The sequence below is a fragment of the Primulina tabacum genome, chromosome 12 (genome assembly GCF_025594145.1).
Source record: "Primulina tabacum isolate GXHZ01 chromosome 12, ASM2559414v2, whole genome shotgun sequence".
Lineage (NCBI taxonomy): Eukaryota > Viridiplantae > Streptophyta > Magnoliopsida > Lamiales > Gesneriaceae > Primulina > Primulina tabacum.
In genome coordinates this window covers 32,029,204-32,101,292 of record NC_134561.1, presented here as the reverse complement: position 1 = coordinate 32,101,292, position 72,089 = coordinate 32,029,204, and the positions used below count along the sequence as shown (strand labels likewise).

The 72,089-nt window shown below is 35.9% G+C and overlaps 1 protein-coding gene and 1 long non-coding RNA gene across 4 annotated transcripts; both read right to left on the bottom strand.

Moving 5' to 3' along the window:
• Positions 1–23,331: 23,331 nt before the first annotated feature.
• LOC142520350 (uncharacterized) lies at positions 23,332–29,365 on the bottom strand. The gene is made up of 2 exons (XM_075623348.1): positions 28,753–29,365; positions 23,332–23,838 (listed from the first exon to the last, which is right to left on the bottom strand). The coding sequence occupies exons 1-2, from the start codon at positions 29,363–29,365 to the stop codon at positions 23,738–23,740; spliced, it is 714 nt and encodes a 237-aa protein (XP_075479463.1). The 3' UTR covers positions 23,332–23,737.
• A 29-nt stretch (positions 29,366–29,394) lies between these two features.
• LOC142521452 (uncharacterized) lies at positions 29,395–39,740 on the bottom strand. Of its 3 annotated transcripts, none has more exons than XR_012814197.1 (4): positions 39,507–39,740; positions 39,152–39,413; positions 38,936–38,984; positions 29,395–29,867 (listed from the first exon to the last, which is right to left on the bottom strand). It is a non-coding gene; the product is annotated as an uncharacterized LOC142521452 (long non-coding RNA). The 3 variants fall into 3 exon arrangements; XR_012814196.1 differs by lacking the exon at positions 29,395–29,867 and adding an exon at positions 37,889–38,211; XR_012814195.1 differs by having other exon boundaries at positions 38,936–39,413.
• Positions 39,741–72,089: the final 32,349 nt, after the last annotated feature.

The window sequence follows — 72,089 nt, the reverse complement described above, 5'->3', positions numbered from 1 at the left end:
GGGTGGGAGGCAGTGAGGCTTGTTGAGTGGGTGCTGCTGATTCTCCAGATTCCGTTTTGTCAGAATCAGAAAAAACCACAGCTCTTTTTCTTTTGATTTTCTTCTGCCCCTCAGTCTGAGATTCCCCAATCTCCTTCTTTATGGCCACAAATTCACCAACTGTTGGCTTTGGCCTTAAGGCAAGCACATTATCAGCATAAGTCATGGTGACCGAAGAGCCATCCTCTTCTGTTGTGCCAGGAAAGCCAGCATCTTTCAACATCTTACTGATTTGCACGGCAAATCCAGTACCTTTCCTTAGAATCATATCCTTCATAATTCGAAACAGAAAGCGACCCCAATCCACTTTCTTTTCTGAAGTGATGGCCACCATCACTTGAACCTTTTCTTTGGTCAGTTTGTCGAATGTTCCAGCCTTAACCAACAAGGCTTTTGCCACGATATCAGCGAGTACCTGGTACTCAATTTTCAGTAGCTTCTTGAAGCAGGAAGGTGAGAGCTCTTCACCAGTAGCTGAAAAGATGGTTAAAGCAGTAGAAATTTCTTCCTTTGTGATATCCGAAAGCTCGGAAGGTCCAGAAATCGGTAGAAAGAAGGTGGAACCGAGAAATGCAGCATCAATGGAGATTGATGCATCTCCCTGTGTATAGTTAATCTTTCCTTCGACAACTTCTGCTTTGGCATAGAAATCTAGAAGAGCAGACTTGTAGATAATAGCAGGCGATTCCAAGAATTGGCGAAGTCCAGATTTTTCCAATGATTTGAACATCTTAACAAGGTTCTCATCCTTAATGGTGAGAACAGATGCAAAATTCACCTGATAAGCATTCAAAGTATAAGCTGCGGCCATTTCTAAGTTTGAAAGAGATTAGAGGTATATTTGCAGTAGATGAGAGAAAGCAGTAGATGCAAGGAAATAATCTGAGTTCGTAAAGGGCAATGAAAGAAAATGAACGGTTAAAAACAAAATGTACATCCGTCAGTAAATATAGGGACACGTGTCAATATGTTTAAGGTTGATATAGAGAGAGAAACAGGTGTGTCAGTTACTCTACTCATTTCAAAAAAAATGGCGGGCTTTCCGAGGCGGTTTCTAAAAGAAAAACAGAAGAGAGTTTGTCGTTTTATGGTAACGTCTACTGCTAAAACCAGTAGACTTGTTGTTTTATCAAAAAGACAGACATTCTATCTGTTTTCTAAAAACGATAAGAAAATCTTAGTCTGACTCAGATACTGTTCTCCCTCGATAAATGCAACTAATAAATGCAGGGATATGATATCTGAATCGCCGTCTCTTTAGTTTCCTCGAAACTCTATATAAATGCCTGCACATTCACAAACTAAGTCATTCATTTACTAAATTAATTCAAATGATAGGTGTGGATGATCTCTCGGAGTCTTCTCCAGAGTCAGAATCAGCAGAGGAATTCCAAAGACAACTTGAAGTCTTTTGTAAGCAAATGCTTGAAGACATCTTTTTCCAATACATTGGTGCTGGCAAGACCCAAGCTTGCTGGATTCTTTTCGAAGAAGACCATCCTTTTCCAAGTTATAAGGATTAGGAAGAAAATCCTCAGTTTAGAAATCCTTAGTCTTTAAATAGGTTTCTGCTGAAGTACTTTGCAACAAGAAAAGTACTTCAAGCTGCTGATATCCACAAAAGTAGTAGATAAACTCAATGTAATGCTTCTGGTTTTATGAAAGAATGTTCTTGTTTTTGACATATTTTGTTTATCTACTGCTTTTAATGAATGTTAGACAATAATAATGAAAATAATAAAGGATAAGAAAAACTTAGTCTGTTTAAATCAGAAGACGGTTCTGTAGACTTGAGATTTTTCACTTCTGCATCGTTCAATGTACTGGAATGGTTTCTAATAAAATTTCAGTTGAAGTACTTGGTGTTCCTTTATTCCTTTCTGCAAATAACTCAATGTTAACTAAATAAAATAAATAACTGATAGATAATGAGATAAATTCAGAAGGAAGTTGGTCGTCCTATGATAGCTTCTACTGGAAGATAAAGAATGCCTTGTTTTGTTAAAAAGACAAATCACCTTCTGCATCTGACAAAAATCACATATAATCGGAGTAAATTTCCCCATAAATTAATGTAATTATTAAATGTCACATCTTGGTAAGTGAACTGTCGATGGCTTGATTCAGAACGCTTCGCATTTCATGCTAAAGTTATGATTACCTCGATCTCTGGAACCTGGTTTATCATCTATAAATACAGGCATAGAGGTTAGCCATACAGTAACTTTTAAACAAAATGGCAAGAGAGAATAGTCCTGATTTGGCCGAGGAGTTCATGAAAGAGGTGACCGCTGCAAGGAAGCAAGCGATTGAAGACAAGGTGCTGGAAAATGTACTTGCCACCTGGACTAAGGTTCAGGAGCTTCAGTCCGCCTTTGAAGATGGGTTGTTGGCTACTACCAAACAGCTGGTAGCAATGGAGAAGTATTATCGACGTCTCCATAGTGCTGACAGCGAAGACGTCTTCTTTGATGATGGCATCTACCTCCTCATGCTCTTAAAGGAGCAGAGGACTCTGAAAAAGATTGCTTTTTCAGAGGAGTTTCTACGTACCTCCACCGGAGAGCTGACCACTTGGTTGGCATTCTGGAGGGAGTACGTTAAAAAAGAAGTAAAGAATGTACGCCCCCGTTTTTATTATTTATGAAATTTTATATTTTGTCTACTGATTGTCTCTTTCGCTCAGCTTTTATTTTCTGCAAACTAAGACTGAACAAACAAACAAAATTAAGCCACAATATATATAACTGAGATGAAGATAACAAATAATTAAGTTAAGTCTATCAATCCAAGTGTATTTCGAAAATAAGAAAACTTATTCTCAGGCAGATGTTTCGTAAATATGTCTGCTGCTTGCTGATCAGTAGGAACGTATTCCAGACGAATGTTCTTCTTTTGTACATGATCTCTAATGAAATGATGTCTGATATCAATGTGCTTAGTTCTGGAATGGAGTACTGGATTATGCGATATAGCAATTGCACTGGTATTGTCACAAAATATAGGTGATTCAAAGGCTTGAACTCCATAGTCTTTAAGTTGTTGTTGTATCCAAAGTATTTGAGAACAACAGCTTCCAGCAGCAAGAAATTCTGCTTCTGCAGTAGACGTGGCTATGGAAGTCTACTTTTTGCTAAACCAGGAGATCAACCTATCACCAAGAAATTGACAAAAACCACTTGTGCTTTTCCTATCCAGTTTACATCCTGCATAATCAGCATCTGAGTATCCAATAAGATTAAACGACGAGTCATTGGGATACCAGAGGCCTACATTTTGAGTTCCTTTCAAGTACTTCAAAATACGTTTAGCAGCAATATAATGAGATTGTTTGGGGTTACATTGAAATCTCGCACTAATACAAACAACAAACATAATATCGGGTCTACTGGCAGTAAGATATAATAATGAGCCAATAAGACCTCGATACTGAGTTACCTCTACTGGAGTTTCCCCTTCATCTTTATCAAGTTTGGTAGACGAACTCATAGGAGTGGAAGCAGCAGAACATGCTTCCATCCCAAACTTTTTCAGTAGTTCCTTTGTATACTTAGCTTGATTTATGAAGATTCCAATATCAAGTTGCTTGATTTGAAGTCCTAAGAAAAATGTTAATTCTCCCATCATGCTCATCTCGAACTGTTCATGCATTAACTTAGCAAACTTTGCACATAATTTGGGGTTAGTTGACCCAAATATGATATCATCAACATAAATCTGAACTAATAATATGTGCTTGTTTTTTACTAGGGTAAACAAAGTCTTATTTACGGTACCAACGGTGAAATCATGATTAATAAGAAATTGTGAAAGTGTGTCGTACCAAGCCCTAGGTGCTTGTTTCAGACCATACAATGCTTTGTGTAATTTAAAAACATGATTCGGTAACAGATGATCAGAAAAACTTGGAGGCTGTTCAACATAGACTTCCTCTTGTAGTAAACCATTGAGGAACGCACTCTTCACATCCATCTGATATACTTTGAAATTTTTGAAAGCAGCAAAGGCTAAAAATATTCTGATGGCTTCGAGCCTAGCTACTGGTGCAAAGGTTTCATCATAATCTATTCCTTCTTCTTATCTAAATCCTTGTGCAACAAGTCTTGCTTTGTTTCTTACAACTGTTCCTTCCTCATTTAGTTTGTTTCTGAATACCCACCAGGTTCCAATGACAGCTTGGTGAGATGGTCTAGGTACTAGAAACCAAACTTTATTCCTCTCAAATTGATTCAGCTCTTCTTGCATAGCTTCTATTCAACTGGGATCCAGAAGAGCTTCTTCAATCTTATTTGGTTCATCTTGAGAAATAAAAGCAGTATGCATGTATTCATTCATCATCTGTCTTCTGGTCCTTAGCGGAGCTGCTGGATTTCCAATCACCAAAGATGGAGGATGAGATTTTCTCCAAATAAAAGGATTTAGATTATCTTCATACAAAGCATTAGATTGTTTTGGAATATCAGCTGCTGGTTCTCGAAGTTCAGTTGCTGGTTCTGGAATGTCAGCTGCTGGTTCTGAAGTGCCAGCTGCTGGTTCTGCTATATGAATGTCTGGTTCTGGATTTTGAATATCCTTAACACTTGCTTCTGCATCATCTTCACTGTCTAGTTCCAGATGAACCCTGTCTAACCTGTTACTTAGATTAGATATATTAGTAATCTCGGGAGCACTGCTGTCTTCATCAAAGACAACATGAATAGATTCTTCAACATTGAGTGTTTTATTATTGAAAATTCTAAATGCCTTACTAACTGCTGAATATCCAAGAAATAAACCATTGTCAGATTTTGAATCAAATGCAGCTAAATGATTTTTACCATTATTTTGCACAAAACATCTACAACCGAAAACATGAAAGTAAGATACATTCGGTTTACTTCCTTTCCATATTTTGTAAGGAGTCTGATTGTTTCTCTTGTTGATCATTGTTCTGTTTTGTGTGTAGCAAGCAGTATTAATAGCTTCTGGCCAGAAGCGCTGAGAGATGTCTGCATCTGCTAGCATTGTTCTAGCAGCTTCTTTAAGTGTTCTGTTTCTCCTCTCAGCTACTACATTTTGTTGAGGCGTCCTGGCAGCTGAATATTCATGATGGATGCCCTGTTCGTCTAGATATATCTCAAGAGCCTTGTTAGTAAATTCAGTACCTCGATCACTTCTGATTCTAATGACAGAGACTGATTTCTCATTTTGAATCTTTTTCAGAAGTTTGATCAGGAGGCTACTGGTTTGATCTTTTCCAGCAAGAAAGATTACCCAAGTAAATCTAGAGAAATCATCAACAACAACAAGGGTGTATCTCATTCCCCTTAAGCTCATGATATCTCTAAGTGGTTTCATCAACAACAACAAGAGAAATTTTATAGGTATAAATGATATGATCTATGTTCCATGAAATTTTATAGGTGTTGCCTTTTCTAACTCCGGTTAGAACAGTAAAGTCATCAGCATTTTTGACTGTGCAAGTGTGCTTCTGGAATGCTACTGAAAAACCACTATCACATAATTGACTAATACTGATCAAGTTATAACAAAGATTTTCAACTAAGAGCACATCCTTAATAGTGATGTTACCATGAATAATCTTACCCTTACCCACGGTTCTACCTTTTGAGTTGTTCCCAAAGGTTATTTCTGGACCAGCACAACTCACTATTTCTGATAGTAGACTTTTCTGTCCAATCATATGTCTGGAACATCCACAGTCCAAATACCATGTTGAGCTACTTATCTTGGTTTTCTTTACCTGTACCTGCAAACACAAATTTTATTATCTGGTACCCAATCTATTTGGGTCCAAGCCTTATTAGTCCCTTTGGAACCCACATTTGTACAATTCTTGTACTTCGAATATCGATGGAGGTGTGTGCAATGAAGGGTATGTTATTTCTCACATTATGCATCTTAAAAAGTTGTTCTTCCCTTCTGTTTCTATTGTCTGTCCTGTATCTCTTTTGAACAGGTCTAAAATTGTAGTACTGGTAGCTGTTAACATTCATAGAAAATTGTCTTCCTGAGTTGAATCCTCTACTGGATCCAGAACTCTGGTCAACTCTTTCCTTATGTTTAATATAACCCAGACCATAATGCATCATGTTGTTCATCTGATTTACATTCCTCTCAATTGAAGCAGTAGGTACTTCTGGTTTCTGTACCACACTGGATTTCACAAAGTGAATGTGCTTCCCTTTGCACATATCCAGTTTTGGCTTAGTATTCGTTTCAGAAGTGCCTTCATTATTACAAAATCCGAGACCACTCCTGTCTCCAGATTGTTTTTGTAACTCTTGCATCTTTTCGAGTGAAATAGAGGACTTGTTCCAAGCATTCACCAGTAGCGATAGCTTCTGATTTTCCGAAAGCATCGTCTGGTAATCTGCTATTACTCTTTCATTCTCAGTTTTTAATTTACTCATCTCAACTTGTAGATCATTACAGCTGTTTACTTGCAAGCAAGTTAACTTACTGTTCTGATCTCTTAAGTTCTGATTTTCAATTTTAACTTCCTCGAATGATTGAGAAAGTCTAGAATACTCTTCTACCATGTCGTGTAATGCATTGACTAAATCAGTGCGTGTAAATTCATCAGAGTCAAAGTCAAATACCTCTCCGGATGTCGAGGTTGACTCAGTATTTGCCATCAGACATTTGATCTCATCTTCATCACTTTCACTTGAATGGCTTTCAGAATCAGAAGATTTAGAACTTGAGTCTGCCCATTTGGACTTACTTTCTTCCACAATCATTGCCTTTCTGTCTCTTCTGGTCTTTTTATCATTGCGTTTGACACCCTTCTTCTTCTGGTCATCCTTCTTTAGTTTTGGACAATCAGCAATAAAATATCCAACTTTTCCACAGTTAAAGCATGCCATATCACCAGAGGGTGATTCCTTTTTGAAATTGCGGTTGGGACTTTGAAATGTTCTGTGATTCTTTTTCATGAATCTGGAAAACTTCTTAACAAATAATGACATTGCGTCATTCCTTATCTGTTCAGCACTTCTCTCAGAAGTATTCTCTATAGCAGTAGCAGATGATGAACTTGGGACAACTGTAGCAGTAGTAGTTGCGAGAGCTTTGGTTGGTGGAATTGCTACGGGCTCTTCTCCACTTCGAACTTCAAGTTCAAACTCATATGCCTTCAGATCTGAGAACAAGTCATGCAGTTCCAACTTGTTTAGATCCCTGGAAGCTCTCATTGCCATCGTTTTGACGTCCCATTCTCTGGGTAGGGCTCTCATTACCTTTAATGCAACTTTCCTGTTGCCAAAATCTTTCCCAAGAGCTGTGAGTTCATTGACAAGGCTGCTGAAGCGTTCATCAAACTCATTCATAGTTTCTCCAGCCTTCATCTTCATATTCTCAAACTTTTGCATGGCTACAGAAAGTTTGTTTTCCTTAGTTTCTTCGTTTCCTTCACAGATCTGAATCAATTTTTCCCAGATTTCCTTTGCAGTAGGACACATCTTGATTTTGCTGAAGGTATTTTTGTCGAGTGTCTTGTACAGAATGTCCTTCGCAACGTTGTCAAGATTGGCTTTCTTCTTGTCCTCACTTGTCCATTCATATCTTGGTTTTTCCAGCATCTGAGGTGCGCCTTCGGTGATAGCAATAGCTGGATTTGGCTTTAAGATCTTTAATGGACCATCTGTGATGACATACCACATGTCATCATCTTGAGCTGCAAGATGGGCTTGCATTCTGATTTTCCAATCATCAAAGTCTTCTTTTGAGAACATTGGAATTTTGCTGAAGTGAGCCATGTCTGTTAAATGTTTTTCAGAACAAGAATAACCTGCTCTGATACCACTTGTTGAGGATCGGGTTGAGTTTAGAAAGGGGGGGGGGGGGGGGGGGGGTTGAATAAACTCAACGGCAAACTTGACCAATTTTTCGGAATGATGTGCTAGAGTCCTGTTAAAGATACTAGCAGATTCTTGTTCAAGTTTAAAGACCAGCAGATCACAAGATAATGTGCGGAAACGATCTGTTGGTTAGTAGGTGAAAAATAGTGAAACAGAAGAACAGTAGATGGCACAAGGTTTGTTTCTGGAAGTTCGAAGATGAATCTTCTACGTCTCCCCTTCTTCTGTTTCCAGAAGGTATCACTAAAAGACTTTGGTGAATACAATACAACAGTTGTACACACCCACTTCAACAGGATTTATCCTTCGCCTATCGAAACTCTTAGTTTTACAACTCAACTTCTTGAATGATCTTAAGTTCTGGAAAAGACGCTTTTCTAGTTACAAATTCTTCTATCAATGAAATAGTGAAGTGAATAGCTTGAGAAGATATAACGAAAATAGCTAGCACAATATGATCTCAATGATCAAGAGTATGCAATGAAGCGTGTGATGCTTTTTCAGTGTTGAGCTTTTGGGAGGACTGAAAGTTCTAGCGATGCTCAAATGATATTCTTTGATTTAGATTCGTTCCACTTCTTTTTTTTTTAAAAAGTGCTTCATCTCCATATATATAGACTTTATCCAACGTTAAAATCTGAACGGCTCTTTTGACTTTTCAGTGGTTCAGCTTTATTGCCGAAAATGGACCCTGCCGAATACATTAAAGCAATCAGTCTCAGTTCATACTAAAAATGGTAAACCGTCTTAAATGTTTTCGTACAACATTTAATGGCATTTAATGAAGCAATAAATGCTAGTATCACGTTAATAGATCAACGGTAATATTTAAAGATTTTGAGATACGTAAAATTCTGTTAGTGTATATTTCGAGTTTTGTATCCCTTCTAGTTATGATTTTAGCTAAGAAGCAGTACTTGACAAGTGCTGCTACTGGTTTTTAGCTCGATACAAGTGCTTCTGGTTTTCTGCTATTTTACATCTACTGGTTTTGTACTAAGCCAGCATCTACTGGTTTTTACTAGCATCTCCACTTTTACTAGCATCTCTACAACAAATTTAAGTCTAACAACTTTCCAGAATATATAATCTTTTATATTATTTTTCTTATGTAATAAATTTGTAATTTACCCCAAAAAAACTCGATTACAATACTTTTCAATATAAATATAAAATATAACCAAAAAAAATCTCACTTCTAGTTTCTAATTTTAATGAGAATATTACGATTTTAGTCCTGTAAGTTGATATATTTTGGATTTCAATAAAATAACTTGTCAAATTTTGGTTTTCATTCAATAATTTAGATTTATTTTTATTTTATTTTTTCGTTTGAAATAACTAAATCCAATTAATATTGCTTATTTGACATTGATGCTCTCCTTAGTTGCATATATGACGATAATAAAACTTATATTACACATATTAAAATCTATCTAAGCAAAAATTAAATAGAAACAACAAGCTTTTTTTTACCTCTCGTTGTGAAATATTGATTTTCGTTTTCTTTATTTTCTTGGATAGAAGGATTTTAATATGTGTAATATATTTTTATTCGAGTCATATGAGCCACATATGAGATAATGATGTCAAATAATCAATATTCGATGAGTTTAATGACTTCTAATGAAAAAAGATTAGATAAAAATCAAAATTTGACAAGTTACAGGACTAAAATAACATTTCCCAATTTTGCGGCGTATAAAATTTCAAAATTTTTTACAAGGATCGATATGACAAATTTAATTACTATCCCGTCTCAAGTACACATATTTCATTTTTTTTTTTTGGTTATCCCAAATATATAGCTCTGTTTCCACAATCAATATTAATTTTTCTTATTTTTTTTTTACCATATTAACTATATTTTGTGAAATGCAACCATTTTTCGAATTAAGTAAACAAAAATGAAATAAAAAGTTTGTTTATAAATTTTGTTTTTCTGATTATTTTACGTGGAAATACGAATTGATTAAATATCGAAAGTAAAGTTTTAGATATCTTTTTTTGGAAATCGAGAACTAGTAATAAATTTATTCAAAAGGAGAACAATCATTAAAGATAGTGTGTTATCCAGATTTATTGAAATGGGAAACTGAATTTGAAATTGAATTCCATTAAATATTGTAGTTATTGGTAATAAATGAGTGAGTATTTCATTTGTACACTTCACTGTGGAAATTGTACAGCCATTTTATTTATTTATTTATTTTTCGAATTGATAAGCCTTAGTATTGGAAAAATAAATGAATTTTTCATATATAAAAATTAATAATAACAATCAATTTTTCCGTGAATTCATTAAATGGCTGAACTATTCAGAAGGTGAATCTTTGAGGTTTTGATTTGAAGATATTTAATTTTATAATATTAGTAAAAATTAATGCATAATGAAAAACAAAAATGTATGAAAACGAACTTTTTTCGGAAGTAAAACATATTAAATTTTTGTGATCTAAAACATAATTTCTTCCTCCTTATTTTATTATCTGGTGTCAATGTATTTCAAATTAAAAGATGAAAAACCTTGGCAGGGTGCCATAGAATTCTAACATTACAACATCCATATATATATACACATTAGAGTAGGTACCCATATAGCTAATTTGTAGCTTGGAATTTACTTAATTTTATGTAAAAACAATCTTTAGTTTAATAATAATTTACGGTTTTATCTATTTATGACATTTACATTATATGTATATTCGTACAAGTTCCATAGATAAAGTTTTTTAATATACTATAGGTATCATGATGTCTGTCTCTCAAGCTAAGATCATGAAACTCATTAGGATATGTACCGTATATTTTAATCAGGTTCTGTTGCGTATTTTCGCTCACAAGCGCACATTTGTCAAGTTTTAATATAAGAAAGTAAAGTATCTTTTCCAAAAGGAGTTAAGTAAAAGTATATCAGTGCTTGTAATTAAAATATTCACGATTTTATCTAGAAGAATCAATAAGCGATTTAGTTAATTGAAAACAAATTAATTGAAAATAAATATTAATAGAATCACCGAATTGAAAAAGTATCAATGAGAGAAAATATCTAGAGGAGTGATTTCACTTAATTTCCCCGATAACTATTCTCGGTTGAATTTATAATCATGAATTTCATTCATTTAATAGCCAAGAACACTTAATTATTTTATTTTCTCTTTCCCAAGTGACGAATAAAGTGCATCATTCAAACTTCGATTCAAAAATTCTTAATAAAAATTTATGTTCAAATGATATATACAAACGATAATCTTACATAAGCCCCGCTAAAGTTATACGTCTTCCGAACTATATAAATATTTAATGATGTGTCTCTAATGATTCAAAATTCTAGTCTCTCTCTCAAATTGTAGAATTAATATGATAACAATCAATTTATGGCAGTAAACTGAAATCGATAAGAACTAGATAACACAATTAAACCAACATGAATTCAATCATATAAATAACTGAGTCAAAATTATCGTGTTAACGAAGTTACACCATCCTCAAGAATTGAAAAGTTAGTGCATAAAGAAATCTAAACAAAAACAAAGCATGTTTGAAGATTTAGACATCTCAACATAAGAATTTAAAAAGAACGAAAGGCTAGATAACAAATCCGAAGTGCGTCTCTCTCCTCAGATTCGTCGTTCTTCGTCGTGAGTTCAATCTCTGCGTTCCAGATCTTTTTCCAGTGTTTCCTCTTCGTCTCTCAAGGCATTTTTTCTCCAAAAAACGGCTGCCCCCTTTCTGAAACCATATTCTTCTTTTTATCCTTCGTTCGAGCCCGTAAAATAAAGCCCAATTATCGATTCTCGCATGCGGTAGCGCCGTGGTGCTTGTCAAGCAGCGCCTAGGCGCCGGTAAAGTTTAGATGTAGTGCTGGCGGCGCTTGTGCTCTAGTGCTTAGGCGCTTGAACTTCGGTAATCTTGGCGTTGCGGCGCTAATTTATAGAGCCTAGGCGCTTCTTTTCTTCCTATGATGCCTTAGAGCTGCGGCGCTTGTTCCTTGGAGCTGCGGCGTAGTCCATCAACATTTCACAATTAAAAACACCTCTAATCGTCATCAATCATCTCATAGTTGTTCATCTACTGCACGACATGAAAACAACAAATATCAAGCATAATTTTGTCTGAAACTAACATAATTCAAATGGATCTCATATAAATTAAGTGAAATTTTTGCACTTATCAAACTCCCAAACTCGAACTTTTGCTAGTCCCGAGCAAAATAAAAATAATAACTCAATAAAAAATTAATGCTAACAATCATAAGTCATGGATATTCGAACATTGAACTTGGCCTCCGACTTATCTAATTTCATGTAATTCACAATTACTCAAGAGTCACATGCGTGTGTGATATGTCAATGTTCATTTACCCAATTGAAAGCTCAAAGAGAATCACAACACCCACTCACCTTATAAACTCAAGAAATTTTCAGCTCAGTTCAACTCACATTTTATTAAGAAGCAAATTCACTTACACAAATCACACAAGACTTTAATGGTGAATATTTGGCTCATAAGATATTCAATACAAGTACACCAAAATTTGATGTCAAACAATGAGATGCTTACATGCAAATGATTGAAGTCTATACTTGCTAGACATGTTTATCAGGTAAGCTTGATTTGAACAAATATTCTCCACTAGTATATTAGATAAATGTGAAAAGGTTATTAGGTTTTGCAGGTTTATAATGTCAGGCTTTGGCTCACGGCTACAATGAAGGGTATAAAAATCAAAATTTGAGAGAAATCCTTGAATTTCATCCTTTTCACTCATTTTCACTCTCATTTCATTCATCATCCACTATTGTTTTTCGGGTCCGATTAGAATCATCATCCGTGGAACCACCGGAAATCATTTTTATTACACCTAAGGCGGGAGATAAGGCATTCTTCCATTATGGCTCCTAGTTTATTCTTCCACTTGAGGCGCGTCGCGAACCAACGTGTGAGCTAGGCCTTGGACGTTGAGTTGACCAGGGTGGAAACCTCGTTCTTCTATTTGATGGGTGTACTCTGGTTCAGAGGGGCGACTGTAGTCCTTTTTCAACATTCGGCACTCACTTATGTCATGAAAACATTCTTTGTGGAGGATACAGAATCTCTTCTTCTCGGACCTAGCAAATTGTGAATTGGGGTTCGGATCCCGCGATTTATCCGAGCTACACTCCTGGACATCCCTGTCCCGTGCAATCTTCAAAGGCACATGATAGGAAAAATGCCCCGCCTTTATCCTCTTATGAGCTCTCTCCTCGGGTTTGACCACCCGGTCACCTCTTTCTCTTTTCAAAGCATCTCGCTTCTGCTTCTGAGCTTCTTCCATGTTAATATACTTTTCTGCCTGGGCCAGAAGATCCTCAAAGTCCCCGGGCGGTTTCTTTATTAATGAGCAAAAAAACTCCCCCTCCCGTAGTCTCTGTGTGAATACGGTGGTTTTTGTTTCAGGGGCGCAGGAGGGGACATCCAGAGCGAATTGATTGAATCTTTTAATGTATACCCTTAGAGTTTCTTTAGGGCTCTGCTTTCCCTCGAACAAGCTGAAAGTGGTTCTCTTGTACTTCTTGCTGCTACTAAAATGGTGTAAGAATAATCTCTGGGCCGAGTCAACCAGAGTAGTCAAGAACACCTTGCATTTGATCATGTCCTCATAACAATGCAACATATCCATATTCTCGAACCGCGCGAGGTGTTCTTTCGGGTGAGAACTCTCGTCATGGTCCTTTATCTTTGCACATTTCAAATGCCCTGGCAGAGGCTCCGGAATGATGATATCAGAAAAGGGCATCCCTTAGCCATCACCCGAGTTCTGCCCCGAGCCCCAACTTGTCCCTCCAAGACCTTCACTTTCCTCCTTAACTCTTCCAGTTCTTTCACTACAGTGGGGGATTTAGAACCAGCACTCGACTCCTTTTCCTCCGCTCCTCCATCTTCTTCTCTGCCCCCTTGCTCCCGCTCCTGCTCACGTTTGGGCTTGGTAGAATGATGGGAAGGGACCGTTTTTGCCATGACCTTTTCAACGGCGTAGGATATAATCCGAGCCAATTCATCGGGTGACAAGGTAACAGTAGGCTGAGGACCCGTGAGTGAAGGGCCACCTTGATCAGAGAGAGGTGGGTCGCCTCCAAGAATCCGAGAGTAAAAATGGGTGCAAGTTGCGTGGGGAATTTCATCAGGTCGAGTTATGAAAATGATGAGGGATGAGAGCACAGCGAGATGTTTCCAAACCAGAGATTTTTCTCCCGAGAAAAGCTGGTGCCGACCTGCAAATACGAAGATAACCACGTGAATGGGCACTGGATGGATGTCCGGTATTGCCACTCCGATGCTAAAGTAATCAGGTGAACGAAAAGAACTAATGTAGCAACGAGGATGGTGTATAAGTGATGTCTATTCTAGAGGATAAATGATATGGGCCAGATATATGTCAATGAATGCCTTAATATTTAAACAAACCTGGTATTTATAGAAAGAAAGTCAATGATGACCTTGTTTCTAGTGTCCACTTACTAATTATGGCAAGATAATTGCTCATACCCTACTTTTCTGACACGCCAAACTGACTCTTTCGTCTTGTCAAATCCATAAGATTTTGTCAGCAATGATTACCAAGATAAAGTATCACATACTTGTGCACTCGAGTGAGGCGCTATTATCGAGGTAACTCGGGTAGAAATCCTTCACCCGAGAACTCGTCTGGAAGCCCGGGGTTCTGGTAATCCGAGGGACGATGTCTCGGGCATTCATTTGCCCGGCTATTTGTCGGATTGACCCAAAACTTATCATAACCCGATCCATGATCTGGGATCACCTGATACCCATGATCCGAGCTCACGTGGTATCAAAGCACATCCGGTAATTGAAAAGAGTAAGAATATTTAATCCATCCAACTTGATTTAAAATAATTGGTATACCATAATCATTTGCACAAATTCAGTATCTTGCGTGGAAAATGATGTAATTAAGGGGACTCCAAAATTCTCGTTTTTTAAAAATATATGTGTTTTTTCCCATATGTATTATAAAAATCATTCGAAAACAAAGTTTTAAAAAAAATTCTTATTATGTACTTATTTAATTAATTAAAAATTGATTCCACGTTCTTCGAGTGTTAAATTTATAGAGTTATATAATATATTATTAATAAAAAAAAATATTAAATATATAAAATAGACTATATATTTCCAACGACATAAAAAAGAAGAAAAAATCTATATAATTGAGACAAATAGATTATACGGGATGATGGTTGTTTGGATCTGACTGAAAAAAAATCTATGTAGAAAAAATCTATATAATTGTGACAAGAATAGGTCTCTTGTGAGACGATCTTACGGATCTTTATCTGTGAGACGGGTCAACCCTACCGATATTCACGATAAAAAGTAACACTCTTAGTATAAAAGTAATATTTTTTTATGGATGACCCAAATAAGAGATCTGTCTCACAACTACGACCCGTGAGACCGTCTCACACAAGTTTTTGTCTTGAGACAAATAGAGTATACGGGATGATTAGCATATAAAATTTTATCTTTATTAAAAATCGTTTTCATGCTAAATAAAATTTTATCTTCTAAAATTACTAATTTACATAGACTAAAATTTTAAACTATAGAATTCATTAATATTTTTAGATTGAACCACTAGGACTAATATTATATTAACAAAAAAAATTATCAAAAACCAAATGTATAAAGGTTTTAAAAATGGGAAATTGGCCTTCAGTCTTCGGCCGTCGATTTTTTTTGTGTTCAGTCCCTGAGTATTTTTTTAGTACCACATTTCCACATGAAGTATTACATTTTGTATGACATAGTACCACAATTTTGTAGGTAGAAAGTGAATCCAAAAAAATGTTTTGATTGGGGATTTTTCATCAACTTCTCCTTTTAAAAAATAGTGGGCCAACCATCATATGAATCAAAGTTATAAATATATATCTAAGAATAATTTAATCAACGATGATTCATGTTTTTGTCACTTTGTTTCAGGTTCATAATAAAAAAAAAACACACATACACACACACATATATATATATATAGCAAATTTATTAAAAATAAAACAAAAAATAAAAGAACATAATTATTACACATCACATGTCTTGCCACTGGACTGGAACCTCAAGCAAGTCCTCTTAGAGAAGAGACAATTATGAGTTTGAATATAATTTTATCACTTGTACAGTTTGAAAATGATATTTTTACAGTAATATATATTAATATATATATATATATATATTAATTTAGAAATATTTATTAAGGTAATTGTAGTATGAGATTGAATTGTGTGAATTTTGAGATAAATATTAATTACAGTTGATTGATAAATAAAGATATGAAAATATGAACAAATATTTACAAAACTTACCCTTATCCCCAACATAAAATCCAATAACAATAAAAAAAAAATCCGGGTTGTCGGGATATTTGTCTCATCAAAATTTTCGAAACTCACTGAAGACTTTGTCGCTCTATACAATGAAGACATTGATCCATTAGACTGTCTTATAAGAGTTTTTGTATATATAATAAGGAGACAGATGATCCTAACATCTTATTCATCTGTTTCTTGGACAGTACACATAATCGTAATATCAAATCTTCGAAAAGACGAGAGAGGATCGCAACTGAATTTCAACACCCAATCGCTCGTCGCGGTATCGATCACGGGCGATAGGTCATAATACTCTTTTTATATATTTAAAAAATTTGTATCTAATAAAATAAAAAATTTGTATCTAATAAAATAAAAAATTTGTAAATTATGTAGAGCAACATGTTACCAAAATATAATGATCCCAAAAGAAGCAGAGAGTATTTAATGGAAGGTCACGGGGAATATGTACTAAAAAAACAGAGGCACACTACGCAATAAATGAGACGAAAAGCTTCGAAGCATAAAAACAAAGGCGGCATTCGTGTAGGTCCATGAAGTTTAGGAAGATGAAATTAAAAATAAAGTTTCTAAATTTTGATAAATTGGGTTTTTAGTATTAGAAATAATGAATTTTTTTTAAGAAAAAAAATAATTTATAGAAGTTTTTAAATAAAAAATATTTATTATTTGATTTTTTCAATATAGATATATATTTATATATATAACAAATAGTGTGAATTGATAATATAGATTTTGGATAAATGTTATTTTGTTTAAAAAAATTAAAAAGACTTAAAATTTATAATTAAATTATATAAATTTAATTGTGAAATAATTTGATTGTTTTTAAAAACTCAAATCTCATGAAATCTCGTGAATTTCTACAAATTTTTAAGGAATCCCATCAAATATCACTCTCATTTTACTAAAAACTAAATGCAAAAACTTGTATGAGACGATCTCACGGGTCATATTTTGTGAGACATATCTCTTATTTGGGTCATCAATGAAAAAGTATTCATTTTTATGCTAAGAGTATTACTTTTTATTGTTAATATCGGTAGGGTTGCCTATATCACAGATAAAGATTCGTGAGACCGTCTCTACTCAAAACTAAAATGGCATTTGTAATTTGAAATCTCACCAAATTTTATTCAATTCCACGCTGTCAAACTCAAACACATTATTAATACTAGTAACTCTGCACACGCGGTGCGTGTATGTATAATTTTTTTTATCATTATCGATGGACTAAAGTATAATTTGAAAATTTATGTAGTGACTAAATTGATATTTGAATTGTTGAAATAAAAAAATAAAAATAAAAGTGTGTGTTGAAATTAAAAAAAAAAACAAAATAACCAAAAAAAAAGTGTAATATTAGTATCATATATAAGGGTAAAATTGAAAGAAAAAGTTGGTGTCCTCCTAGGGTAGTTACTATCATGTGCTCAAACTTAATAAAATAAAATAGATTAGATGACCAAAAACAGAATCGGGACAACCTTCTTATTTAATTAAGTATGTTTACTTATTTTGAGTAAATTATTTAATCTTTCTTAAAAATGAGCATCTCTTCTTGTTTAATTAAGTGATGTTTACTTATTTTGAGTAAATTATTTATTTTTTCTTAAAAATGGAGCATGTCATTGAGTTGCATCTTAAAAATGGAGGTTTGAAATTTCTTTGGATTTTGTCTTTCCAAACAAATTAACAGGTTTGAATCAATGAATTTGAAATCTATCGTCTCAAATCTATCAATATAAGCATAATCTTCATATTTATTTTATATATTCAATTGTGGATTGCTATATTATAAGTGTTTAGGTATAGAAATTTTTAATTGAGATTTTTTGTTACAAATATCTTTTTTTTTAAAAAAATCAATATTTGGATAATAAATTATTAAAAATATATTTCTAAAGTTTTTTTTTTTCAAAAGCCAAAAATATAGGATCTATGGCTTTTCTTAAATCCTTCAAACTAGAAACAAATTGTTTCTTTTTAATTACGATATCTAGCATAAAAATATATTTAAAATCGATTATTTAAATAATTTTTCATTATGATTTATGTATCAAAATCTCATAAATATTGGTCTCCTTATGGACCCATACACGCCTCTCAATAAAAAATTGTGACATATATTTATCCAAACAAATTCATGTGTAACTAGAAGTCCATTAGGGACCACTTTGTATCGTCAAATGTTATGACAAATGAGTTATAATATTGAAATAATAGATTTTTTTTACACCAGACGATCTCACGTATTTATATATGTTAGACTAATCAATCCAATAAATATATATATATATATATATATATATAAATGTTATGACAAATGAGTTATAATATTGAAATAATAGATTTTTTTTACACCAGACGATCTCACGTATTTATATATGTTAGACTAATCAATCCAATAAATATATATATATATATATATATATATATATATAAAATACTTTTCATTGATATGGTCAGGTCAAAAATTCGTCTTACAAAATTTAACCGTGAGATAATTTTGTATGAATTTTTGTGTATACTTATTTTTAATGTAATTTAGCGTAAAATTTAAACCAAAAATTATATGAAAACAAGATATTAAGTTTTATCTTTCATAGTGTCATATATGTACATGCATTTTCCTTGTTTCCAACAATTTCCTAACATTCATTATCTAAGAGAAACTCATTCTTTATTAATAACTAGTATTTAACCCTTGTGATGCAAGAGATGCTATTATTAAAAATTAATTATTATAAAAAAATAGATATTTAAATTGTAAAAAAAAATAATTATAAAAATAAAAATAAGAAACTATTTTTTCCCTAATTTTGAAAAAAATTCTTAAATATAAATGTATGTCGATTAATTGTGTTACCCTAAGGCAATGACATGGTTCTTATCGTGTTTAAAATATTAATGTCGACCACTAACCTAAATACATATTTAATTCTTTAATATTTGAGAAACTATATATATTATTATTTTTTAACATATGATAAATAAATATTTTTAAATCAAATTTAATAAAACTAATGAGAAATATTTTTTTCAAATCATATCACAAATTAAATTGATTGATATAATCAATGCAAAAGTTTCAATGTAGTTTATGTTTTTAATAGAGTTTAGTTTCATTTTAAATAAAAAATAATAAAAGACATATAATACATAAATTATATTTGAATTAATATAAAAATGAATTGAATTCAAATTTGAACTAAATGAATTGATATAATCAATGCAAACAATAAATGAAATTATAATTTATTGCAGTACATATTTCAATATTCATGATATGTCTTTCCTTTTTTAGAAATGACATTTTGGCGGGAAATTACTATTTTTGGCAAAAACTCTGCTTTTATATATATATAGATGTGTTATACCATAGTCTGCGTACTTTCATGAACAAATAACTTTATTTTGAGAAATGATATTTGTATTTCATTTTATGTTAATTATATTTTATTTAATGTATAAAATGTACTTACAAGTGGATTACAAATAAAAAAATAAGTAAAAAAAAACAAGTGGATTACAAATAAAAAAATAAGTAAAAAAAACAACTCCCTTTTATTTTTGAAAATCTACATTAATCTATTATCTTATTTTATGTTTTTTATTTATAACTTGATATAATATATCATTTAAAATATCAATTTAAAGCATTTATATGCATACAATTGTAATTACAAAATCATCACATGTAGATATGTAATCTGCTAATTCTTTTGGCTTCATAATGTATATTCAATTCTTATGTCACACATTATGGATTATGTATTTTTCTAATTCTTTTGAGCACTGGTGAAGTGATGTACAAATATTGGATGTGATGTACCACTGCCTAAGGAAAACCAGTACCTTAAGGAAAACTAGAACATTCGGAAAACAAAACACATACTAAGAAGAAACTCATGTAGGCAATCAACATCAGACATTAAATAAATCTAGATTACAACATTTCATAACCAGAAGTAGTAGAATTCGTGCTAGTTTCTTATAATGAGATGTCAGACTAACATCAAACCATATAATCCTTAATAAGAGACCGGTGATATCCGTTTTTTGTGTACCTTTCATCATATGTTGTCCCTATTTAATATAATTTTTGAACAAAACTACACTTCATTTAATGACATTAAATTAACCGTACAAGATCGTTTATTATTCTCTTTAATAAAGTCTAGTATTGGATTCAAGTATCTTAACAGGAAAAGAGTCGTTCTTTTTTTAACATTAAAGATCAATTATATAAAAGTCTCTCTAGGATTCACAAAAAATCTTCCCAACTCTTGAATTCTGAATTTATCGTAAACAATCGTTAAAAAGACTCAAGTTTTTTAAATCCTCAGAAAATCATCACACGCTTTAAAGACTTATCAGATTCAGAGGATCATTTGTGTCATCTTTGTTCACACTCATTCATTTTTTCAATTACTGTAAAGCATGAAGTAATTGTAATATGAGAACAAATTCTTTCCCATAACAAAATATATTAAGTGTTGCGTTGTAATACTAGAAGTTTTAGTATGCAAAGGTAAGACCTGTTGAATTGGGTTTGTACAAGTATGTACCAATCAAAGTCTTCTAGTAATACCTTCTGAAAACAGAAAAAAAAGAGGCTTATAAGGGTTGTCCTTCGAACTTTCAAAAAAACGTTTTGTGTCTTTACTACCTTCTACTGCTTTTAATTTCATTAAAATGTTGTGCACTATTTCCGAACTTATCAAAGTAGTTTGCTGCAATTTCAAAGGACGAGACCAGCTTATGAATTCTTAAAACATTTCAGAAGTACACTTTTCTTAAGTTGAAAAATTTGAAGTTTGAAGTGTTTATTCGACTCTTCTTTCTAAAAAATTTCACTGATTCTAACAAGTGGTATCAGACATGGGTTTATCTCATTCTAAATCATCTACTGCATATATCCATGGAATCTTTCAGCAAGATTCATATGTTCTCAAAAGAAGACTCGATGACTGAAAAATTAGAATGAAAGCTCATCTTGCAGCAAAAGATGATAACATGTGGTATGTCATCAGTAATAGTCCTATTAAAATCATGAAATTAAATCTAGCGATGGATGTAACAGAAGGTGCTCCACAAATGCTGGAAAAACCCAGAACCGAGTGGACCACCGAAGATAAAAAAAGCATATATCGAAAATGTAGCCGATGATATTTTATATAAACCCTTGACAAGAACACTTTCAGCAAAATCAAAATGTATTCTTCATCAAAAGAAATCTGGGAGAAGTTGATCCACATATATGAAGGATATTACCAGCAAAGTTTGAGAATGTTAAATGAAGATTGGAAAATCTTTAAATGATTTGATGAGAGTTTCAATAGCATTATCAACAAGTTAGCGGCTCTTGGGAAGGAGTATGAAAACAGAGAAATTGCTCTTAAGATTATGAGAGCACTACTCAGAGAACAAGATACTAAAATCATGGCAATGGGAGAATCAAAGGATTTGAGCAAACTGGAAATAAATGAACTGTTTGCAGATTTGAAGGCCTGCAAATTTGAACTGGAAGTAAAAAGTGGTGCAACCTTCATCAAGTCAGCCAACTAAATGTCTTACTACTGCAGATGTTGTTCCTATTGTCTCAACTACTGCTGCTGCTGAGACAATATCAGAAAGGACTGCTGAACAAATCAGAAAATATAAATATCATTATTTGTTAATAAATTGTCAATATTTATGAATAAGAGTCACAGAAGCTTTCAGTAGCTCAATCTAAACTTCAAGAATATGTCACCATATGGTGATATGACCTGTTTCAATTGTTGAAAGACTTGTAATTTTATTGCAAATTGTCCTAAGCCCAAGAAAGATTATTACAAGAATAAAGGAAATAAATGCAATTATCTTAAAGCCGAGGTGATTAAGTCAAATAATGAGAATGAAAGAGTGAGCACTGATTATTAGGAACTACTGCTTGAAAATCAGAAGCTATTTTTACTTGTAAATGCTTAGAATAAGTCTTCTGTTTCATTAGAATAGATGCTAAAGATACACAACCTATCCGAAGACAAAACTGGTCTTATGTTCAGTAGCCATGAAAGCACTTCTTAACTAGTACTCAGATGAAACTGAGTATGTGCAAATAGAAATATATTCACTTGTTAAATCCAGTATGGTGTATATTAGCTTGACCAGACATTCTTCTTGAGTATCCACTGTCTAAATACCAATTTGATCTTCTGATATCAATAAGTCTTTTATTTACGTGTATACACAAATTCTAGTAACTTGTACCCAATCTATTTGGGTCCAAAACTTATTAGTCCCTTAAAGACACACATTTGTACATTCCTATAAGGTTTTGTACTTCGATTAGCCTAAAAAGTGTGTGCAACAAAAGATCTAATATTATTATTAACAAAATGCACTCTAAGATGTTTTTTCTCATGTTTTTCTTGTTTTCCAATCTATATCTCTTCTGAACTGGCCTAAAATTATAGTATCGACAGTTTTTAACAGTCATTGAGGATTGTGCTACTGAACCTTCTCCACTACTGGGTACATGGTTCATATGATTTTTTTCCTCTTGGGTTTAACATAACCAAGATCAAAATATATGCCTTTAAGAACTAGATAGTTGTGATGTTGAAGCACACTTCTTTTTCAAGGACTCCATCTTGATGAACAACGTGTTTACATCTTTTGCTAGGTCTGAGAAGTCCTTGAACACCTTATCTTTCAGATGAGCTTTTGGATTAGGGAAAATGATCAACTTATGGCTTGGTTCGGAAATATCAACTTTATCAACTAAAGTATTTACAACTGGTTCAAATGATAGAGCGACATTTTGCTCAACTGTCTCAACAACTTAAGTTTGCTTAATGATCCTTAACTCACATATGTCACCTATCACTATAATGCATCCAGAAGTATCTTTGACAATGTGAATATACTTATGAAACTCAACTGAGTAGCCATGATTGCATAGTTGGCTTATGAAAATCAAATTGTATTTAAAATTTTCACCAAGTATAATATCTTCAATAATAATGTTACCATGAATATGCTTATTTGTGAGGCCCATTTACTCTAATGACAAATAATGATCAAACAATAATGGTTTGATTTAAAACCGTAGCGGAAAAAGGTTTAAAATACTTTAAAACGGACCTCAGGGCCTAGAAAAATTTCGGCATGACCTCCCCGTAAATAGGACATCCCGAAAAACTCAAGCATCAATTTATATCAAAATATACTCCAACTAGAATCATAACACGAAACCAAGGTTAAACAAGCTATAGCCGCACTGGCCAGGACTAAACAGAAATTAGAACTTACCAAATACTCACCAGATCATAAATATCACAGAGTCGACTCAGAACATCACAAAAACAACCAAATACTACTACAGATACACGGGGCATCTCCCCGGTAAATAAAATACAATACAAGACTGAAACAAACTCAAGACATATATATAGACTAACTGGGAGACTCCACTGAACAGAACCAAGCAATCCAACCTCCATCCCGAGCTCCACTGCCGGAACCTCGGCCTGATGCTGCAAAATGACTCGGGAGATCTACCATGGTGCCCAAAAGCAACCACAGCAGCCCCCCAAGTAAAACAACCGAGGTTAGGATTCTGGTATGAAAGAGTCCAACAATAACAACAATAATATAAATCATGCATAATCATATAATGAAATGTAATATGCAATGCATGAAAGGCTCAATGAATAACCGGGATAACAGGAGCCAACAAACGGTACGATAACAACTGGAATAATGCTCGAGCAACAACACAGGGGAGCTACATCGTCATGCAGCTAAACCGCCCTGCCAAGTATGCGAGGTATGCCAAGCTGTGCTGAATAACACCCCTGACTCGGCCTCCATACAGCTGATACGCTATAACAGGATGGCACAACATAATGAACTAGATGACACAATCCCAGCGCTCACCTCAAAAAGCTGCACTAACCACGGGATTGTTCAATCACATCTACGGTCTCATGTGTATAGGCCTATCAGCCACACAATGATCCCGAGATAAACAACAGTGCCAGGTAACAACGGATATCAACAATGGCTAACATGAACGATATGGCTCAACATGAATGTCATAACTGTATGTCCGATGCTAAATGCCAATAATATGACATAATAATATACATAGATCACAATGAAGGCATTTAACAATTTACAACAGTCAACAAATCATAAACACGATCATGTAACACAGAATGACAATTAAACATAATTTATGTTTTACCGTCGTATATTACCGAGCTGTAGCATACCTATATCACAAAAACGATCTTCAAGAATGATCAACTGAACTCTCTTAGCCTAAAATAATAAAATAAGTCGAATAATTCCACTCTCGTCATTATTTACATTCCAACCATTATCAACTCGATAATCCTTAGATTAATTCCAACGATAACAACCATACTATAATATCTTTCAATAAAACACAACAATTCGACATAATTAATAGGCTCGCCAAAATATACCTCGAAGATTTCTAATGACCGAACCTACAACAATTATCCTATAAATACGTCAATAGAACGCTATTCGAACGACGAAAACAATTTAAATCAAAATGGCTAAAAATCCAACCCCGGGCAGCGTATATATATCGACACCGGACGGCAAAGTTATTGCCTCTCCAATTTGAAGGTGCTGAAAGTGACGAAAATGAAGATGGGTTCTTTCTTTCCTTCTCTCAATTGCTCCTTCCCTCCTAATATAAAGTTGTGTGTATGCATATGTATATATATATATTGTGTATTTGATTACTAAAATAATAATTCAAGCCCAATTATCCCAGTCTGGAATTATTTTGCTCTTGTGTGTTATTTAAACTCTATATGTATTTTATATCGTTAAATTCTACGATATTCTAAAATACATATTTCTAACACACTTCTCGAATTTATTTGGCATAAATAATTATTTTAATTTACAACTCAATAATTATTCTAATTATGCCAAAATTACCGGATAATTAATTACAGGGCCTTACACTTCTCTACCCCTTAAAATAAATTTCGTCGTCGAAATTTCTGTTTATACACATACATCTTACACACGATACGAATCAAACAAATATGGATAAGATGATCTCATCTTCTCTTCTATTTCTCACGTTGATTCTTCTACACCATGCCTCGACCACTGAACACGTACGAATGGAATAACTTTATTGCGTAAAACTTTATCTTTACGATCCAATATACAAACAGGATACTCAATATACGATAGGGACGGATCAAGTTCAACCTCATCAGGCTGATTCACATGAGACGGATCGGGCTCATACTTACGCAACATAGAAACATGGAAAACATCATGGATGCCAGATAAAGACTGGGGCAAATCCAAACGATAAGCGCAAGTCCCAATACGCTCAACAATCTCGTAGGGACCAACGAAACGAGGTGACAACTTACCTCTCATGCCAAAACGAACAACACCTCTAAACGGAAAGATCCTCAGAAATACAAAATCTCCAACTTGAAAATCTAGAGGTTGACGACGCCAGTTAGCATAACTAGCTTGCCGATCTTGAGCAGCTTTCATTCTTTGACGAATCAACTGGACTTTATCATGCATTTCCTGAACAATCTCAGGTCCAGTCAACTGCTTCTCACCAAATTCATCCCAACAAAGAGGTGATCGACACCGTCTGCCGTACAAAGCTTCAAAAGGAGCCTTACCAATAGTCACCTGGAAACTGTTGTTATATGAAAATTCTACTAGTGGTAAAGCTTCCTGCCAACTGTCTTTAAAATCCATGACTACAGCTCGAAGCAGATCCTCGAGTGTCTGGATTGTACGCTCTGTCTGACCATCTGTCTGAGGATGGTACGCAGTACTCATCGCAAGTCGTGTACCAATTTCTTTTTAGAAACTAATCCAAAACTTTGATGTGAATCTAGGGTCACGATCTGAGACTATTGCAACTGGAACTCCATGAAGTTTCACAACATTTTCAATATACAGACAAGCCATTTTCTGGTACGAATACGTCCTCTCATACGGAATAAAGTGTGCCGACTTAGATAATCTATCGACAATCACCCAAATGGCATCGAAATGACGAGAAGTACGTGACAAATGCGTGAAAAAATCCATAGCCACGTGCTCTCAGTTCCACTGAGGAACCTCAAGACTATGCAGTAATCCTCCAGGTCTCATTCGTTCTGATTTGACTCGCTGACAGATCATACAACGAGACACAAACTCAGCCACATCCTTTTTCATATTCTTCCACCAAAACTGAGGCCTTAGAATATGATACATTTTTCTTCCTCCTAGGTGGATACTATATCGAGTATAATGAGCTTCTTTAAGGATGGTTGTACGAAATTCAGGAATATCTGGGACAACCAATCTACCATTCAACCGAAGAGAATCATCTGAGTGAGTTGAGAAACCAGATTGGTGTCCTTGAGATACTAACTCATAAGATTTCAGAACTTGATCATCAGTTTTCTGAGCTGACTTTACAATCTGAATCAACTCTGGCTCAACAGAAATCTGAGATACACAAACAGTATTACCTTGGATTTGAAAATCCAACCCAGAAGTGCAAATATCCTCTCGTAACTTTGAAACATGAATCGAGGATAAATTAACATCAACAACCTTACGACTCAAAGCATCGGCAATGACATTCACTTTTCCCGGTTGATACTGGATCTCACAATCATAATCTTTCAAAAGATCCATCCAACGTCTCTGTCTCATATTCAGATCTGACTGAGAGAACAGATACTTCAAGCTTTTGTGATCAGAATATATTACAAATTGCTCCCCAAACAAATAATGTCTCCAAATCTTGAGAGCAAAAACAATAGCAGCCAATTCTAAGTCATGAACAGGATACTTAGACTCATGCGGTTTCAACTGACGAGAACCATAGGCCACTACTCTGCCATGCTGCATCAGAACACAACCTAGACCTCGATTAGACGCGTCGGTACAAACAACAAATCCTCCAGAACCACTTGGAATGGTAAGAACTGGTGCAGAAGTCAATCTCTTCTTCAACCCGACAAAACTTGACTCACATTCATCAGACCAAATGAATCTCTGATTTTTCTGAGTCAGTTGAGTGATAGGTCTAGCAATCTTTGAGAAATTTTCGATAAATCTCCGGTAATAACCAGCTAAACCCATGAAACTACGAATCTCTGGCACATTGGTCGGTCGTGCCTAATTCAGAACTGCTTCCACTTTACTTGGATCGACAGAAATACCATGTTGAGATATGACATGGCCAAGAAACACAACTCTATCTAACCAAAACTCACACTTGGATAGCTTGGCGTACAACTGCTTCTTTTGAAGAATTCGAAGAACTATCCTCAAGTGTTTGGCATGCTCTTCCTCGGACTTGGAATAAACAAGAATATCATCGATGAATACAATCACAAAACGATCGAGATATTTACGAAATAATCGATTCATCAAGTCCATAAACACAGCAGGAGCATTGGTCAAACCAAAAGGCATAACCAAAAATTCAAAATGTCCGTATCTCGTGCGAAAAGCTGTTTTCGGCACATCTTCTTGTCTAACTCGCACTTGATGGTACCCAGAACAGAGATCAATCTTAGAATACACCGAAGTACCTTGCAACTGCTCAAATAAGTCATCAATCCTAGGGAGTGGATATTTATTCTTGACAGTAAACTTATTCAGTTGCCGATAATCAATACACATCCGCATCGTTCCATCTTTCTTCTTGACATATAGAATCAGTGCACCCCACGGTGAAGAACTCGGACGAATATAACATTTACTCAATAAATCTTGTAATTGCTCTTTCAGTTCTTTTAGCTCAACAGGAGCTAAACGATATGGTGCTCGAGATATGGGTTCCGTTCCTGGCATTAATTCGATACTGAACTCAACTTCTCGTTCTGGTGGAAAACCAGGAATCTCTTCTGGAAACACATCAGGAAACTCATGGACTACAGGAATATCATAAATCCGTCACTCATCTTGCGATAGATCAACAGCATAAACCAGAAAACATTCATGACCAGAATCTAACAATCGGTTCATCTCAATGGCAGAAACTAGAGGAATTTTGGTTTGAGAACCACGGCCATAGAAATTCCATTTAGGAGCAAAGCTAGGCCTGAAACGAACTATTCCTCGATAACAATCAACAGTGGCACGATTTGCAGTCAAAACATCCATACCAACGATACAATCAAAGTCATGCATAGGTAGGACTATGAGATTCAGATATAGAACATTTTCCTCATGAAACAAAACCGCATTGAACAGCACATTATCAGTGATAATCATTTTTCCCATCGGAGTAGCAACAGATAGATTGGAATTCATACTAGTGGTGCGAAGATCATGCGAAATGACAAATGCATGAGAAACAAAGGAATGAGATGCTCCGGTATCAATTAACACTCGTGCTATAAAACCACATAAAGTACAATTACCAGAAATGACAGTACCTGGAGCTGCCTGAGCCTCATCCTCAGTCAAGGAAAATACATGAACAGATGACTGATTCTGTGGACCACCTTGCCCTCTGCTCTGATGCGAAGGGCGACTAGGCTGATGGGAAGACTGGGACGCAGTTGGAATTCTATTACTTTGAGCTCCACTACCTGCCTGGGCTGATTTTCCCGTTTTACTAGGACAAACTCTAGAAAAATGACCCGGCCGACCACAATTATTACAAACTCCTTGAACTCCAACACACTGGTTACTGGAATGCTTGCCTCCACAGTGATCACAGTAAGGTCCACTATAGCGATATCCACCACGGTTCCCTGAACTCGAAGAACTAGAACCAGGCTTCTTAAATTGTTTTCCACGTGGACGAAGAGATGCAGAACCAGATGAACTAAATTGTTGCCTCCCCGACTGATGATGTTGGGTAGGCACTCGATTGCCACTCCTCTTAAGACTAGCTTCAGCCCTTTTTGCTATTTCCACCGCTTCAAGATAATTCAGGGGCTTACCGGTAGAAACAAAAGGGTGCAGATGATCGTTCAATCCTTCAATGAAACTTTCAATGACGGAAACCTGACTCGCAGCAACATGAGGAGCATATCTCAACATAGCATAAAAAGTATGCGCATAATCCGCAACTGACATATCGCCTTGCTTCAAGTTATGAAACTCTTAAGCCTTAGAACTGTAGAATGATGGAGGACAATAACACTCCTTAAATTTCAGCTTGAATATATCTCACGATGGAACAATCCTCTGAGCATCTAAAGTCATCAATGTAGTAGACCACCACATTTTAGCACGATCTTTCAACTGATGCACAGCTAATCTCAATCGACACTCTGGAGGATACTCAATCAAATCAAACAATTCCTCGATCTCAGAAATCCACAGTTCTGCTTTCTCAGCTCCCTCCGAACCACTGAATCGAGGTGGATGCATAGAATGGAAACGCGCAACTAATTCATCCATCCTAATCTGCTCTAGCTGATCAGCAGCTTGCTCAACAAAAGTATCATCAACAACACGGACACGAGGTCTACCACGTCCACGACCTCGACCTCGAGCTAGAGGAATCTCATCAATAGGAATTTCTCCAGCTCCTTCCATTCTATACGATAAAACACCAAAACAATTAGAATGGAAGTAAACAAATCATATAATCACATAAGCATGTTGTCAAGTAGCATAAACAGGCGCAACAACCATTTTAGTGCCAAGACTCAAGTGTCCTAGACTCTAGTTCGAGCGTATCCTAGTTTACGCTCTGATGCCAAGATGTGAGGCCCATTTACTGTAATGACAAATAATGATCAAACAATAATGGTTTGACTTAAAACTGCAGCGGAAAAAAGGTTTAAGATACTTTAAAACGGACCTCAGGGCCTAGAAAAATTTCGGCATGACCTCCCCGTAAATAGGACATCCCGAAAAACTCAATGTAACGCCCCGAAAATTTAAAGGTCCACGCGAACCACATGCATTTGAATTATTAAATTCTCCAGTATTTTAATTAAATGTTTTAATTGCATGAATTAATTATGTTTTGCATACTTGCATATTTAAAATATATTTTTCTGCATGATTGCATAAAAATTGTATTTTTAATGAATATTCAAGTGACGATCGAGGAACGGGGACCGAGAAAATATTTTTATTAAATAATTATTTTTAATTATGTAAAATATGGTCGATACTTTTTAGTATTTTTGAAAATAAGGAGTTTGGATGTGGTTTTATACGCCGGGACGTAAATTTTATCGGTGTTGGGTTTTTTAACAAAAATGCGAACTTCTTGGCAACCCGGCTATTAAATTCACAAACTTATTTTACCAAAATTATTTTAATATTTTAATTAAGACTAATGTGCCTAATTAAACCCCTTAATAGGCCTAAAGCCTAATTAACTATTTAATTAGTGTATTTAATATATTAAAGCACCTAAACCCTACACTTTGCATCCAACCACACGGCCACACACTTCACAAATTCTGAAATTCTCCCCAACACATTGACACGGCACACACAACAATTCAAGAGGAAAAATCGAGAATTTGCCAAGGGAGATTCAAGCCAAAGGTCTTGCCCCGTTCTTCGACTTCGTCAACGAATAATCGTGCGTTTAAAACGCAAAGGAACGCCATACATCTTCTTTTCTCATCTATCACATCGTAGTATCGTTTTAAATATCGCGTGCATGAAAAACATGAAATTCTTTTGATTATTTTCGGAATATTGCTCATACATGTATTAAATTCATGAGTTGTGATCCAAAAACTTGTTCTATGCACGTAAGGGACTGCCATGATGTTAAGATATGATCCAAGCGATGTTTTTACATGTTATAAAAGGGTCCTAGACACACACAAAACACTGCACATCAAGGAAACAAAAGATGGAACAAATTCTGTCAAGTGAGGTTTAGGTGTTTCGGTTTTCATGGTTAAAGGTTGGGTGAGTCTTGGCTTGAGTCAGGGCTTAGCCAGGGTCTGTGAGGGGTCAAGGGTGGAGTCCTAGCTGTGCTAGGACTCGAGCCAAGGGCTGGGGAAGGAGTCCTAGCTTGCTAGGACTCCCACCCGAGAGTTTAGGGAGAGTGGCGCAGGTTGTGCAAGAAGAGAGGGGCTCGGCCAAGGGGTCTGAGCTGGGTTAGGCTAGGTCCTTAGGGTCCTAGGATGATGGGCAAGGGTCGGGCCAGGGGCTGGGACCGCTGGGTTGGCTGCTGGTTCAAGAAACAAAAGGAAGGTGCATGGCAGCAAGGGTGGGCGTGAGGTGCTGTCAAGCTTCAAGAGTTCGCTACTCGGGTCTGGGGGCTTGGGTTGGTCTGGGCTTGGTCAGGGCGTGGTCCAGGGAAGGTTAGGGTCAGGTGGGCTCGGTGGTTAAGGGCTTGATGAGTCCTAAGGCAAGTAGGAGTCCTAGAATAGCTATAACTCTCCACCTGCACACACGCATGTAACATGGTTCAGGGTGCAGGAGCTTAAACGTGGTCCAGGGGCTAGTTCTTGGGCTTGGGGCTGGTCAGTAGGATTCATAGATGAGTTGGCTAGGTTTTGGTTCAAGGTTGCTCGGGTGTGGCTCGAGTAAATTTGGAGATGGCTCGGCGTGATCGTCGATGGGTCAAAAAACGAAAATTAAAGAACAAAAAAATTGAGCCATGGGTCCACGGGTGTGGCTCATGACTTGAAATAGTAGAATAAATCATAAAAATGTTATGTTTAAAATTTGAGAATTTTATATTAAGGTTTGGTTTAATTCGAGATTAAAATGTGTTAATGCGTCTTATTTAAAGATTAATTTAAAAGTACTCGATTTAAGCTAAATAAAATTATGGGAAGGCTTAAATAATTATTTGGGACATGTTAGAGTCATGAAATAACGTAAAAAAGTCGAAATCGTAAAATGTCGAGTCTAGGGGTAAAACAGTCTTTTTACACCTAGAAATTAGTAAACGTCATGGCAGTGCCCTAAATGCTATTTTTATGATATTATGATTATTTTTAAATTTTTATGAAATGTTCATGATTAAATTATGATTTTTAAATGTCTAAGGGATTTTTATGATTTAAGGTTGACATTTAAAAGACGTGTTGCATGCTTGGTTTCAAAAATGAAAAATGTAATGTTATTCATGATTTTTCTAAGTGATGTGAATGAAAAATGTTGAAGGATGTGAAGTGATTGTGACTAATTCGTTAATGGTGGCGACGTCGTGAGGGTTTTGGTCCCAGTGGGAGCCCGACGATCGTGTTTCCATCATTGCGAATATGTGGTAACGGTTTTGTGGTAACGGTAAGAATGAGAATATCGTGAGGGGAAAAGGACCCAGAGGGAACCCATTTATGGGAAAAGACCCCCGAGGGAACCCCGACGATCGTATTTCTATTCGATCATGATAGGCCAAGGCTCAGTCGACCGGTGAGAGTGTCGCTAATGTCTCCGTCGCCCAGTACTGTGGTTATATGTAGATGGATCCATCGATTTTCATGTCATGTTGAGGAAAGTCACAATTAACGATCTGAATTCAACAAAGGAAAAGGAAAAAGAAAATGTTTATGATCATGTTAAAATGCTTTTATATCATGATAAGGAAAAAAATTAAGGTTATTTATGCATATCGTGAAATGTTATTTTTACCTAAAAGTATTTTCACTGTTACTTGTGGTTTTATATATATTATTTGCTATAAAGATGATGGTGTGTTGAGTCTTTAGACTCACTAGGTGTGATGGATGAAGATGAGTTTGATGGAGGTCTTGATGGATGATCCTACTGGACTGTCGGTGCACACAACCCGAGGACCAGCGCTTCTATTATTCCGCATTTACGACTTTTGACTCATGATTTATGTTAAAGATTTTTAAGACTAATTATTTATGCTTTTTGAGAGATTTTTGAGAGGTTTTGAATGGGCTATTCTTTTCAAACTTATTGCTTTTTATGTTTGGTACAACAGTTGACGATTTCATTTTATGACTATTGCACTTGATTTTAAAATGCTAGATGGTTGGTATTTTATTTTAAAAGAATAAAAAATATTTTAATAAAAAATTTTTCATGTGAGAAAGGTACATGGTCGAAAAATTGAGTGTTTATAAAAAAAAAAAAATTTCTAGTACCTTTAAAGAAATAAAAAGGGCAGACGTTTCAGTTGGTATCAGAGCAATGGTTCTGTAAAGGGTTGTGCCACCATCAGCGCCAGAAAGATCAGTCGTCAAGCCTCAATTTGTAAGTTTACATGCTTTATATGATTTTATTATGTTACCTGCATAAGTACATGACTTATATGTTTATGTCTAATGTTTAATAGCTTTATGATAATATATGTTTTATATGCTTTAGAATTTATATGTGATACGATATGAAATAAGAAATTATTTGATTTTAACGCATGTTGGTTGTGTGGTGGAATTGGACTATGTTTATTTTTTGGGTTTTAGTATTGACGTTTTACTTTTTGGGCTATAAGTTAATCGAGAATTGTATGAATATTTTTGGGATACGTAGATTTCTTAAGAAAATATTTATGATTTATGGTTACTATTCTAATTAATTTTTGGGAATTAGACATGAGGAATAATTATTCTAGGATTGCAAAGACTTTGGGAATTAGAAAATATATAAATTGGGATTTTAAGTTTGATGAAAGATAAGATTGGTTATAGGAATTGATTTTTGGGTGAATAAGTTTAAAAATTTTTGAAATTTATGTTATGGGAAACCCGTAGAAGTGAGTTAAGAATACCGAGAACTTATGGGTTAATCGTAGGATTTTCGAAATTAAGGATCAATTAAGATAATTTTTGAGAAAATTAAGAATTGATTTTGCAATTATTACGGAAGTGGGAACTAGTTTAGCAATAAGTGAGAATTGAATATGTTAAATGATAAGAATTTTGAGGATTTAGACTTTTAAGAATGTATGCAACATTGGGATATCATGGTTATAGGTGTTATAAGGAATGTTAGTCAAGGGTTTTTAAGGATGAATCGATATTAGGCTTGAAAAAATCTAAGCGTTAGCAGATGCGTTTGGGATTTTAGGATTGAAATATGATAAGTCGACGAATATTTTGGGTATAAATTAAGGAAAGTAATATACGATAAGTATGGTTATCCATCTTTTAATATTGGGGATCGTAAGAAAAATTGAAATTCGAGGTTATAATAGTATAGCACTAAGTCATTATGGGTCTTTTTAAGTTGCGATTTGCAAATAAGGAATTAGAAGGAAAATTTAATTGGGATCAAGGAGACGTAAGGACCTTCTAGAGTTTAAGTTTTATCAGAGTAGCGCAGCGGAAGCGTGGATTTTTGGGATACTAGAACTAAGTCTAAACTTTGGGCTATTAAGGATAAGCGAAGAGGACGAAATTCAATTTAAGGGGGGGAGATTGTAACGCCCCGGAAATTTAAAGGTCTTCGCGAACTACATGCATTTGAATTATTAAATTCTCCTGTATTTTAATTAAATGTTTAAATTGCATGAATTAATTATGTTTTGCATACTTGCATATTTAAAATATATTTTTCTACATGATTGCATAAAAATTGTATTTTTAAAGAATATTCAAGTGACGATCGAGGAACGGGGACCGAGGGCTGAAAAATAGAAAATATTTTTATTAAATAATTATTTTTAATTATTTAAAATATGATCGATGCTTTTTAGTATTTTTGAAAATAAGGAGTTTGGAGGTGGTTTTATACGCCGGGACGTAAATTTTATCGGTGTTGGGTTTTTTAACAAAAATGCGAACTTCTTGACAACCCGGCTATTAAATTCACGAACTTATTTTACCAAAATTATTTTAATATTTTAATTAAGACTAATGTGTCTAATTAAACCCCTTAATAGGCCTAAAGCCTAATTAACTATTTAATTAGTGTATTTAATATATTAAAGCACCTAAACCCTACACTTTTCATCCAACCACACGGCCACACACTTCACAAATTCTGAAATTCTCCCAACACATTGACACGGCACACACAACAATTTTCAAGAGGAAAAATCGAGAATTTGCCAAGGGAGATTCAAGCCAAAGGTCTTGCCCCGTTCTTCGACGTCGTCAACGAATAATCGTGCGTTTAAAACGCAAAGGCACGCCATACATCTCCTTTTCTCATCTATCACATCGTAGTATCGTTTTAAATATCGTGTGCATGAAAAACATGAAATTCTTTTGATTATTTTCGGAATATTGCTCATACATGTATTAAATTCATGAGTTGTGATCCAAAAACTTGTTCTATGCGCGTAAGGGACTGCCATGATGTTAAGATATGATCAAGCAATGTTTTTACATGTTATAAAAGGGTCCTAGACACACACAAAACACTGCACATCAAGGAAACAAAAGATGGAACAAATTCTGTCAAGTGAGGTTTAGGTGTTTCGGTTTTCATGGTTAAAGGTTGGGTGAGTCTTGGCTTGAGTCAGGGCTTAGCCAGGGTCTGTGAGGGGTCAAGGGTGGAGTCCTAGCCGTGCTAGGACTCGAGCCAAGGGCTGGGGAAGGAGTCCTAGCTTTCTAGGACTCCCACCCGAGAGTTTAGGGAGAGTGGCGCAGGTTGTGCAGAAGTTGTGCAGGAAGAGAGGGGCTCGGCCAAGGGGTCTGAGCTGGGTTAGGCTAGGTCCTTAGGGTCCTAGGATGATGGGCATGGGTCGGGCCAGGGGCTGGGACCGCTGGGTTGGCTGCTGGTTCAAGAAACAAAAGGAAGGTGCATGGCAGCAAGGGTGGGCGTGAGGTGCTGTCAAGCTTCAAGAGTTCGCTACTCGGGTCTGGGGGCTTGGGTTGGTCTGGGCTTGGTCAGGGCGTGGTCCAGGGAAGGTTAGGGTCAGGTGGGTTCGGTGGTTAAGGGCTTGATGAGTCCTAAGGCAAGTAGGAGTCCTAGAATAGCTATAACTCTCCACCTGCACACACGCATGTAACATGGTTCAGGGTGCAGGAGCTTAAACGTGGTCCAGGGGCTAGTTCTTGGGCTTGGGGCTGGTCAGTAGGATTCATAGATGAGTTGGCTAGGTTTTGGTTCAAGGTTGCTCGGGCGTGGCTCGAGTAAATTGGGAGATGGCTCGGCGTGATCGTCGATGGGTCAAAAAACGAAAATTAAAGAACAAAAAAATTGAGCCATGGGTCCACGGGTGTGGCTCATGACTTGAAAGGGTAGAATAAATCATAAAAATGTTATGTTTAAAATTTGGGAATTTTATATTAAGGTTTGATTTAATTCGGGATTAAAATGCGTTAATGCGTCTTATTTAAAGATTAATTTAAAAGTACTCGATTTAAGCTAAATAAAATTATGGGAAAATTAATTTAGGCTTAAATAATTATTTGGGACATGTTAGAGTCATGAAATCACGAAAAAAAATCGAAATCGTAAAATGTCGAGTCTAGGGATAAAACGGTCTTTTTACACCTAGAAATTAGTAAACGTCATGGCAGTGCCCTAAATGCTATTTTTATGATATTATGATTATTTTTTTAAATTTTTATGAAATGTTCATGATTAAATTATGATTTTTAAATGCCTAAGGTATTTTTATGATTTAAGGTTGACATTTAAAAGACGTGTTGCATGCATGGTTTCAAAAATGAAAAATGTAATGTTATTCATGATATTTCTAAGTGATGTGAATGAAAAATGTTGAACGATGTGAAGTGATTGTGACTAATTCGTTAATGGTGGCGACGTCGTGAGGTTTATGGTCCCAGTGATAGCCCGACGATCGTGTTTCCATTATTGCGAATATGTGGTAACGGTTATGTGGTAACGGTTTTGTGGTAACGGTAAGAATGAGAATATCGTGAGGGGAAAAGGCCCCAGAGGGAACCCATTTATGGGAAAAGGCCCCCGAGGGAACCCCGACGATCGTATTTCTATTCGATCATGATAGGCCAATGCTCAGTTGACCGGTGAGAGTGTCGCTGATGTCCCCGCCGCCCAGTACTGTGGTTATATGTAGATGGATCCATCGATTTTCATGTCATGTTGAGGAAAGTCACAATTAACGATCTGAATTCAATAAAGGAAAAGGAAAAGGAAAATGTTTATGATCATGTTAAAATGCGTTTATGTCATGATAAGGAAAAAGATTAAGGTTATTTATGCATATCATGAAATGTTATTTTTACCTAAAAATATTTTCACTGTTGCATGTGGTTTTATATATATTATTTGCTATAAAGATGATGGTGTGTTGAGTCTTTAGACTCACTAGGTGTGATGGATGCAGGTGAGTTTGATGGAGGTCTTGATGGATGATCCTACTGGACTGTCGGTGCACACAACCCGAGGACCAGCGCTTCTATTATTCCGCATTTATGACTTTTGACTCATGATTTATGTTAAAGATTTTTAAGACTAATTATTTATGCTTTTTGAGAGATTTTTGAGAGGTTTTGAATGAGCTATTCTTTTCAAACTTTTGCTTTTTGAGAGATTACTGGGGGGGCTGATGTGGTTGGTATTTTATTTTAAAAGGGTAAAATATTTTAATAAAAATATTTTCATGTGAGAAAGGTACATGGCCGAAAAATTGAGTGTTTATAAAAAAAAAAATTTCTAGTACTTTTAAAGAAATAAAAATGGCAGACGTTTCACTCAAGCAACAATTTATATCAAAATATACTCCAACTAGAATCATTAACACGAAACCAAGGTTAAACAACCTATAGCCGCACTGGCCAGGACTAAACAGAAATTAGAACTTACCAAATACTCACCAGATCATAAATATCAAAGAGTCGACTCAGAACATCACAAAAACAACCAAATACTACTACAGATACACGGGGCATCTCCCCGGAAAATAAAATACAATACAAGACTGAAACAAACTCAAGACATATATATAGACTAACTGGGAGACTCCACTGAACAGAACCAAGCAATCCAACCTCCATCCCGAGCTCCACTGCCGGAACCTCGGCCTGATGCTGCAAAATGACTCGGGAGATCTACCATGGTGCCCAAAAGCAACCACATCAGCCCCCCCAGTAAAACAACTGAGGTTAGGATTCTGGTATGAAACAGTCCAACAATAACAACAATAACATAAATCATGCATAATCATATAATGAAATGTAATATGCAATGCATGAAAGGCTCAACGAATAACCGGGATAACAGGAGCCAACAAACGGTACGATAACAACTGGAATAATGCTCGAGCAACAACACAGGGGAGCTACATCGTCATGCAGCTAAACCGCCCTGCCAAGTATGCGAGGTATGCCAAGCTGTGCTGAATAACACCCCTGACTCGGCCTCCATACAGCTGATACGCTATAACAGGATGGCACAACAGAATGAACTAGATGACACAATCCCAGCGCTCACCTCAAAAAGCTGCACTAACCACGGGATTTTTCAATCACATCTACGGTCGCATGTGTATAGGCCTATCAGCCACACAATGAGCCCGAGATAAACAATAGTGCCAGGTAACAACGGATATCAACAATGGCTAACAAGAACGATAGGGCTCAACATGAATGTCATAACTGTATGCCCGATGCTAAATGCCAATAATATGACATAATAATAAACATAGATCACAACGAAGGCATTTAACAATTTACAACAGTCAAAAACAAATCATAAACACGATCCATGTAACACAGAATGACAATTAAACATAATTTATGTTTTATCGTCGTATATTACCGAGCTGTAACATACATATATCACAAAAACGATCTTCAAGAATGATCAACTGAACTCTCTTAGCCTAAAATAATAAAATAAGTCGAATAATTCCACATTCGTCATTATTTACATTCCAACCATTATCAACTCGATAATCCTTAGATTAATTCCAACGATAACAACCATACTATAATATCTTTCAATAAAACACAACAATTCGACATAATTAATAGGCTCGTCAAAATATACCTCGAAGATTTCCAATGACCGAACCTACAACAATTATCCAATAAATACGTCAATAGAACGCTATTCGAACGACGAAAACAATTTAAATCAAAATGGCTAAAAATCCAACCCCGGGCAGCCTATATATATCAAATAAAGGCTGGAATTAGCAAAATTTACCAAGATCGGAGTTTAACTACTCGCTATCGGTTTTCAAGGTGATGCTCGCCGGAGATGACGCCGGAAAACACTATTCACGACCAAAAACCGAACTGAAAACCAGCTGGAAAACGCAGGAACAGCAAGGTGAAAGTTAAGCTTCAAATCCTTGCTCAATATACTCCAAAGAACCAAGAAAAACCAAGCAATAGCTCACCTAAAATCGAACAAGAAACTCGAACAGGAACAGCCATGAAATAGGGTTCAATTGGGACTGAAACAAGCATCAAAAGTAGCGATTCATGGTTAAAAACGAAGCTACTGAAGTAAGGAAACAAACCCCTCAAACCGTTTGAGATTTCGACACCGGACGGCAAAGTTATTGCCTCTCCAATTTGAAGGTGCTGAAAGTGACGAAAATGAAGATGGGTTCTTTCTTTCCTTCTCTCGATTGCTCCTTCCCTTCTAATATAAAGTTGTGTGTATGCATATGTATATATATATTGTGTATTTGATTACTAAAATAGTAATTCAAGCCCAATTATCCCGGTCTGGAATTGTTTTGCTCTTGTGTGTTATTTAAACTCTATATGTATTTTATATCGTTAAATTCTCCGATATTCTAAAATACATATTTCTAACACACTTCTCGAATTTATTTGGCATAAATAATTATTTTAATTTACAACTCAATAATTATTCTTATTATGCCAAAATTACCGGATAATTAATTACAGGGCCTTACATTATTGCTCATGGTTTTACCTTGAGAAACATATTCAAAACTAATCTAAGGTCCAGTAAGCTGAGTCAGTTTAGATATCAGTTTAGCTTCACCAGTCATATGCCTTGAATATTCACTGTCCGAGTATGTTAGAACTAAAAGGTTTGGAGTTTGACAAATAAAATATCATAGTTTGCAGAACTGATCAGCTAAACTGAAACCATACAACTGAAGTTATTCAAGCTGAAGTCATCTGAACTGAAGATTATCCGAACTGAAGATTAATGAGATAAGACATCAGATATAATGGAATTGAACAAAAATAACTGAATTAGTAAGTCAACTGAATGGATTATCAGTTGGAACTGAACATGATGCTTCAAGTCAGTTCAACTTATCAGTTGAATAGTCTAACTCCTGATCAGTTAAACACATTTTAACCGACAAATCATACTAAGCATAGTGCAAAGTCGTACTGCTGACAGAATGAGCGCACAGCAGACTGCAACATCATACTATTGTCAGAAGAATGTTGACACACTCAGAAAGGAAGAATCAACGGATATGTATTAATTAAAGCATTCAATGTTACTGTTGGAGCAAAGCCTATAAATAGCTGAGGAGTTCAGTAAGAAGAATGACTAAGAATTTTCGAAAGAGAGAACAATTGAAAGATCCAGTTACTCATTCTAGATCAGTTGCAATATTTGCACAGAAAAAAGGCTCACACTTCATAGTCATATTCATAGCATTCAGGCTATTATTTGAGCATAAACACTAGTACTTTACATTGATATATTTGATCTTTTTAGATCATTTGTGCAACGTTATTAAGTAAGAAAATCAGTTTGAATAAGTTAGTAGATACTAAGAGTTTCAGTTTGGCAGTGTTTAAGTCCAAACTAAAGTGGGTTATTACAGTTGCTGTAATCAATCAAAGCCTTTTAGTGAAAACCTATCCTTGTGATAGAAGAGGTGACGTAGGAGCGTTTGAAGTCTTCGAACATCCATAAAAAATTTCATGTTCAATACCTTATTTATTATTTTAGTATTCAATATGTCAGTTGATTTATTTCCGCACTTTAAAATAGTTAATCGATTGATATTGACAAAAAAATTCTTGAGTTCAGTTTATCACCAAACTGACTCATATTTTAAAAGAGGAGAAAATCTCCAAGTGTATATTCAACCCCGCCCCCCCCCCCCCACCCTTCTAAACACTTTGACTCTCTTAACCGATCCTAACAAGTGGTATCAGAGCGGTTTCAATCTTGTTTTTGAATAATCTCTATTTATTCGCCTGATCACCATGTCTTTATTCAACAAAATCCCTATGTTCTCAATAGAAGATTTCGATGATTGGAAAATCAGAATGCAGGCTCATTTAGCTGTACAAGACGATGACATGTGATATGCCATAACTAATAGACCTATGAATATTATGAAAGCTAACACTGTTGTTGCTCTAACTGATGGAGCAGCTCACCGTATTGAAAAACCATGTGAAGAATGGACAGCTGAAGACAAAACGAAAGCAAACTTGGACAATGTGGCCAAGGATATCTTGTATAAAACCTTGGAAAAAAAATACTTTCAGCAAAATCAAGATGTGCAAAAATGCCAAAGAAATTTGGGATGTATTCAAATAAAGAAATTGCATTGAAGGTTGTTTATGGTCTTCCCAAAGAATGGAATGTGAAAGCAATGCCAATGAGAAAATCCAAAGATCTCAACAAAGTTGAATTACACGATCTATTTGCAGATCTCAAGGCATAAAAATTTGAACTATAGACGAGAGAGGGAGAACCATCGACTCCACCGGTTACAACTACTCTCAACGCCTTGAACCAACTAGTTCAACTGAAAAATCTGTAGAATAGTTGAGCAATGATGCCATGTCATTGTTCATCAAGAAGTTTGGAAGGTTTATGAGAAAGAACCTGGGATCCTTTCAAAGAACTTCTCACAAGAATATTTGCAAGGAAGAACCAAATGCTTACTACAATTGTGGCAAAACCGGATATTACATATCTGATTGTCCTAAGCCAAAGAAGAATAGTCGACGTTCAGCCGAAAAAGAAATGAAATCATTTGAGCGGAGAAGAAGAGCTAAGAATGACAAAAGATCATTCAAAAAAAAGCATGAAGCTCTATTAGCCGAAGAAAGCAAATACAAATGGGCTGAAACTGAGAGTGAAGAATCAGAATCTGAGACATCGAGCAGCTCCAGTGATGAAGAAGAAGTAAAATGCTTAATGGCTAACGATACATAACTGGAATCAAGCATCGAGCATATATTTGATTTCAGCTCAACTGATTTAACATGGGAATAACTTATTTCCACATTACACGACATGGTTAATGAGTATCACAAACTTGCTCTCTCATTTGAGATGGCCAAAGCAAAGCAAACTGATCATCAAGAAAATAAAACTGAAATTGGTCATTATGAATCGGTTGAAATGTTGAGTCTAAAAAAGAAGATTGTTGAGCTAAAAGCTGAAATGAGTGAGAACCAATCTGTGATTTAGCAGCTGAAGTTTGAGAATTCAAGACAAACTAATCTGATTCAAGCCTGGAATAAATCATCAGTCGCATTGACTGAAATGCAAGATTTACAAAAATCAGTTACTGAAAAATTGGTTTAGGCTTTAATAGCCAAGATGAATCTTCAACCAGTGGTACCAAACCAAAAATGAACATATGCAAAAGGAAGTATATTCAATTTGTAAAATCATTTATGGTACATGAACAATCAGATCCAAGTAAACCAGTTAAAAAATGATTGACAATAAGAACAAGGCTAAGAGTTATGGAATCGGATATAGCCATACAAGTTCAAATGATTCACGAAACTGGTCACATAAACGGTTCAGCTATGAAAACCAAAACTCTAGGAATGCCTATTTCAATTATTATAGTTGCGAGCCTGTTCAAAAAAGATATCAGATGAACAACCAGGTGAACAAGGCTAAAACACATATTGTCTCATCTGCACACAACACATTAAGCACACACAAACCGAGAAAAACAATCTGGAACACAACAACTGGAAAGTCTGTTAGACTGGTTCAAGTCTGGGTTCCTAAAGGACTAATCAATGTAGGACCCAAATAGACGTGGGTATCAAAGTTATTTATTGTGTGTCACTGTAGGTGACAAGTACATCAACTAAAAATTCAATCTGGTACTTGGACAGCGGATGCTCAAGACATATGACAGGAGATGCTGATTTTCGATCCCAACTGATCAAATACTATGGTTCAAAAAATCAGTTTTGGAGATGCCTCTCAAGATAGAACCGTGGGTAAGGGTAAGCTTATCCATGCTAATATTATTATTAATGATGTTATACTCGTTGATAATTTAAAATATAATTTTATTAGCATAAATCAGTTATGTGATAATAATTTTTGAATTGAGTTCAACTAGCACACCTGCATAGTTAAGAACTCAATTTGTAACATCATCATGACAGAAAATCGGTGAGGTAACAATTGTAAAGTAAATTGGACTAATCAAACTAATGAACAAGTTTGTCTTGTCGCTTCTAATCTATCCAAGAACTGGTTATGACATAAAAGGTTGAATCACTTGAATTTCAAATCCATCGTTCATCTGAGTAGTCATGATCTTGTAACTGATCTGCCTAAGATTGAATTATCAAAATATAAAATATGTTCAGCATGTCAGTTTAGTAAACAAGTAAGATCTTTTTTTAAAAACAAGGGGAGTAAATCTTCCTTAAGATGCTTAGAACTTTTTCATATGGATCTGTTTGGTTCTATATCAGTCATGAATTTAGGGACTGAAATACACCCTAGTAATTGTCGATAATTTTTCAATATTTACTTAGGTTATTTTTCTCAAATAAAAAGACCAAACTGCTGCACAACTGATTAAACTTTTCAAAAGATTTTAAAATGAAAAATAAGTTGGGATTGACAGAATAAGATCTGATTGAGGGACTGAATTTGTCAATCAAAACCTTTCTCTATTTTTAGAAAATTCTGGAATCAAGCATGAGTTCTCAGCCGCAAGAACAACTCAGCAAAATGGTGTAGCTAAACGAATAAATCGTACTCTTAAAGAAGCATCTAGAACAATGCTTGCTGATTCCGGTATCTCTCAGAGATTTTGGACAGAAGCAGTAAACACTGCATGTTATACACAGAAAAGATTAATGATTAATAAAAATCATTTGAAAACGTCATTTGAGATCTGGCATCGAAAGAAAAGCGTGGCGTCTTACTTCAAAATATTTGGTTGTAAATGCTTTATTCATAACAATGGCAAAATCATTTAAGAGCATTTGATGCTAAATATGATGAAGGAATTTTTCTGGGATATTCATCAGCCAGCAAGGCTTATAGAGAGTTTAATAAGCATAATTTAAATGTAGAAGAATCAATGCATGTTGTATTTGATGAATCTGCTCTAACTGAGAAGCCAATTGATCTAGTTGAGCTGACTAATCTCTTAACAAAAATTAGCTTGGAGGATGATAGTGAAGAAGAATTTCACATCAACCGAAACATTTTTCAAACACCTGAACCAGAAATGGTGGATCAAACAGTTGGACAGGAAACAATTCCTAACAATCAATTTATGGAACAACACGATGATATTCAAATACAAACTGAAACTGTTGCAACTGATGCTGAAGGAAATGTTCAGTTACAACCTGACAGTTATGCAAAATGATCCATTCAGTTCCAACTACAGATGGAGCAAATTACATCCACAAGACTTGGTGATAGGTAATCCATCTGATCCAGTAAAAAACTAGAAATCAAATGTTTAATTTATTTGTGCACTCTGCATTTATTTCTCAATTTGAACCTAAGATAACTAATGAAGCTCTAACTGATCCGAGCTGTATAAATTCTATGAAAAAAGAACTGAATCAATTTACCCATAACAATGTTTGGACTTTAGTTCCAAGACCACTTTCAAAGTTTATTATAATTACAAAATGGGTATACAGAAATAAACTGAACAAAGATGGTTCAGTTGTGCGCAACAAAGCCAGTTTGGTTGCACAAGGGTACATACAAGAGGAAGAAATCGATTATGACGAAACTTATGTACCAGTTGATTGACTGGAAACAATAAAAATATTCCTAGCATATGCCTCTTTCAAGAATTTCAAAGTATATCAGATGGATGTCAAAAGCGCATTCCTCAATGGTCAGTTACAAGAAGAAAACTACTTTGAACAACCATCAGGTTTTGTAAATCATTTATTTCCTGATCTCATTTATCATCTCAACAAAGCATTATATGGTCTCAAACAAGCTCCCCAAGCCTAGTATGAGACATTATCAAAAATTTTAACTGATCATGATTTAACTGTTGGAACAGTTGACAAAACTCTGTTCAAATTTACAAAGAAAGATCATACTTTACTTGTACAAATTTATGTTGATGATAATGTTTTTGGTTCAAATAACCCCATATTATGCGAGAAATTTGCTAAGTTAATGCAGGATAAATTTGACATGAGTATGATGGGTGAACTGACGTTCTTTCTTAGTCTGCAAGTGAAGCAAATGGAAATTGGTACATTTATCAGTCAAACTAAACGTACGAAGGAACTGCTTAAGAAGTTTGGCACGGAAACATGTTCAGCTGCAAATATTCCTAAGAATTCATCAATTAAATTAGATAAAGATGAACGAGGAATATTAGTTGAGATGACACTCTACAGAGGTTTAATATGTTCTTTACTATACCTAACTGCTAGCCGTCCTGATATTATGTTTTTTGTCTGCATGTGTGCTAGATTTCAAGCAGATCCTAAACAATCACATTTTTCAGCTGCCAAACGAATATGGAAATATCTTAAAGGCACACAAAATGTGGGCTTATGGTATGCTAAAGACTCATTTTTCAATCTAGTTGGCTATTTAGATGCAGATTATGCATGATGTAAACTTTATCGAAAAAGTACTAGTGGATCATGGCAGTTTCTGGGAGACAGACTGATTTTCTGGTTCAGAAAGAAGAAAACATCCATAGCAACTTCCACAACTGAAGCAGAATATCTAGTTGCTAGAAGCTGTTGCGCTCAACTGCTCTGGATTCAGCAACAACTAAGAGACTATAGTGTCATCGCAGAGGAATCACCAATCTTTTGTGACAACACTAGCAGAATTGCGATTACATATAATTCAGTTCTTTAATCCAAGACAAAGCATATTGACGTCAGATATCACTTTATCAGAGATCATGCACTCAAGAAGGACATCAGATTTGAATACATCTCAACTGAACTACAAGCAGCGGATATCTTCACAAACCCACTACCAGAGACTAAGTTTTCTTACTGATCGAGCTAAACTTGCACTGTAAAATCCTTAGTAAAAATTAATAATATTCAAGCTCGAAATAATCGCAAGTCCACGATGTCAAGTAATAATATAGTGTACGAGAGTACGAGTATCGTTTATCTAGAGACTGTATTTGACATTTGTTATTCTAAGTTATTAAACCTTTAACAACGATAATTGGATGATTGTTTACTACTACAATGATTAAATAAAACCTCAATGAAAAATGATTCACAAATTAAATGATGAAATAAATAAGCTAAAATGATTGATTTAAGATTCAATGAGAAATAAATATGTTGGGAATCTCGGTTCACCTACCCATCGCTAATTTACCTAATTCGTTCGACAATAATCTACGCTTTCGACGGTATTTCCTATCCAATTGAACACGCTATGCCAAACTAATTCAACGTAGTGAAGTAATTAAATTTCTTTAATTATTTATCAAAGGTGAATTCCATGTCGTTCTATGAAATCCCCCTGCTTTCGACCTACTGGACTATGACTATCTACATGTATTCGACTTTATATTTCTATTAAAATTGTAAATCTATGGATTATGCTACTCGTTCCTACCACGGACTATTTTCTCGAACTCATTCGCAATATGAAATCGTTATTAAAGTTAGATACGCTTCAACAACGCAATGAAATTAATAGCATAATTAAGAATAAATCAAAAGTCGATAGATTAATTAACTAAACTCGGTTTCGGGGTAGGATCCCCTTAAATCCAACAAATAATGAAAATTAGCTACTAGAATTAATGATTAAACTAAGCAAAACAATATTTAAACAAGAGAAATTAAACTAGAAATACTAGACGTGACGAAAACGCGAAGAACGTTGCCTAGAAATCTTGAAATCTTCAACTCCAAGCTTTCTCCAAGCCTTTTCTCACTTTCTAACTTTGTGGCTGCTAAAAAGTGCTTGAATTTTTGTCCCTAGGATTCCTTTTGCAGCCACACAACTTCCAAGTTGAATACAAGCCAATAATGAAAATTTCCTTGTTTACTCACGCTGGGGCGGTCAAGAATTACCGCCCTAACGCGAGGTCTTCTGTAATTTCTTCAGCCTCTCGCGCTGGGGCGGTTAAGAAATACTGCCATAGCACGATTTGTTCTGTCCGGACATCTTATTTTTGTTGTGCTCGTGCTGGGGCGGTCAAGAATTACCGCCCTAGCGTGAATTCTTTTGCCGAACTCCTTCCTTGGCTTTTGTATGCGTTGGGCGGTCAAGAATTACCGCCCCAGCGCCAAGTGATTTGTCCTCAGCTTCACTTCCGGTTGAATTTTCTCATTTTTCGTTGTTTTTCCTGAACAAAATGCAGACTTCGTGCAACCAAAACGATGCAAACTAAGACTCATAAGATGTACTAAAATACGTAAATATGACCTCTATCAACCCCCCATACTAACCTTTTGCTCGCACTCGAGCAAAATAGGTCATAGACCTCAACTAAGATACAAAATAAGACACCAAATAAAAGTACTAAAACAACCAAATCGATGGCGAAACAGCAACTGGAGTCTCATGCCTCTGCGGGGTTTTTAACTACTTCCCATCACTCAAATCACAACACCCATTACCACCCCTTTTAAAACCCCACATAGCATTTTTATTTCGACAAAAAATGTGTTCGTGTGTGTGCTGTGGATTCTACTAGCTTGTACTTCAGATAGCTTTGTTCGCAAATCATGTGAGTCGCCAAATCAACAATTCAACGCAAGTTTTCATTCTCCTGAGTTCCGTTTCTATTCGTGACCAACCATTAAACACAATGAAGTAGAATTTCATGGTTGCACAACGATATTTATGGGGGTTAATGTCAACATGTGATCAAGTGGTTAAAAAAGTGGGAGTATACCGATCATTTTCATTATGCACTTGTCAGAATTTTCACCCGACATTCCTCAACGCCGTACATTTCCATCTCTTCAGCCTCGGGATAGGATTTCATCCCTTTTTGGCTCCCTTACACCTTACATCTCATTTTGTTTCACTTTTTTTTAGATAAGTGCATAATTTTCTCATGTGTACTCCCTAGACTCTGAATATAAGGCATGTTCATTTATTTGTCCTAGGGACGAATTTCAAGTTCTATGCATGATTGGGAATAAAGTTATTCCAGGTTTACTAAAGTTTTCTACTCGAGTTCATGCTACTGGTTAGTCACTCCTTTCCACAGAATTTCATTCAAGTTCTACTCGTATCTCATGTCTCTCCAGTTTCCCCCACAATTTTTTTTACTCAACTGTCATTCACACAACTACCAAAATCCACTCTTTGTGTATATAAAATTCCACAATTCAAGCCAAAATGCATGATTTTACCAGAAAGGATATTAATACCGAGTGACAAGACTAAGAAACATGTAATTCATCAATCCCAACATCATCATCGGCTACCAACGTATTTGCTTCACCGTCAATTAACAACACATGCAATACAAAACCCAACCGACCCCCTCATACTAAGTGTGTGCAATGTCCCCATTGCACAAAAGACTGAAACACATAAACGACACACATATGCATAACACATAAACAAATGCAATGTAAATGACATAATGAAACAACGTTGATAACTAAAAAACATAATGCAGCAGAAAACAACAACGAAAAGAAGGGGAAACAGTGAACTCCCCTGATCAATGCTCGTCCTCGTCGTGTTCCGGTGGTGGTACTCCACGTGCATCCCCCTCCTGTTTTTTTTAAAAAATTAATAAATAAAATAATCAAAATCTAATTTAAAAATGCAACTAAATAAAAAAAAAATTAGTGGGAAAGAAAGAAATTAGTTTTCAATTTATAGTCTAGAGCTAGACTATAAGTCCTTCTCAGCTCTGATTGTTTTGGAATCGAGTTATTCCAATTTGTGGCTCTACTGTGCCACCTAAATACTGCATCAGTCGTTAATCATTGGCTGTGAACAACTCATTTTTCCCATCTCTCGAAGTTATGGTTCCCGAGGAGAACACCTTGGTAATCATGTAAGGGCCCGCCCACCTTGACTTGAGCTTGCCAAGAATAAACGCAACTTGGAGTTGTACAAGAGTACTGCTTCGCTTTCTTTAAATTCCCTAGGAGTAATACGCTTGTCAGGTTCTAGCTTTGTACGCTCTAAGTACACATACTTCAGGTGTGGAGGCAGTGGTTTGAGCTCACGTGTCGGCGGTTCCTCAATGCTTGACTTCTGAGGGGCCAAGTCTCTTCGATCCCCCATATTCTCCAATTTCATCCTTACTGGCTTCTTCCATGGATGGTTGACGTTAAAGTATTCCACTTTTTTCATATTTTCCTTCATCAAGTTCATCCTCCTTCAATTCAGTGGTGAGAGTGGCTTCCAATGGATCCTTCATAGCATCCTGCACAAAATGACACACAAGTGAATCCAAAGAATTAACTATAAAACAATCATTAGTGTGCAGTGTGTGCTTAAGAGCGTTAAAAACATTAAAATTGATTTTCTCCTTTCCCACTCTCAATCTCAACTTCCCTTCATGCACATCAATCACGGTCTTACCAGTTGCAAGGAACGGTCTCCCTAAAATCAAAGGCTTCTCCCCATTCTCTTCCATGTCAAGCACCACAAAATCTGTAGGAAATATAAAATTTCCCACTTTCACTAATACATCTTCTATGACTCTCCGTGGATATTTGACAAATCTATCTGCTAACTGCAAAGACATCCTCGTTCGCTTAGGCTCTCACAATCCAAGTTTCTTACATACAAACGAAGGCATAAGGTTAATACTTGCACCAAGATCACACAAAGCTTTATGAAAAACAACATCACCAATCATGCAAGGAATAGAAAACTCCCTGGATCCTTGAGCTTTGGTGGGATCTTGTTTTGCACCATTGCAGAGTAGTTTTCAGTTAAGTTTACTGTCATATGGTCTTTAAACTTCCTCTTATTTGCTAAAACATCCTTTAGAAATTTAGCATAACTAGGAATTTGCATCAAAGCATCAGCAAAAGGAATATTAATGTGCACTTTCTTAAATACTTCAAGGAACTTACCGAATTGCGCATCAATTTTAGCTTTTTTCAATGCTGCTGGAAAAGGCAGAGGAATAACAATTCTGGATTGTGTAGTAGGTGCAGGTGTAGAGTTAGAAGACTTACCCTTGGGTGTTTCGACCTTTTCCTCTTGCGAGGGGCTTTTTGCTTCCTCCTCTGACTCTAAAGTTTTCCCACTCCTTAACTCAATGGCATTAACTTGCTCTTTAGGATTAGTCTCGGTGTTGCTTGGCAAGGTGCCTGGATCTCTGCTCGAAATTATCTAGGCCAACTGTGTCCTATCTGAGTTTCCAAGCCTTTGAGAGCTGCATCTTGATTTTGTAGTCTAGTTTCCGTTACAGACATAAATTGAGTCATCATCTGCTGTAAATTAGATTTCTCCTCTCTAGGCTCAGATCTATACATCGGTTGCTTCCCATACCGTTGGCCTCCTTGTGGGAGACCCTGATTGTTTTGACAACCCCATGAAAAATTTGGGTGTTGCCTCCATCCAGCATTAAATGTGTTGGAATATGTGTCATTTCTATGATGGTTCTGAGTCCTCCCATGGTTCACTGGTGCCTCATTTTGCACATAATTAGGATTCCTTGTCTGGCAATCATTCGTGAAGTGCCCACCTCCACAACCATCGAAGAAGATCTCTTACAGTCTCATGGTCGTACAACCAACATTCATATTATCTATTTTCCTATTCAAAGCCTCTAATTGTGCATCAACCGTAGAAAAATCACTTACCTGTTGAACTCCTGCACTCCTTCTCTGATTTTTCCTCTCAGATGGAGGATGGTAACTGCTGGCAGCCATCTCCTCCAACAATTCATATCCTTCTTCGACGGTTTTTCTCAACAAATTCCCACAGGCAGTAGTATCTATCATAGTACGATTTGCAGTGAGCAAGCCATAATAAAAAGTTTGAACTACTAACCCAAGAGGTAGTTCGTGATGCAGGCATCTCCGCGGTAAATCTTTGTAGCGCTCCCGTGCCTCATATAAGGACTCTTGCTCGAATTGGGTGAAGGTAGTGATGTCTTCCCGCAACCTAATGGTCTTCGTGGGAGGAAAGTATTTGATGAGAAATGTTCTTGTCATGTCCTCCCAAGTAGTGATGGAACCTACATGTAAACTATTCAACGAGGCTTTAGCTTTGTCACGCAAAGAAAAAGGAAATAAATGCAATCTAATAGCATCATTAGAAACTCCATTAAATTTAAAAGTATCGCAATTTTCTAAGAAGTCGGTGATGTGAGTGTTTGGGTCATCTAGCGCATTTCACCCAAAATGGACCGTGTTCTGAATCATTTGAATAATGGTTGGTTTGATCTCAAACTGGTTTGCCCTGATGGTTGGCCGCACTATACTTGGACGTGCTCCATCAAGCGAAGGTTGTGCATACTCCAGCATGGGTATGCGCCTTGGCTCTTCGACTCTTAGATCTTCATGCTGCTCTTCTTGACGTTCGTTCTTGTTCATCATATCTCTAAGCCTCTGTTGTTGTCTTTGTTTGCGTAGGGTTTTTTCAATCTCGGGATCGAATATCTCTAGTTCAGACTCTAGAGATCTTGGCATGCACCAAAAGAGATATAATCAAAGAAATTGAATGTGTCAACTCAAATAAAAAAAAATAAAAATGCTAAAGTAAATAACTGAAAATAAAATTACGGATTAACGGTCTCCGGCAACGGCGCCAAAAACTTGATCGAGCAAAACTTGCACTGTAAAATCCTCAGTAAAAATTAATAATATTCAAGCTCAAAAGAGTCTCAAGTTCACGATGTCAAGTAATAATATAGTGTACGAGAGCATGAGTATCGTTTCTCTAGAGACTATATTTCGCAATTTTTATTCTCAGTTATTAAACCTTTAACAATGATAATTGGATGATTGTTTACACTAAAATGGTTAAATAAAATCTCAACAAAAATGATTCAAAAATTAAATGATGAAATAAATAAGCTAAAATGATTGATTTAAGATTCAATGATAAATGAATTTGTTGGGAATCTCGGCTCACGTACCCCTCGTTAATTTACCGTGTTTTTTATAAATAATTTATTTTTTAAAATATATTTCAAAAATAATTTAAAAAAAAATTCAGAAATATTTCAATATGTACTTACAAAGCAAGGACATGCTCCACGTTGGAGCGTCCGTGCTTAAGAAGCAGAGACTCTCCAACGTGGACCTCCACGTGCGTCAGTCCGTGCTTACAAAGCACGTACTCTATTTTTTTTCCACTTTTTCCCGTCCGTTCATTTCCTGAATCTTTCACGTGAATTCTGAATCTATGATTGCTGAATGTTCACGTGAAGTTCAATAATTTAAAACTAAATATTCTTCAGCATTTTTTGTCTATATAATTATTGTGAACGAATGAGTTATCAATATCCTCTTTGAATCTACATAAATTTTCTCTCAAATTTCATTGGTAAAATGTCTAACGTCGATGTACTCTTACATTTTGGTGGTCATGTAGTTATCGATAATGGATCAGTTGAATATAGCATTCCATTTTTTAGACCGATACGAGTATTACGATCTAGTGATTTGTTGGAGTTGATTGAAGTTGTGCATAAAATGTTAGGAATCGATCCATCGAATTTTTTTCTCTGAAGTTGTCAACAAAATATTCATTTATGGAGATATCATCTTGGCATGAAATTCAAGTCAATCTCGTTGATGATGATGTTTTAAGTTTATAATGCAATGTGACAATATGCATATGTTGCATTTATACGTGGAAGAAAATTCAATTGAGCATCATGTTGGAGTTGATGATCCTGAATCCTATGTTCCACGTGCATCGGATTCGGGTTTCAATAAACAACCCGGTACTCATACGTATGGTGGTTTCCAGGATCTAGAATCTTATGTTCCACAGGTTACTGGAGGACTTGGTAATATAAATTTCGATGATGTAAGTAGGTCTTAGGATCAATATATCAATGTCTCGTCGGAACAAAATCCTACTCCATATTGGCCGAATCCAACATTAGATACGAGTGCTCTTTGTCCGGATATGGCCACTAATGATGATATTTGTAGGAGTGATTCTGAACCCGATATGTCATATAGCGAGTCTGAAGAAGAAGAAGTGAATGATGATAGTGGAGTGAGTAATTTTACAAATCCTGATGAGGGGACATCATCTCGGCAACCACCTCGTGACACATTACAGAGGCAGACCGTACCATTTCTTTCAAACATTTCTGAAATGCCATCATTTTTCAATAAATTTTTTGGGGAAGAGCCTCCTAATTCTGTCGATGTACCTTCTGGAATGCAAACAAGCTATTACAATCCGGACAGAGGTGAATTATGCGTTAATATGCTATTTAAAGATAAGAATGATCTTATTGCATCTGTGAAGGATTATTCAGTTATAGTGGTCAGGCATGAGTTCCGTGTCGTGGATAGCACACGCAATTTGTGGAAATTACGTTGCAAAAATAATTCTTCTACGGTCATTTGTCGATGGGGACTTCGCGCTTCTTTGAAAGCCAAAACTATTTATTGAAAAAATAACAAAATATGGGGCCTCACACATGTATATCTACCTCTGTTGGTATAGACCATAAGAATTTTAACAGTGATATGGTGGCACATACGCTATTGGGAGTTGTTCGTTGTGATCCTTCGTACGAGATTAAGTATGTAATATTCCAACCTTTTATCTTTCTATTGTCAATGATGTTATTCTATGGTTTGGTGTTATGGATATATGGTTAGTTATTATTGATCATGGTTATTGTTATGGTTTATGAGTATAGTTGATGGAAGGGTTGGTATTTCATGTTATAGCATCAATATGGTTATCGCATTGTATTCATGGTTAATTATTGTATGGTTTTGGTATGGTTAAGTAGATGGTTGTGTATTTGAGGAGTTGTTATTGTTGTGGGGGTATAATGTTGGAAGTTGGATTGATGGTTTGGATGGTTGGAGCCAAATAGGTAATTGAGGTGCAGAAACGGTATGAAAATTTTGGTATTTGTTACGGTTTTTAGTATAATGAATGAGATATTGATCCAAATGATATGGGGGCAATTGCACTAGAATGTTAAGATCCAAGGCTACAACTTTCATGTTTTGAGTTTTGTTCAAATAGTTGAGGAAGATGAGTCAAAAGTGGCCCGAAGTGTATTATGTATATCGTCGTTCCTGCACTGACATATTTTGGTAGAATGGGCATAACATTTTACTCCGACCTCCAAATGACCTGAAACCAGTGGGAGATTCAAAACAAGACATATGACTATAACTTTCATGTTTACCACTTTGGCTAATTCGAAAGAAAAAGTGCAATTTTGGCCCTTTGACCGTGGCTACACGGACCCAGGCATGGGGTCCGGGTCTTGCCAAACGAAATTTGTAATTTTCAGAGTGTACACGGACCTATATAAAATGGTTTTGAGTATTGTACCTTAGTTCATGTTTTGAACAAGAAATTATGTCTTAACTTTTGTGAAACATTTGGTAATTATGGAGATGTGATCCATGTGTTTAGTAGAGGTTTTGAGAATATATGTGTATTTTGAAAAAATTGATTGTGGTAATATTTATTTTGTTTGCTTGAGATTATTTGGTAAGTTTATATTTATGGGTAAACTTTGCCAAAATTTTATTAATTATTATTTTTCTCCAAATCTTTTATAAGGCTTCCGCATTATTGCATTTATAGTTTAATGTCATGGGGTAAGGGTGTTACATTTAGTGGTATCAGAGCAACATTTTTCGGACCAATGATTTGGCACATGTCTTCCTATGCTTGTGACACTTCGGTATGTATCTTTCTGTATCTCATTGATGTATTGGTATGATGATAAGCTTTACATGTAATATGTTTTGAAAATGATTTTAAATTGAGATGCAATATAGGAAAATGCCACCCAAGAGAAAAGCTCCTGAAGTACCTCCTAGAAGGAGAGCCGGAGAAGACCGAGATAGTACATCCTCTAATGTAGTTGATGAGTTTAGTAGGCTACTTCATGAGCAAGCTAAAGTGCATGTGGAACAAATCCAGCAACTTCTCCGATTGCAAACACCAGTTCAAGATAGAGGCCAAGGCCATGATCAACGAGTTCAAGAACGAGTTGTTGAGGGAGCTTATGATAAATTCAAGAAGATGAATCCACCCGAATTTGTAGGGAGTCCGGACCCTTTGATTGCAATGGAGTGGGTGAAGGCGGTCGAGGCGATCTTTGATTACCTTAACTTTAATGATAAAGATTGAGTGAGTTGTGCTGTGTTTCTCTTAACCAGGACCGCAAGAATTTGGTGGGAAGAAACCAAGGTAACGATTAATGTTCAAACATTGAAATAGAACGAGTTTAAAGATTTGTTCTATGACAAGTACTTTCCTAGCGATGTTAAAGCCCGCAAGGTGAAAGAATTCTTGGAGCTAAAGCAAGGGGACAATGAGCATGAATGATTACATCTTGAAGTTTGAAGAAGGTTGTCTTTTTGTTCCTTTCATTGCTAGGAACGACAAAGATAGAGCCGAGCATTTCATGCGGGGGTTGATGGCGGAGATTCGAAGAGATGTTCGAATATCGAAGGCTAATTCTTACAAGGAGATTGTTGAGAAAGCATTGATGGCCGAATATGATGAGAAAGAGATTGAGAAAGAAAGACAATTCAGGAGACAACAATTTGTCCAAAAGCAAGCTTCAGTTCAAGGAGAAAAAGGAGGACACAAGGGGAAAGGAAAGGAAGAATATCGCCGTAAAGCTCATGCGATGCCATCTAAATCAGATAAGCCTTTATGTCCTAAATGCCATAAACCACATAAAGGAGAGTTCCTAGTTGGAAGCAACAAATGTTATAGATGTGGAGGTGTTGGGCACATTGCGATCAATTGCACTCAATCATCGGGCAAGGGCCGAGTTCAGGGGCGTATTTTCTCTTTGACCAAGGAAGAAGTTAATCCTGATTTGTCAATCATTTCAGGTACCATTCTTATTTCAGGCAAGCTAGCTACTACTCTTATTGATATTGGCGTCACACATTCTTTTATATCTGAGCAATTTATGCATTCTTTGGGTCTTGCTCCTATTGGTGAAATTATCCACTTTTCTATTGTGCTTCCTTCGGGAGATTATATTCATTCTTCAAGTGTGATTCGAGCGTGCCCTGTTCAGGTGGATGAGGAATTGTTGAATGCCGATTTGATTGTCTTTCCCATGATTGAGGTTGATGTTATTTTGGGAATGGATTGGTTATCTACTTATCGAGCTGTGATAGATTGTGTAGCCAAGACAGTACCTTTTCCTTCAGGGCATGGTGATAGCAGGGTCTTCACGGCGTCAGGTACTTCGCTTGGCCTTTCTTTTATTTCTTGCTTGCAAATGCAACGGATGTTGGTTAAGGGTTTTCATGGGTTTCTAGAATCGGTGGTGGATATAACTAGAGAAGGGAGTGGGAATACGAGTGACATTGATATTGTGGGGGATTATCTTGATGTCTTTGCGGATGATGTGCCGGGATTGCCACCAGATAGAGAGGTGGAATTTGTTATTGATATTGTACCAGGTACGCACCGATTTCTAAAGCCTCTTATCGAATGGCCCCAACTGAAATGAAAGAGTTGAAGAGTCAATTGCAAGAGTTATTAGATAAGGGCTTTATTAGACCAAGTTCATCTCTATGGGGGGCACCAATATTATTTGTGAAGAAGAAAAATAGGTCCTTGAGACTGTGTATTGATTATCGAAAGATCAACAAAGTAATGATCAAGAACAAATATCCTTTCCCAGAATTGATGATCTTTTTGATCAGTTGCAAGGTGCTACTATATTTTATAAGATTGATTTGTGTTCAGGGTACCATCAATTGAAAGTAAAGGAGTATGACATACCTAAGACGGCTTTTCGAACCAGGTATGGTAACTACGAGTTTTTGGTTATGTCGTTTGGATTAACTAATGTTCCTTCTGTATTTATGGATCTTATGAATCGGGTTTTCAAGCCATATTTGGACAGTTTCGTTATTGTCTTCATTGATCATATTTTAATCTATTCAAAGACTCGAGATCTACATAGGGAGCATTTGAGGATCGTGTTACAGCAGTTGAGGGACAACCAGTTGTATGCTAAATTCAAGAAGTGTGAATTTTGGCTGGATCAAGTTTCATTTTTATGTCATATCGTTTCCAAGAAAGGAATTGCTATGGATCCGGCTAAGATTGAAGCAGTTAAGAAGTGGCCTATTCCTTTGACAGTTGCTGAGGTACGAAGTTTCCTTGGGTTGGCAGGGTACTATCGTCGTTTTATTGCTGATTTCTCTAAAATAGCCTTGCCACTTACTACTCTGACGAGAAAGACAGTTAAGTTTGAATGGACTAATGAATGTCAGCAAGCATTTCAAGTATTGAAGGACAAATTGACTTCAGCTCCAGTGTTAGCACTTCCTCATGGAGTTGAAGACTTTGTGGTGTATACAGATGCTTCCAAGAAAGGTCTCGGTGCTGTGTTGATGCAGCGAGGCAAAGTTATTACTTATGCTTCTCGTCAATTGAAGGATTATGAAAAAAACTATCCGACTCATGATCTTGAGTTGGCAGCCGTGGTATTTGCTTTGAAGATCTGGCGAAATTATTTATATGGCGTGAATGTGAAATTTTCTCAGATCATAAAAGTCTTAAGTATCTCTTTACTCAGAAAGAACTGAACATGTGTCAGAGAAGGTGGTTAGAACTTGTGAAAGATTATGATTGCACTATTAGTTACCACCCAGGAAAAGCAAATGTGGTTGCTGATGCATTGAGCCGAAAGTCAGATCTTCAATTAGGCTCTATGATTCAAAAGCCTCTGTTGTTGGATTTGCAGAGAAGTGAGATCGCATTGGTTGAGGAAGGTACGGTCGCTTGACTTTCAGCCTTAGTTATTCGACCAACTTTGATTGACAGAATTAAGCATGAGCAACAGTTGGATACTTTTTTGTTGGACTTGAGAGCAAAGGCAGAGAAGAAGGGGAATTCTGAGTTTGGATTGAACAGTGATGGCCTGATTACATTTCAAGGCCGTATTTGTGTTCCTGTTGGTGATGTAATTCGTCGTGATGTTTTGACGGAAGCTCATACTGCACCTTATTCAGTACATCCAGGTGGCACCAAGATGTATCAAGATCTTCGTCGATTGTATTGGTGGCCAGGTATGAAGAAAGATATATCAGCATTTATTTCTGAATGCTTGACTTGTCAGCAGGTAAAGATTGAGCACCAACGACCGGCAGGCTTATTGCAATCCTTACCGATACCGCAATGGAAGTTGGAACACATCACTATGGATTTTATTGTTGGGTTGCCAATAACTCAGAATGACTATAATTCTATTTGGGTGATCGTGGATAGATTAACCAAGTCATCACATTTTCTCCCTGTCAAGACGACATATTCTATGACTCAATATGCAGAGACGTATGTTCAAGAGATTGTAAGACTTCATGGGATACCCATGTCGATTGTTTCAGATCGTGATACAAGGTTTACGTCTGAGTTTTGGAAGAGTCTCCATAGAGCTTTGGGTACAAAGTTGGCCTTTAGCACAGCCTATCATCCTCAGAGTGATGGGCAATCAGAAAGAGTTATACAGATTTTGGAGGATATATTGAGGACCTGTACTATCGAATTTTCTGGTAGTTGGGATTCGAAGTTACCTCTTGTCGAGTTCACATAAAATAACAGCTGCCAGTCATCGATTGGCATGGCACCATATGAAGCATTATATGGTAGGAAGTGTAGATCACTTTTATATTGGGACAAAGTAGGAGAAAGGAAGATGTTGGGACCCGAGTTGGTTCAACAAATGGTTGATGTGGTCGCACTGATCAAACAGAGAATGAAGACGGCTCAATCTTGACAGAAAAGTTATGCAAATGTTCAAAGAAGGCCTTTGGAGTTCAATGTAGGTGACCAAGTGTTCGTTAAGATAGCTCCCCTCAAGGGAGTTATGAGGTTTGGAAAGAAAGGTAAGTCGAGTCCTCGCTATATTGGACCTTTCAAAATTCTGGATAGGATTGGTGAAAGAGCATATCGATCGGCTTTGCCTCCGGATTTGGATCGAGTTACAATGTCTTTCATGTTTCAATGTTACGGAAGTATTTGTCCCATCCATCCCATGTTCTTTGACACGAAGCATTGGATCTTTTGCCTAATCTGAGCTATGAAGAAGTGCCGGTTCAAATTATTAACCGCAAGGTTAAAGTGCTAAGGAACAAAGAAATTGGCTTTGTTAAAGTTCTTTGGAGGAATCATGTGATTGAAGAGGCTACATGGGAACCGGAGGAAGAGATGAAACAACGTTATCCGGATTTATTTTGAAGTAAGCAAATTTCGGGGACAAAATTTTTATAAGGAGGGGAGATTGTAATATCCCAACCTTTTATCCTTCTATTTTCAATGATGTTATTCTATGGTTTGGTGTTATGGATATATGGTTAAGTTATTATTGATCATGGTTATTGTTATGGTTTATGAGTATAGTTGATGGAAGGGTTGGTATTTCATGTTATAGCATCAATATGGTTATTGCATTGTATTCATGGTTAATTATTGTATGGTTTTGGTATGGTTAAGTAGATGGTTGTGTATTTGAGGAGTTTTTATTGTTGTGACGGTATAATGTTGGGAGTTGGATTGAAGGTTTGGATGGTTGGAGCCAAATAGGTAAATGAGGTGCAGAAACGGTATGAAATTTTGGTATTTGTTACGGTTTTTAGCATAATGAATGAGATATTGATCCAAATGATATGAGGCCAATTGCATTAGAATGTTAAGATCCAAGGCTACAACTTTCATGTTTTGAGTTTTGTTCAAATAGTTGAGGAAGATGAGTCAAAAGTGGCCCAAAGTGTATTATGTATATCGTCGTTCCTGCACTGATACATTTTGGTAGAATGGGCATAACATTTTACTCCGACCTCCAAACGACCTGAAATCAGTGGGAGATTCAAAACAAGACACAGGGATACAACTTTCATATTTACCACATTGGCTAATTCGAAAAAAAAAAGTGCAGTTTTGGCCCTTGGACCATGGCTACACGGACCCCTGCATGGACCTAGGCACAGGGTCCGGGTCTTGCCAAACGAAATTTGTAATTTTCAGAGTGTACACGGACCTATACATGGAGGGGGGCACGGGGTCCGTATCTATGGCGTATAAAACACATTTTTAAGAATTTCTAAGCCAATAAGTTACCCATTTCACTTACTCCTCTTGCATCCATCGACTTGGGAGCTAGGGTTCTTTATTTCTTTTCCTAATTCCTTTCTTTCCAAGGTTTGGATCTTCAAGTTGGAGGTGTGATATTTATATCCTCAAGAGCAAGTAACTAAGGTAAGGAAAATTATCTTTTGGGTATTTGGTTGAAGTGAAGGGAATTGTGGTTTAGGCTTGAATGATAATTTATAGGTTGAAGATGTGAAGTTAATCATATAATCTTGATCTTGTGTTGTAGGATCAACTACCAAGAAGCTATCACAACAAGTTCCATTGGTTGTAAGTGGGCTTTTTCCTTGAATGCATCTCATGGCCTATATGTATGATGAATGATGTTGTTATTGTTCCTAGCTCCTTTAATCCATTGATTATATACTTGCTATGTAATGGTTCATTGATTGAAAGAAAAGGAAATGAATTTTGATGCCAATTGCTAAAAAAGGAGCTAGTTCTAATTACATGCACTCCACATGGTTGATAAAATGATTCAATGGTTCTTTTTATGGCTTGATAATTATATGGTAGTGGTGGTGCTTCTAGCACTTCTAAAACCACATAACGGAAGTTGATCAACATTTAACATGTATATTGACTGATTTTGACTGAAATGTACATGTATACCATCGACGGATGACTTATCAATGCCATACAAGGAAAATGAGAGAAATGGTTGATAGAATGCCATCTTATAATTGTTATCTATATATTTCATTGAACGATGACATTTCCTATGGTTCAATTGTAATGATTTCTTCCTTTACACTTTTGTATATGTAATTGTTATTGAAAGTTTCACTTACTGAGTTTTGTAAACTCATTTCAGTTATGTCATGTGATGCAGATAAAAAGGAATAGTGATATAAGTGTCGAGGCATGGAAGGTGCATGTGCCAAAGCTTGGAGATTGATGTTTTGATAAAATGTGGCAATTATAAAATGGTTTTGAGTATTGTACCTTGGTTCATGTTTTGAACAAGAAATTATGTAACTTTTGTCAAACACTTGGTAATTATGGAGATGGGATCTATGTGTTTAGTGGAGGTTTTGAGAACATATGTGTATTTTGGAAAGATTGGTTGTGGTAATATTTATTTTGTTTGCTTGGGATTATTTGGTAAGTTTATATTTATGGGTAAACTTTGCCAAAATTTTATTAATTATTATTTTTCTCCAAATCTTTTATAAGGCTTCCGCATTATTGCATTTATAGTTTAACGTCATGGGGTAAGGGTGTTATGAAGTATAGCATCGAAAATGTGAAAGATAAATATGGATATCAAATCTCGTATACGAAGGCATGGCGAAGTTAGAAACGTGCTATAGAAATTTCTTATGGTACATAGGAGAGCTCCGTTCAATTACTTCCAAAATATATGTGTGCTTTGTCCTAATATAATCCGGGAACAGCTGTGGAGTGGAAGCATCTCAGAGCCAACATTGAAATGAGTAAGACACTGAACTATGTTTTCTGGGCATTCAGGCCGTGTGTTGATGGGTTTCGACATTGTCGAAAAATAATTAGTGTTGATGGTACACACTTGTATACCAAATACAAGCACAAAATGTTGATCACTATCACTCTGGATGCGAACAATCAGGTTCTGCCTCTAGCATTTGCTATTGTGGATGAAGAGACATCATATTCATGGAAATGGTACTTGGAGAACCTAGGAAGGCATGTTGTTCGTGGTGAAAATGGTGTGTGTCTTATTTATAATAGGCATAAGGGAATTGTGTGAGCAACTGAAGATCTACCATATTTTCAACCTCCTTATGGTGTGCATCGTTTTTGTTTGAGAAACGTGCGTTCAAACTTTAACGCTAAATTCAAAGACGTGCATTTGAAAGATTTATGATGGGCGGCAGGCACCCAAAATCAAATTTGTAAGTTTGAAGCAATAATGGAGGCAATCAAGCAAAAAAACATTTTGGCGCACCGATATTTGACTGGAATTGCGAAATAAAAATGGAGTTTGGCTCATGACGGTGGTTGGCGTCGTGGGGTGATGACAACCAATATGTCGGAGTTTTTAAATAGTGTGTTGAAGGGTGCTCGTAGACTTCCTATATGTGCCATAGCACACTTGACACTTCTGAGGTGCGTACAATATTTCATTGAACGTGTGACAAGAGGTAGTCATATGGTTCAGAAAAATCAACTGTGGTCAGATTATGCATGTCGGAAGTATGAGAAATGGGCGAGAAAGTCTAGTGAACATCGTGTTGCCAAATATGATGTACGTGAGCAAACTGCTTTGGTTGCAACTGTTGGAAGACCAAGTCGTGGCCAACACGTTCAATACATAGACTAAAAAACAAATACATATGATTCTTCTATTTAATTGTAAGTCATGGAAACTCGATTACCGAGTGAGGATTTCGTAGACAATGGGAGGATCGATACGTAGGGCCTCTTGTGGGGTTGGAGAGGCGTAGATGGGAAAATTTTGGAGCTCAATGCGAGTGAGAGGACAGATGACAAGGCCTTCGTCCGGGGTACACTTGTGTCGTTTGATTCGGGCGAGGTCGATGATTCCGCCTTCTAAGCATTGGTTGATGCCCCTGATTACACTGTGATACTCGACACGCTGTGTCATCCAGGGGCGATCTGGAAACCAGTAGGGGAGAAATATCTGAAGGCCGATATTGCCCTTTGGTATTTGTTTTTGGCAAGGAGAATGATGTCGGTCTTACACAAGAGTGAAGTACAAAAGGAGCGGGCCATGTTGCTATATGCGTTATCTCAGGGTTACAACATCAATGTGGGAAAGCTCATCAATTCTCAAATCATGATGAGCGTTCATAATAGCCACATTGGGCTTTTCTCTCCCACACTCATATCAGAGTTGTGTGCGAGGTCAGGGGTTGTGTTTCGTGATGATGAGAAGTGGCTGCAACCAATGAAGGCCATTTGTGGACAGGACTTTCAGCGAAAATACGTGAAACGACAGTTAGACTTCCCGACTCATGAGGGAGATACAGGTGTGTAATGCCCGACATTTTATTATTGTAAGCTGAAATGATTAATTGATAATTGATGTGATTATAGACGGAAAGGAACAAACCGGGGAAGACAAGACAATACATGAGATATGTGCGAGGACAGAACCCCTCGCGCATATGCGCGACCAAGAGGCGCGCATATGCACGAGACAGGCAGAGAACCTCGCGCATATGCGCGGCGCGAGACAGGCAGAGAACCTCGCGCATATGCGCGAGAAGAGGGCGCGCATATACGCGAGCATGTGCAAAGAAGAAGTGCCGAGACAGTAGGTCTCGCGCATATGCGCGGGGTCAGGGCGCGCATATGCGCGATCAGAAGGATTCTGATGCGCCGAGACAGTAGGTCTCGCGCATATGCGCGAGACGTACAGCATAAAGAGTAAGCCATTTGTTTTTGGCATGCAACAAAAGGATAATCCCTTCATTTTTCCTTCAGAAACTCAGCCAAGAACGAAAGCTCCAAGGAAAAGGCTTTAACTTTCTCAGATTTTGAATTGTGAGTGTTATACAAGATCCGACCGTCAGAATTTTAATCTGAGTTTAGTACCGTACTCCTCTCATCAAGAACTTCTCAAGGACGTAAGTTTTATTACTTTCTTTTATGATTTGAAAAGATGATATTGAAGGAATCATGATATGATTGATATTATCTGTTCATGAGATTGTTGTAATCGGATAATCGAAATCGGATTGAAGAACGGATACAGTATGAAATTGTTATCATTTTCAGATTTGATTCGATTGAGAATATACAGAATTGGTATCAGATTGTGTTTGTTATCGATTATGAGTTATGATTTGTATATGTTGATATTGTATCACTGGGTATATCGAGATTGTGCTGTTATGCCATCGAAACAGATTTAGATTGAGTTCTGATTATATCCAGTACTGATTTGAGTTGTATTGTGATATTGTACTTCTCGAATATGTCATTCCAGAGTTGGTATTGAAGACTTCGAAGAACGATCAGAGCAAGACTAGTATTGATTTCATTGATCAGATTGATCTACGAAAAGAAAGGTATAAATCAATGTTGAACCGGGAAGATACTGTAACGTACCGTACTTTTACTACTTCAAAATTTGCGGAAAAATTAAAAATTTTCTTAAACATAAAATTTCATACGGTCGTCACTTGTCATTTAACTTAATAATATTAAAATCAACATTCCCAACTAATATGTTCCAACAAAGTACTTATTTCAAATCATCTCACATCCAACATAAAAACATAATATTTTAAAGTTTTCATAAAACATAAACATAGTGGTCCTCGGGTTTAGCCTTCCGCTCAGTCCAAGCCTGCCCCTTGGTCGCCACCTCCTGTCTCCTCCTCAACGTACTCACCTGCATCGTTCAAGTCTAGTGAGTCTAAAGACTCAACACGTATAAACTGGGAATAACGAGTATTACATAATAAAACCACATACAACTTCAAAATATAACATATATACTTGAAACTTAAACTTTCATAATAACTTTGAACTCTCATAAACTTCTTTGAACTTAAACATACATACTTTGAAACTTGAATTTGCATAATAACTTGAACTTTCATAAACTTGAGCTTTGCATAAACTTTGAACATACATGCATACATAATATGACGTGCCATCACATAAACTTTTCTTTAAATATGCTTTCATACTTCAACATACTTAACTTCATCATTTTGCGTAGAGGATGTTTCAAAGCAAGTGACCCATAACATAATAAATGCCTGATCAGACAAACCACAGTACTGGGCTGACAGGGACGTATCCACTGCCACATACATGAGATCCCTGTTCATAATTTAACAGGCCAGTTGATCCACGTTCATAATTTAACGCTTCACAACCACGATCTAACCCGTTCATAATTTAACGGGCGGATTGGTCCCCGTTCATAATTTAACGCTTTCCAATCCTAACTTCAAACCCGTTCATAATTTAACGGGGTGGAGTGGTCCTCGGCCACGTTCACCGACTTCCAAACCCATTTACTTTTGGTCACAAGACATTTAGCATACCTCAAAAACTTCAAATATTTTCTTTGCACGTCATACATACTTACTTAGCGCTGAGGGATTCGTTGGATGTCAATCGTGTCGTTGCTGCAACATACTAACATGAATTCATAAGCTTAACTTGTACAACTTAAACGTAAAAGTCATGCTTAATCTCAAGCTAAATAATTTCTTAGAACATTCTATAATTTCTCACCACTTGACCTTGTAAAACATTAATGTTAAATCATACCATAACACCTCAAACCAAACCTTAAGTGATAAAATATTTATCCCAAAAACTGAAGCTACACGGACCCCGTACCCAGGTCAGGCCCCGGGTCTGTGTAGGTACTGCCTCATATGTGTCATGTAAAAGAAGGAGCACGGACCCCGTCCCTAGGTCCGTGTACGGGTCCGTGTCTGTGCGTTTAAATATGTGTCGAAGAAATGAGAAGGCACGAACCCCGTGCTAACCTCCGTCTCCGGGTCCGTGTCCGTCTGCCCAACGAATTATTTGATGAAAATTTTATGACATGTCTATTCTCCCAATTAACACATAATGCATCAAGATTCCACACTATGAGACCATTCTAGGACACCATAACAATGAACTAAACTTTTATAATCACCCTACAATTTATACGACCCAAAAATACTGTCATTTATATTAAAATTTATTTCTTACGACTTCTTAATAATTCAAGCTTTTAACGACATGAATCGAAACCTCAAAAATACTCTAAACATCATTACTAACTTTCTTATATGCAGCAACGATCACCCATCGATCCCCAACAAAGCCTGCAACATAAAAACTTCAAGAACACATTAAAATTCATAACTTTCTTGAAACACGATTTGAGCAGTCATACGAAAAACATCATAACTCACTCGTTTTTAATCCAAATAACTCGAATTTTATATCAAATCGAACGTATCAAAAAGATCTACGTTTTTGTAGTTGAAAGTTTTCTCAAAATATGTACCAAAAAATTGCAGTTTTCGAAAGAACATCAAAACAGAAATTTTCGGATCTAATTTGAGCAGTCATACTAAAAACACCATAACTCACTCGTTTTTAATCCAAATAACTCGAATTTTATATCAAATCGAACGTATCAAAAAGATCTACGTTTTTGTAGTTGAAAGTTTCCTCAAAATATGTACAGAAAAATCGCAGTTTTCGAAAGACCATCATAACACGAAATTTCAACTCCAAAAATACTTCCAAATACATTCGGTAGATTTTTCTGCTCAAACTTCTACATCATACATACATTTTTATGCTTAAAAACAACTTAATACATAATATGACATGATCGATGCAGCAAGAACAGATTATACGTGCCTTTTGATATTTAAAAATACCGAAACGACGATACCGAAGCGGAGATGATACGGGAGACGATCCGGGACGAACTTAGCTCAATTTCTTCAAAGAAAACTTACTAAATATATGCTGGAAATTTTTAGAGGAGATGTGCTCGTTGAATGAAAAAAAAAGAAGGAAGAAAATGAAATAAATAAATTGAGATAGGAGTGTTTTAAAAACACAACCTTCTCTTTAGTCAAAAAGTTTAATAACATGTTTTGTTTTGTGTTTTGTGTTGTGTGTGTGTAAATGTGTGAGTGTGTGTGTAAATGTGTGAGTGTGTGTGTGAGTCAAAGTGTGTGTGCTTGTGTGTTGATATATATATGTGTATATATATATATACCTACATATATATAAACAATTGTAACATATGTATTTAATATACTAAAAAATCTATTTAAAAACATTTAACATACTAATTTAAAATAAATCTAATATTAACCCCATTATAAATTTTAAATTTAAATAAGATGCACAAATACTACAACTTTAAAATTTTAAAATCAATTAATCATTTAAATAATTAAGCTATTAAATTACTAAAATTAATTAAATTATTTAAAATACTCCATCCTTATCTTAAATAAAATACTGCATTAAAATTTACTAAAAAAAATCGTCCCTATCTCCTTTCCTCGATCTCGCCTCGAATAATCGCCTGAAACATAAAACTCTAGAAAACATTTTAACATACATTAAATAAACATAAATAATTAAAATAATAAATTTCATTAATTAAATATATGCATGGATTTTACGTATACTATTTTGGGCTTTACAGATACGACTCGAGTTAGATTCGACTTGAGTTTCCCAAAACCACATACTTTATTTATTGCATTGATGTTTGCAATTCATGAGATTGATATGCTTAGTTTATTGATTTATAGCAAAGCATGTATTGAGTCATGGGCAGATGTGCCTAGTCATTGGCAGAAGTGCCAAGTCTTTGGCAGAGCCGCCAAGACACTGGACTTTTGGTGGTATCGATGTGCTTAGGAGTAGATCGACTCTTATTGCAGAGATTCGGTACAGAATACCAAAGTCTGGGAATAAGAACGTACCACCATCTAGCTGGGAGAATAGGTGGGAGAATGTTGCGTTCTTATTCGATCGGGATCCCTGGATTAGAGAAGAATCGAGTCAGAGATTATGAGTCAAGAGTTTGATTTACAGTTTTATATCGATTCATGTCTTTCAGATTATGATACATGTTATTGATAACTGTTCCATGCTTTTATATCTGTTTATATGATTGCATGTATACGTTGTTTATACTGGGAATATATTTCTCACCGGAGTTATCCGGCTGTTGTTGTGTTTGTATGTGTGCATGACAACAGGTGTGACAGGATCAAGGTCAAGAAGAGGATGAGAGATTGAGATTAGCATGGAGATTCGGACCCATAAGTAGAGTTGTTTTCATTACCTGATATGTAGTGAATGAATAGTAGTTTGTTATGAATTACTTTTGTACAAGACTTGTACTTTTGATCTTGATGTTGATCTTGTAAATGAAATAATATTTATTTCATATGTTGCACACTCATGTATTTTAAAAAAAAATTATGATCCAGTTTACTTAATTATTATATTTGATCCTAATAATGATTAAGAAGATGAATTAGCGTCTGGGTCCCCACAAGGTGGATCGAGCACCGCCGCACCGCGTCGCCCACAGCCCCATAGGCGGTCCCAAAATGACAAACTAGATGAGACTCTTGCCTTCATGACTCATCAGGAACAATTCATCTCGAACTTCAATGAACATTTCACATATGTCGAGTCCATGATGAGCACAATGCTAATCCACGGGGGTGTTGACCCAGGGACCATCCCTCCACCTCCGTCGTTCTTTCCACCATTCCATTTTCAGTATGACTATCAGCAACAAGGGGATGCATCGGGAATTCCACCACCAGAAAATGACGAGGATGAGGCGTGATCAACGATTCCTGATGCTACCTGAATGATGTATGTGATCCCATGCTTTTATTTCTTTATTACTGTACATTGGAGACATTGCATGTACTAAAGTTTGGGTTTCTTTAATTTTAATTTTTTTTTACGCAGATGAGCACGAAACGAAGAACATCAAATTTGAGGACAATGACGTCACTTATGTTTTTTTTCATATTATCTTTGATTTCAGCATTGTTTAATTGTGTATCTTTGTTTTTATTCGGCACTTCTGATTTTGTTCATCTTATCTTTCGCTTTATCTTTCGCTTATGATCACTATATTGTAGAAATAATAAAATTTAGACGATGCAACAATGCAAACGGTACAACAATAGAAATGATATAGTTACAATTAAATAGAAGAATCATCGTCATAATTACAATGATACAAATGGCTCCATGTTCCACAATCAGGTGGATTGCATCTTCTCGTCCCTCTACGCAATCCTACATCTTCAGGATTTTCCTCATTCGAGTAACCTGGAAAAGTGATAGGTGAAATAACATTTCTTTGTGGTCGAATGTCATGCACAAGATGTTGAGGACCAACATTAAGCAAATTTGTAAAACTTTGTATGTTCGACCAAGACAGAGTTTGAAAATCCTGCTGACCAAACGTACGAAAGTCAGAAATCCCTGAATCACTGTAAAAACCAGGTTGAGTAGTAGAGGTTCCTGCAGTAATCAAATCAGTTGACGGAATAGTAGTAGAGGTTCCTGCAAACCCACTTGGTTGTCTAACCATATCACTTCCCCACCCGAATGATGACTGATGCGAAAAAGGAGAAGGCGTACTGAAATTTTGTTGGACATTAAATTGTCCGGCAAAATCATTGTACAGGTATGGTTGAAAACCAACAACATTAACTGTAGGTGATATGGTGCGTACAGTTATTCGATTATACCATTAGAAGTAGTCTTTGTCATTTTGCATCGATCGCCCGTGTTGTACCTCTTTAGCAACATACCTCAACCTACTATTCCACAACTCAATTGAATTTTTATGATAATCTCTCCAATTGGTGTTTCGATAACCTATTCTCGTGATATTATGCATATCATCATTGTCGACGGCAAACACTGGAATCGATTGTCGTCTTCGGAATTGTCACATCACCCGATTAGGACGATGAATCTCCACGATGTCAAAGCAAATAAGGAGACAAACATATCATCATATTTTGTTGTCGTATGAATCAATAATCGTTTTTATATCTATGTCATTCTTCTGGTAAATGATCCAATTAAACTGTAAAAAATACAAATATTCAAACTAAAAATTAATTTAATCAAAACAAAAATAATCTTCATTTAATCACTATTAAATATTAAAATTCTATAATACATCATCATAATTCATACGATCTAAAGAATCCCTTATAATTCTTACAGCATGTGTTGACGAATTTGTGTAACTAAATCCAATTTTTCACCTACAATTTAACAAAAACAATTACATATCAAAAAAATATAAGAGATATATTTGATATTATCACAATAATTTTTAAATATTACCGTGCACCATATGGAGAAACTGGAATAATAGCATCTGGATCAATGGGAGGGATACAACTAATGTTAACCTATCTCGGTCGGGGTTAACACATTTACTACTGCTCTATGCCCATATCTTCTTATAATAATAAAAATAGATCAACAAAATTAACAAAAACATTGTGTTAAATAATCACATTACATTAATTATACATGTAGGATATATAAAAGTCCAGCCATTGTAGTCTTCACTGTACGTGACGCGTTACACAACTCACGCGCGGTACAGAAATGCTAAAACTGCACTACCCCAACTATAAGACTTCACGTTATCAATATCACGTAGCAGTTGCAAAAATATTAGTCTAGCAGACCCTCTTTGATAGTCAGGGAACATTATTCTTCAATAATCATTAACGTTATACAACGGGTATATTTCACAACATCTACTTCTGAAGTATCATCATCAACAAGGTTAGACATGCAATGATCGTGTAGTGCAGTCATAGACAAATGATCACCTTTCAAATGTTTTGATGATGGAACAAATCCCAACAAATCCAAACAGATGTGTTGTCATTCCTCAACTTTATGTGACACATCTATTCCAGTTACTGCTTCACTATCAATTGTTAGACCCCAAATCATTGAAACATCTTGTAACGTGAATGTTGCTTCACCACATGTAAAATGAAACGTGTGTGTCTCGCGTCGCCAACGTTCAACAAGAGCAGTAATCAAATGATTATCAAAAACTTGTGAACCACATTCTAAAACTCCATAGAAACCCATATGATTTAAATATGCAAGTACACGATTGTGTATATAATTATCAGTGTACAACTTCCAAATCAAATTGTCTGACCTCTTCACTTTGACAATATCATCAACGGTTAATGAAGAAACTGTTGATGACATATTTGTCGCTTGTAAATAGAGAACGTTGGGATCTTCTGGACTTCGATTATCTGTCATTCTGAAATAAATTGTCGATCTTCTAAACTTCGTTCTATGGTAACCAACGATCTCAAAAGTTGTTCGGTGACGAAGAGAGAAATTGAGATATACAGAGAAGCAACGATCTCAAAAGTTGCTCGGTGACGAAGAGAGAAATTGAGATATACAGATGGAGAAATGAAAATGGAAGGGGAAACGAAGGAGAAAGTAGGAAAGAATGAAAAGGGAAGATGGGAGGGATAAGGGATGTGAGGGAGGAGATGTGCCACGACGACAAAGCGCGGACGTTCCAACGTGGAGCATGGTCCGTGCTTCGTAGTGCGGAGGTCCAACGTGGAGCATGGTCTGTACTCTGGTCCGTGCTTACGAAGCACATACCATAATACACGTGGTCATAGTCCGTGCTTCGTAAACACGGATTGCATTAATTGTGAAAAAAAAATTTAATTATTTTTGAAATATATTTTAAAAAATAAAATATTTATAAAAAAAACCCCACACAACATATATGTAGAAATAATAACGTTAATAAAAATTTGATCATATTGGATTTTTTAAAACAAATTCGTAAAAAAAACATTAAAAACAATTTAGTGTTAACTACTCACCAACGCCCATTCTTCTTGGCCTCATTAGCATGATCGAGGAGATTTATATTTTTTAAATAAGAAATTTTCAATTTTATTTATTTGTCTTTTTAAGTATAAATTTTATCCATAAT

Bases quoted from the DNA above. Each gene is read 5' to 3' on its own strand.
- LOC142520350 (XM_075623348.1), bottom strand. From the start codon at position 29,365: ATGTTGAGATATGCTCCTCATGTTGCTGCGAGTCAGGTTTCCGTCATT. The intron at 23,839-28,752 runs GTACTGTCATTT...GCACCATGGTAG, and splicing joins TGAGGCTCAGGCAGCTCCAG to ATCTCCCGAGTCATTTTGCA.